The 60,948-nt window shown below is 41.8% G+C and overlaps 3 protein-coding genes and 3 long non-coding RNA genes across 9 annotated transcripts; 5 read left to right on the top strand and 1 right to left on the bottom strand.

The window, feature by feature from the left end:
• Positions 1–14,464: 14,464 nt before the first annotated feature.
• Positions 14,465–16,663, top strand: LOC123492140 (patr class II histocompatibility antigen, DO beta chain-like). The gene is made up of 3 exons (XM_045224138.1): positions 14,465–14,823; positions 15,756–15,851; positions 16,391–16,663. Exons 1-3 carry the CDS (start codon positions 14,577–14,579, stop codon positions 16,567–16,569), a joined length of 522 nt encoding a protein of 173 aa, XP_045080073.1. The 5' UTR covers positions 14,465–14,576; the 3' UTR covers positions 16,570–16,663.
• Positions 16,664–17,076: 413 nt separating this feature from the next.
• LOC123492139 (TIP41-like protein) lies at positions 17,077–21,364 on the top strand. 2 transcript variants are annotated; one of them, XR_006661644.1, is made up of 8 exons: positions 17,077–17,180; positions 17,794–17,921; positions 18,440–18,619; positions 18,813–18,912; positions 19,491–19,622; positions 19,892–20,031; positions 20,176–20,238; positions 20,496–20,524. XR_006661644.1 is itself a non-coding variant. In XM_045224137.1 (8 exons), exons 2-8 carry the CDS (start codon positions 17,797–17,799, stop codon positions 20,625–20,627), a joined length of 828 nt encoding a protein of 275 aa, XP_045080072.1. In that variant the 5' UTR covers positions 17,077–17,180; positions 17,794–17,796; the 3' UTR covers positions 20,628–21,364. The 2 variants fall into 2 exon arrangements, 1 of the variants encoding a protein (XP_045080072.1); XM_045224137.1 differs by having other exon boundaries at positions 19,892–19,987; positions 20,496–21,364.
• Positions 21,365–21,482: 118 nt separating this feature from the next.
• riox2 (ribosomal oxygenase 2) lies at positions 21,483–40,032 on the top strand. 2 transcript variants are annotated; one of them, XM_045224140.1, is made up of 10 exons: positions 21,483–21,612; positions 21,937–22,371; positions 22,906–23,025; positions 24,716–24,844; positions 27,321–27,424; positions 27,712–27,817; positions 28,185–28,356; positions 39,131–39,219; positions 39,293–39,445; positions 39,787–40,032. In XM_045224140.1, exons 2-10 carry the CDS (start codon positions 21,943–21,945, stop codon positions 39,943–39,945), a joined length of 1,461 nt encoding a protein of 486 aa, XP_045080075.1. In that variant the 5' UTR covers positions 21,483–21,612; positions 21,937–21,942; the 3' UTR covers positions 39,946–40,032. The 2 variants fall into 2 exon arrangements, with proteins under 2 accessions (XP_045080075.1, XP_045080074.1); XM_045224139.1 differs by having other exon boundaries at positions 21,483–21,591.
• A 73-nt stretch (positions 40,033–40,105) lies between these two features.
• Positions 40,106–45,056, bottom strand: LOC123492143. The gene is made up of 2 exons (XR_006661647.1): positions 44,984–45,056; positions 40,106–40,336 (listed from the first exon to the last, which is right to left on the bottom strand). It is a non-coding gene; the product is annotated as an uncharacterized LOC123492143 (long non-coding RNA).
• LOC123492142 lies at positions 41,534–43,811 on the top strand. Of its 2 annotated transcripts, XR_006661646.1 has the most exons (3): positions 41,599–41,970; positions 42,971–43,031; positions 43,220–43,811. It is a non-coding gene; the product is annotated as an uncharacterized LOC123492142 (long non-coding RNA). The 2 variants fall into 2 exon arrangements; XR_006661645.1 differs by having other exon boundaries at positions 41,534–41,970; positions 42,971–43,811.
• Positions 45,057–46,852: 1,796 nt separating the features above from the next.
• On the top strand, positions 46,853–54,723 carry LOC123492213. Its single transcript, XR_006661685.1, has 3 exons — positions 46,853–46,935; positions 53,462–53,657; positions 54,182–54,723. It is a non-coding gene; the product is annotated as an uncharacterized LOC123492213 (long non-coding RNA).
• The last annotated feature ends 6,225 nt before the right edge of the window (positions 54,724–60,948 follow it).

Consider the following 60,948-nt stretch of genomic DNA (forward strand, 5'->3'; position numbering starts at 1 on the left):
ATTTTCTGGAAAAAAATTCTCATTTTGTCTGTCATAGTTGATGTGTACCTATGATGAAAATTACAGGCCTCTCTCATCTTTTTAAGTGGGAGAACTTGCACAATTGGTGGCTGACTAAATACTTTTTTTCCCCCACTGTACTTATTATGGACACAGCATGTCTTACACTAGTTATCTTGTTGTTATTAGTTGTTGTTATTAGTCCCGTCCTTCAGATCCATTCAACACCTCCCATCTATCTCTTAACACCATTCATATTGGATTTCTATTTGTCATATATTTTTAAACTGTACTGTGATGTTTTACAAAAGTTCTGAACCTTTCTATTCTCATTGTTTCTACAGTTTGTGAATTGAAAATAAACATCTTTGCTAAAAGTATTATTATATTATTGATCGATTGACTATGACTTTTCAGATCACCCAGTAGTGCTATCTGCAGGGTCAGCTCCATGCAAATATTGCAATCCTTCAGCCATTCCTGGACCTGTGTCCAGAAACAACCTACAAATGGACAGTACCAAAACAAATGATCTAATGATTCTGTCTCTTCACAGCCAAATCTGCAGAGCTGGGAAGATTGTATCCCCCATACAAATAACATTCTATTGGTAGCAAGAATTTTATATAATAATTTAAATTGAAAAAGGTTAAGTTTTGAATCCGGCGTCGTTTTGCGTATCAGTTCATAAACACTATGCCATGGAATCGGTACGTCAAAAATCTCTTCCCAACTATTTTGCAATCTATATGGGACAGCTGTCAATCTTTTGGTCCTTAAATTAAACTGGTAAACTTTTTTATTTATCACAATTTTCTTTAACCAATTAAGTTATTTAATGCAAGGCCGACATACAAGTTCCTTACTTTTTCCTCCTTCCACGTTCCTCTTCCATTTTTGAAGTAATGCTGCAATTATTTGGGTGTAATTTGGGGTAGAGCAGACACTCCACCATTCCTACCGATAATATCATTTATGAAGATTATACCTTTTTTAAACATTTTCTCAAAAAATAACGTTTTTTTATCAATTAGTTTATTGGAGTTTAACCACAATATTTGTTGCAATATTTGTTCTGTCATTTCTGGAGAATTAAATTGAAATTGCAACCAACTTTCTATGGCTTGTTTTAGAAATAGTGATATTTGGGAGATTATTTCCTTTTCAAATACCTGAAAGTGAGGGGTAGTGATCTGAATAAAGGGAAAAAGTCCCTTCTTGAACATTGGGTGATACAATCTTACTAGTTTGCTAGAGAACCTGTTTGGATTTAAGTATAATTTTTGTATGACTGAAGCTTTTAGTGATAGGTCTAATGCTTTAATATTTAATAATTTCTGTCCTCCTAATTCATATTCATTATATAAATAGGCCCGTTTAATTTTGTCTGGCTTGCCGTTCCAAATAAAATGGAATATTTTTTTCTCATATAATTTTAAAAACTGTTCGCTAGGCGTAGGCAAGACCATAAGCAAATAGGTAAACTGGGATAGTACTAAAGAGTTAATCAGTGTGATTTTTCCACAAATTGACAGGTATTTACCTTTCCATGGTAGCAAGATCTTATCAATTTTTGCTAACTTTCTATTAAAATGTTTTGGAGTGAGATCATTTATTTCATTTGGGATATGTATTCCGAGTATATCCACATCACCATCATACCATTTTATTGGTAAACTACATGGTAATGTAAAAATTGTATTTTTTAGTGATCCAATACGTAATATAGTACATTTATCATAATTTGGTTGAAATCCAGAGAGGTTAGAAAATGTATCTAGATCCTGTATCTAGACTGTGGATTGCTGTCAAGTTGTGGATTTAAAAGAAAGGAGGAGGATGGAGGAGTGGGCCAAAATCCCTGCTGCAGTGTGTGCAAACCTGGTCAAGACCTACAGGAAACGTATGATCTCTGTAATTGCAAACAAAGGTTTCTGTACCAAATATAAAGTTCTGCTTTTCTGATGTATCAAATACTTATGTCATGCAATAAAATGCAAATTAATTACTTAAAAATCATACAATGTGATTTTCTGAATATTTGTTTTAGATTCCGTCTCTCACAGTTGAAGTGTACCTATGATAAAAATTACAGACCTCTACATGCTTTGTAAGTAGGAAAACCTGCAAAATCGGCAGTGTATCAAATACTTGTTCTCCCCACTGTATATGCCAGTTATATGATGGTCCGACCGCATTCTGTATTTTGTATGAGCTTTGCATGATATTAATTTTCTAATTTGGAGATGAATAAAGTCAAACCTAATATATAAATCCTGTGGACATTCATTGCTAAATAAAAATTTAAGAAACTGGTTTAATGTACTGGTTATCTGCGTTGCACATGCAGATTCATTACTTTTCTTGACTTGTTCAGTTATTACGAGTACACATTGGTTGTTCTAGAAAAGGTTGAACAACTATGAGTTTCTGTTTTAGTGCCAACACTGCTGTCAATGCTGTGGTCTGCTTTCACGTTACTGGAAACAAGTATGGTGCAGCCTCTCACATTCACCACTCAGCAATGTTGTGGCCACTTCTGCAGGCCCCTCAGCAGTTTTCGCCATCATTGACTGCAGTATGCTTTTTGATGCGGAGTGTTTTTTCACAGTTTTCTGATGTTAGCCACAGTCTTCAGAGTGAACAATGCATACTTTCTAAAGTTCCCTCTTTGCTCACCAAAGCCAGAGAGAATGTACATACAAAGGTAAGATAATGATGTGAGAGTGGGAGGAGGGTGGTGATGCATGTGATGCATGTGGATATTTTTCACATTTTGTTTTGCTTGACAACTTTAACATACCAAAAAAGTGTGAGGGGAGGGGGTCTTAACTAACCTTTAAACCTGCCCCTTTTAACCTGACACTAAAAAGTCTGCAGACTGTCTTTCCTGGCCTAGTCCTAATCTGAAAAGTATTTTCAGCACCTAGCTCACTATTGCTATTTTACCTGCCTTGATTCTAAATGTATGTTGTTTGTATTATATGTTTTTTGCCTAAGTAGAGCTTTAAGATAACTCTGTATTGAAAAGCGTTATACAGAAATCTGGTTCACAGAAACTGTGACCTTTGTTTCAATCCAACCCATGACCATGGGCTGAGTATCTGCATGCTGTTGCAAACTGTTTCAATGTTTTGTTATAGTATGTGAAAGGTATTTCTAAAGGTAATATGGATGTTTGTGTATTTTATAATACAACTACAACTTAGACTGGTGAATCCAGAATGAATGCTACATTCACTGTTGTTGATTGAAAAATGGTGACAATAACTAATTCTGGATTCACCATTCTAACTATAACTAGGGTTACAAGTCAAACCATTATCAGTAGTTAAACCCAATGGTGAAATCACATGAGATGAACTGGGCAGTTGGGTCTGTAAATGTACATGATGTCACTCAAGGTGTGTTGTGTGTTAGAGGGTAGCTAGCACCCACCTTCGAGCTAACCTGAGATTTTGAGCACAGAAGCACTAGACTCACACACATTGAACCTGCTCTGTGAGGAAATGGACAACACAGCAGAGGCTCGGACGGCTTATAAATAGGGGACACACATCCCACAGGAGCTCCGCGATTTTGTTACATTTGTATAATTTTTTATTTTATCCCTCCGAGTCACACTGTGCTGCGTTTTGGCTGTCAGAAAAAGGGAAAATAATAAAGTTGTTTTTTTATCGCTCTGTCCCACTGCATAGCATTGTGTGCTGTCTGTTGTGTTTGCAGTGCACTGCCACTAAACTGCTACCTCTTGTCTTCTCCTTCCCCTCCCCCATGTCTACCATTTGTCTTCTCGTTCACCTCCCCCATGTCTACCACTTGTTTCTCTGTTGCAAACTTCACTCACAACCCTGTCTCACTCACCCCTCCCGTGTGCATGTAACCATGTACCCTAAACTGACACTTGCACCAGAATAATCCCCTCCCCCCGTCAGCTCAGTCAAAAATCCTTGCTCCTTTCTGAGTGTTGTTGTATGTAGCTAGCTAGTTAAGTCACGTCTCTTGCCAACATCGAACAGAGGTGAATACCAAAAAAAATCTAACAATGTAAATTACAAGTTTAGTATTTTGTAAAGATAAGAGACTATATTTACTATTTACCCTCCCTCGCACATGGCGGTAAATTCCCAATGTGATTTGATATGTCGGCCATGTGGGAGCTAGCTCTCGAAAACTCTAGGCAACATTCTGCCTTCTCCCTATAGTTTTCATTGGTTAGCTTCGCCCACAACTGGCTCATGTGAACTACAATCCCCACACTGCGTTTTAACGTTTAGAAATGTCAATAATCATTCATTTGCGATATGGCTATCTAAACATATGGCCCTTATCGGTGTTCGGAGCACGCTAGATAGCTAATTACAAAGGTGGTCGTCTCTGTCTTCTGTCTGTTTTCCGTATCTGCCTTAAGTCTGTTTTCCGTAAACAAGTGTGGTAACATGGAGATAAGGCCGTGTGGGAACACTAACCCTTATAAGGTGTGTATCAATTCAACCTTTTGTGTCTTGATTTTTTTTTATTGCTGATTTGAAAGATATGGTCCCTATGCTTCCAAAACTGTACTGCAAGCGACGCGTGTTAATGTTCAGACCAAGCGTTAGGGCTATTAACAAAACTGCCCTGTACAGAAGACAACTTCGTCCAAAAACTCTTATGTGCAATGTAATGGAACTGAGAGATGATCAAGGGCTATGTGGGCGCTAGCTAGCTAGCGTTAGCTATTTAGTAAGCGTAGAGCATTAAGAAGAAAACGTCACCTAGACATCGTAGAATGTTGATGTAGCTAATCAGAAGAATACAACTGGACAATTTAGAATGTATGCGTTCTAAATGCATCTGCGAGACTTTTTGAGTCTCACGTTAGCTAACTAGCTAGTTAGCTTAGCTAAAGTTAGCTAGTGTCTGTTAACGTGTTTGAAGTTGCATTCTTCCTTGCTGATACATATTACTGGACATGAATAGCAACATGCATTGTACACTTGTCATGGTTTTATATGCATCTATGTGTTTGCTGGAGTTTTAGTTGATAATAATCTTCGCATGGCTAGTTTGATTGATAGCCTATTTCCTATTGCACATGTCATACAACTACACTCTTAGAAAAAAGGGTTCCAAAAGGGTTCTTGGGCTGTCCCCATAGGAGACCAGTTTTTGGTTCCAGGTAGAACCCTTCTTGGTTCCAGGTAGAACCCTTTTGGGTTCCATGTTGAACCCTCTGTGGAAGATGTTCTACATGGAACCCGAAAGTGTTCAACCTGGAACCAAACGGGTTCTACCTAGTACCAAAAAGGATTGTACAAAGGGTTTTCCTATAGGGACAGCCGAAGAACCCTTTAAAGCCAGTCAGTGGATTATTGACACGTTTTTCCAACACTTTTGATAAACAGGGCAAAATAGTCAAGTTTAAGGAGCTCCTTTATCACCTCAGACTCAGTGACTGCCTGCAGGGAGAAACTTTGTAGTGGGCAGGGGAAAAAGAGGGAGGAGCATCGGGGCTAGTCGCATTAGAAGGGGTGGGAGATGAGGAAATGTTGAATGGGCAATGAGGCATGGCTGATTCAAATAGGGTACCTGACTTAATGAAGTGGTGATTAAAGAGCTCAGCCATGTGCTCCTTGTCAGTAACAACCACATCATCAACATTAAGGGACATGGGCAGCTGTGTGGAGGAGGGTTTATTCTCCAGGCCTTTAACCATTTTCCAGAACTTCTTGGGGTTAGACCCACAGAGAAAGAACTGCTTCTTAAAGTAACTAACTTTGGCCTTCCGGATAGCCTCAGTGCACTTATTTCTCATTTGCCTGAACGAGAGCCAGTCAGCCTGAATATGCGTGTGCCAAGCCTTTCGCCAAATGGAATTCTTGAGGTGGAGTAGCTCTGCCAGATCACGGTCGAACCAGGGGCAGAACCTGTTTTTAATTCTCATTTTCTTTACGGGAGCGTGTTTGTTAACAATACCACTGAAAATATTACAAAAGAAGGTACAAGCGTCTTTGACAGCGTCTATACCAGTTTACAGAGGCCAGGTCATGAAGGAAGGCTTGCTCATTAAAGTTTTTTAGCAAGCGTCTATGACAAATTAGGACAGGTCGTTTCACTGAGCAGCCATTACGAAAACAGGCTGTAAAACAGTGATCACTAAGGTCATTACAGAAAACACCAGACTGATACCTATCAGGATTATTTGTGAGGATAACATCAAGGAGAGTAGCCTTTTCTGGGTGTTTGGAGTCATACGTTGTGGGATTGGTAATAATCTGAGAAAGATTTAGGGAGTCCCATTACTTTAGGACTTCGTCAGGTGGTTTAAGCATGTCCTAGTTTAGGTCACCTAGCAGGACTAATTCAGACTTCAGTTTAGGGCAGGTAGGGTACAGGCTGGTGCTGATGGTGGACGATAACACCCAGCAACAGTCAACAAATAACTATTTGAAAGTGTAATGCTTAAAACCAGCAAATCAGATTGAGACTTGGTGGAGACAACCAAGCACTGAAGGTGTTCATTGGTAAAGATTGCCACTCCACCACCTTTAGAAGATCTGTCTTGCTGAAAAAGCATATTTACGTCATTTAGCAGACGCTCTTATCCAGAGCAACTTACAGTTAGTGAATGCATACATGTTCAATTGGCCCCCCGTGGGAAACGAACCCACATCCCTGCCGGCAAAACCCTCCCCTACCTTGGACCAATTGTGCACCACCCATGGATCTCCCGGTCGCGGCCAGCTGCAACAGAGCCTGGACTTGAACCAGGATTTCTAGTGGCACAGCTAGCACTGTGTTGCAGTGCCTTAGACCACTGCGCCACTTGGGAGTCGAGGATAACTCCCAGATATCATCAGCAGTAATACAATCAGGGCACGGCAGAGGACAGGGAGAGCTCTGAAGTGTTGATTTTTTATGACATTTGAATGTGCATCAGATGGCAACAAGATCATATTGTACAGCAATTTCACACGGTAACATGAAGACAAAGCCAGCGAGAGGTGGTTAGAATAGGATGGGAGGCCAAGAGTCAGTGTAACCAATAGAGAGTCAGAGTCTCGAGTGTGGGAACAAACATAGTCTGTCCCACAGTTGGGTAAACAAGCAAGTTCATAGTCAACAAAGCACGCAGGAGTCATGAGGCAAATAGCATAAAGCACAAGAAAAAAATGGAATGACTTGGGGCTAGTCATTGTAAGTTCAAAGAGTTACTCGCCCCAACAAGATAACTTGAGAGAGTAGCTCTCTATGAGTCCAGTAGGCTATAAAAGTATGAGATAAAATAAATAAATAGTAGGCCTATACTAGTTAATTAAAGCGTTTCTGAGTAAGCTCACATAATAAGCTTCACTGCAGGAATGATTGCAGGAATGTCCATCAGAGCTGTTGCCAGAGAATTTAATGATAATTTCTCTACCATAAGCCCCCTCCAACATCGTTTTAGAGAATTTGGCAGTAGGTCTAACCAGCCTCACAACCACAGATCACGTGTATGGCGTCGTGTGGGCAAGCGGTTTGCTAATGTCAGCGATGTGAACAGAGTGCTCTATGGCGGCAGTGTGGTTATGGTATGGTCAGGCATAAGCTACAGACAACGAACACAATTGTATTTTTTCAATGGCAATTTGAATGCACAAAGATACCGTGACGAGATCCTGAGGTCCATTGTCGTGCCATTCATCAGCTGCCATCACCCCATGTTTCAGCATGATAATGCATGGCCTCATGTCGCAAGGATCTGTACACAATTCCTGGAAGCTGAAATTGTCCTAGTTCTTCCATGGCATGAATACTCACCAGACATGTCACCCATTGAGTATGTTTAGGATGCTCTGGATCGATGTGCACGACAGCGTGTTCCAGTTCCCGCCAATAGCCAGCAACTTCGAACAGCCATTGAAGAGGAGTGGGACAACATTCCACAAGCCACAATCAACAGCCTGATTAACTCTATGCGAAGGAGATGTATTGCTCTGCATGAGGCAAATGGTGGTCACACCAGAGACTGACTGGTTTTCTGATCCACGCCCCTACCTTTAAAAAAAAAGGTATCTGTGACCAACAGATGCATATCTGTATTCCCAGTCATGTGAAATCCATAGATTAGGACGTAATGAATTTATTTCAATTTACTCATTTCCTTATATGAAATGTAACTTAGTAAAATCTTTAAAATTGTTGCATGTTGCGTTTATATTTCTGTTCAGTAATACTTTGGATTCACTGGAATCTGGAACAGAGAAAGCAGAAGTAAAACCTTAACCCAGAGACTGATATTTTGGCTACAGAATATCCTTACATTTCCAAGTTATATTTACTGTCATCGGAGCAAAATCTAGCCCCCTCATGAAGACAAAGAGGAAATGACTACCTTCCCACCACCCCTGCTTTTGATGACTCTGCCTGCTATCTTGTGTTGACATTCTGTCTTATAGGCTACACATTTATGGCACTAAACCACAAGTCACATCAGCTTCCATTTTAGGACTTAGTGTGTTATGTTACATTATGTTATTTGAATCACAACTGTTTTATCTCATCCAACAGGAGTCTTGAAGTTTTAGAACTGATTGGATATTCTAAACTGCCTTTTGAGTGTGATACTGTAAAATGGGGGCTCAATGCATCATGCATCATTTTTATTTCCACTAGATGTCAGCAGATGGACTCTGTGAGGTCTGCGCATAGACCTGTGCGTGTTTCTTCATTTCAAGACTTAATTGTATTTTCCATCACCAATTGACATTTTGAATCAGGACTTTTATACTTTATTTTAGCGCAGCAAATATGCTGTATGTCACACCGGCACCATTTTTGGCACCGTATTAGATCTGTGTGTGTTTTAATGATCCTATATAAAAATGTAAAGGTGCAATATGCAGAAATCGCTCTGTCATTTCCTGGTTGCCAAAATTCTAATAGTTCGCCTAATTTCAGTTTATGTGACAAAACAAGCACTCAGAGTGTAGAGAACAATTGTACCATCTAAACCGCTGTGAAATATATTTTCAATAATCATATTAAATATTGTATTTTTAGCTGTTTGAACTTAAAACAGGGAGCATAGAAATAGCGCACATAGAACAGATCTACCGCTTCTTAGACTTGCTTTCAATGAGAATGACAGATCTATAACTCACATTTCAGTCCAGATACAAGGCAAGGTTGGGTTGTTTCCGGCACCTGGGCTGCCAGTTGTCCAACCCTGCTCTAGAAAACAATGGGTGGCCCTTGAGCTCAGCTCAGCTCAGACCTTAATATGACATAATAGTTTCCACAACCCTGTCATGCAACACAACAGAGGTGTGAAATCTAAAGCAGAGAGCCACCAATGTTTTTCGAGGTAGTAAAGTGTCAATCAGCCCGCAAGCAAAATGTACTTTTAGTATGTGCTTTATTTAATATGTTGTATGATCGTCTACAAAACTCTTGGATACAAAATAACTTATTCACTCATGGTTGTACAAAATTGTCAGCTCTGTTCAAAAACTGTAATTTAATTTGATACTTTTCTGCACAGATCTGTGCTATTTTGCACCACAACAATGTTGCCTGTAGTGCCAAACACCTTAACAAGTCTTTTGACACTTAGCAGTAGGCAACTGTTCAGCATGAGCATCAACCCTAAATGTGACTAGTTGATTGGCCTTCTCCCCAAGCAGGTCGGCAGAGGATCAATGATAAAGGCGATTCCGTCTCATACAACAACAAGGTGTACGAGAACTTCAGTTTCAGCATACAAACCCAACAGAGACAGACGACCACTGCATCCATCCAGGAACAATGCATTTATGAGAACTAGACCATCTTAATCTCACTCTGACAGCCTCATTCCTCTTTTCATTTGAGTTCATAGATGTTTGTAGCCATTAGACCATTTTCAAATGTGGTAGTACTGTTGTATGATGCTTTACTATCCCAGATTAGGGTATTGGTGAATCCATCAACCATTGAACCAGTGTGTCTTGAATACTAGCTGAGTTGATCACATCCAAGCTACAGAAATTGTTATTTAGTGTATCTGACAATCACCCATAAACTGCTTCCATACATTCACTCTGGACATAAATTGGGTGGTTGCCACTGGTATCATTAAATTGTATATAACGTTTTCCTCTTGCTGTCCTTTTTAATGTGACATAAAACCTCAATGTGCATGTGTGAATCACTCTAGATAAGAATGTTTGGGCCAATGATTACCTTTAAATTAATGTAACGTCCTCAACACCTGCTTAGGATTTTTGTATGAGCTTTTCATTATATTAATTTTCTAATTTGGAGATGAATAAAGTCAAACGTAATATGTAAATCCTGTAAACATTTATTGCTAAATAAAAATTCACGAAACGGGTTTAATGTACTGTTAATCTGCGTTACGCATGTAGATTCATTACTTTTCAGTTATTTATAAGTACACAATGGTTGTGCCAGAAAAGGTTGAACAACTCTGACTTCCTGTTTCAGTGTCAACATTGCTGTCAATGCTGTGGTCTACTTTTACGTAACTGAAAACAACTATGGTGCAGCCTCTCACATCCACCACTCAGTAATGTTCACAGTTTTGTTCACATTTTTATGACGTTAGCCACGGTCTTCAGAGTGAACAATGCAAAAGTTCTAAAGTTCTCTTTTTGCTCACCAAAGTCTTTTTCACAGTTTCATGACATTAGCCACAGTCTTCATCATTTCTAAAGCCCCTCTGTTCACCAAAGCCAGAGAGAAAGTATCTAAAAGGTAGGATGAGAGGGTGTGAAAGTTGGAGGAGAGGTGGTGATGTATTTTTCACATTTTGTTTTGCTGGATAACTTTAACATGCTATAAAAGTGAATAATTTGTAAAACCTAGCTGCCCATTATAACCTGACACATCTTTCTTGGTCTAGTCCTAATCTGAAAAGTATTTTTAGCACCTTGCTCACTATTGCTATTTTCCCTGCCTTGATTCTAAATTAATGTTTTTATTGTATGTTTCTTGCCAAAGTAGAGCTTTGAGGTAACTCTGTAATGTAAAGCGTTAAGCCATATTATTATTATTATTATTAAGTGTGTAGAAAAAAAATCTGATTCACATCCAGTGAGGGAAAAAAGTATTTGATCCCCTGCTGATTTTGTACGTTTGCCCACTGACAAAGACATGATCAGTCTATAATTTTAATGGTAGGTTTGAACAGTGAGAGACAGAATAACAACAAAGAAATCCAGTCAAAAATGTTATAAATTGATTTGCATTTAAATGAGGGAAATAAGTATTTGACCCCTCTGCAAAACATGATTTAGTACTTGGTGGCAAAACCCTTGTTGGCAATCACAGAGGTCAGACGTTTCTTGTAGTTGGCCACCAGGTTTGCACACATCTAAGGAGGGATTTTGTCCCACACCTCTTTGCAGATCTTCTCCAAGTCATTAAGGTTTCGAGGCTGACATTTGGCAACTCGAACCTTCAGCTCCCTCCACAGATTTTCTATGGGATTAAGGTCTGGAGACTGGCTAGGCCACTCCAGGACCTTAATGTGCTTCTTCTTGAGCCACTCCTTTGTTGCCTTGGCTGTGTGTTTAGGGTCATTGTCATGCTGGAATACCCATCCACAACCCATTTTCAATGCCCTGGCTGAGGGAAGGAGGTTCTCACCCAAGATTTGATGGTACATGGCCCCGTCCATCGTCCCTTTGATGCGGTGAAGTTGTCCTGTCCCCTTAGCAGAAAAACACCCCCAAAGCATAATGTCTCCACCTCCATGTTTGACGGTGGGGATGGTGTTCTTGGGGTCATAGGCAGCATTCCTCCTCCTCCAAACACGGCTAGTTGAGTTGATGCCAAAGAGCTCGATTTTGGTCTCATCTGACCACAACACTTTCATCTAGTTCTCCTCTGAATCATTCAGATGTTCATTGGCAAACTTCAGACGGGCCTGTATATGTGCTTTCTTGAGCAGGGGGACCTTGCGGGCGCTGCAGGATTTCAGTCCTTCACGGCGTAATGTGTTACCAATTGTTTTCTTGGTGACTATGATCCCAGCTGCCTTGAGATCATTGACAAGATCCTCCCGTGTAGTTCTGGGCTGATTCCTCACCGTTCTCATGATCATTGCGACTCCATGATGTGAGATCTTGCATGGAGCCCCAGGTTGAGGGAGATTGACAGTTATTTTGTGTTTCTTCCATTTGCGAATAATCGCACCAACTGTTGTCACCTTCTCACCAAGCTGCTTGGCGATGGTCTTGTAGCCCATTCCAGCCTTGTGTAGGTCTACAATCTTGTCCCTGACATCCTTGGAGAGCTCTTTGGTCTTGGCCATGGTGGAGAGTTTGGAATCTGATTGATTGATTGCTTCTGTGGACAGGTGTCTTTTACACAGGTAACAAACTGAGATTAGGAGCACTCCCTTTAAGAGTGTGCTCCTAATCTCAGCTCGTTACCTGTATAAAAGACACCTGGGAGCCAGAAATCTTTCTGATTGAGAGGGGGTCAAATACTTATTTCCCTCATTAAAATGCAAATCAATTTATTTTTTCGTTTTTCGGGATTTTTTTGTTGTTATTCTGTCTCTCACTGTTCAAATAAACCTACCATAAAAATTATGGACTGATCATTTCTTTGTCAGTGGGCAAACGTACAAAATCAGCAGGGGATCAAATACTTTTTTCCCTCACTGTAAATTGTGAACTCTCCGTTTCAATTCAACCTATGACCATGGGCTGAGTATCTGCATGCTGTTGCAAACTGTTTCAATGTTTTGTTATAGTATGTGAAAGATATTTCTAAAGATAATATGTATGTTTGTGTATTTTAGAATAAATCTGAAAATAGCTAATTCTGGATTCACCATGCTAACTAGGGTTACAAGTCAAACCATTATCAGTAGTTAAACCCAATGGTGAAAAAATCACATGAGATGAACTGGGTAGTTGGGTCTGTAAATGTACAGGATGTCACTCAAGGCGTGTTGTGTGTTAGAGGGCAGCTAGCACCCACCTTCGAGCTAACCTGAGATTTTGAGCACAGAAGCACTAGACTCACACACATTGAACCTGCTCTGTGAGGAAATTGACACCACAGAGATGCAATGAGGATATAAGTCATAGTGGTGATGACACAGTTCACACAGCATCACAGAGGAATTAAGTACAGTGCATATCTTGAGGATTTGGATGCAAGTGTCTTTAACTAATATATATGGTGAGTATTCAAACAGATTTGTTTATTCCATCTTGTTGGAAAATGTTATATTTTAATGTTAAAAATATTATTTTAACTGCATTACGGCAAAATGAGTCGAATATGAGAGTAAACTGAATGTTTCTTGAATGGGGGAGATTTTGTATTCAACTTCTGTTAAATCTACGCCCTGAGAGACGTGCATATGCTTTAGGTCCACAAGACTCCACACTTCTGTGTCAGAAAGCTTGCAACAAAAACTGCTATAGAACTGGAATATTCAACATACTTTAATGTCTAGCATTCAAAATAAAATGTGTTTGTTATTTATGTCTTTCCATGTATGTTTTCAGTGTATGATACAAGCCACACTTTACATGCTGTACCTCTTGTCATCACAGGATGTGTAGGGTGAAAAACCACTGAAATTTAGTGTTGAAAATAACTATCTTATCTTTGTGTCGTTGCTCTTTTTGGACCAGATGTCGGTACACTATTCTTCTGTTCTGCATTTGGCAATACTTCTGAGTCTCCACTCAGGTAATGTGTGTGTGTGTGTTGGGGTGGGGGGGGGGTTGCAGCATCAAGGGTCAAATTGTAATTTATGATTGCATAAGAAAGCATCAGTGCATTCACTTCTGAAATATAAAAATGATTGAACTGAAATGAAAAGTGATTGCTGAGAGACTTGCTGAGACAGACCCTACATTTATTGACTTATTAATACATGTGTCCCAGCCAGTATGGAGCTGGGAAGTGAAGTGACTTAAAATGATTTTACAATTGTCAGCAGGTGTGTTATGACCTAAATCACTTCATCACCTGCTTTCTCAGATTGATCAACACTGATCTCTTTTTCTACAGGTTTACAGACCCTAACTACACTGTCAAAACATCCAACAGCAGTCATAGTACACAAAGGAAATTCAGTGACGATCCACTGCACCCACAATTTACCCTATGACATTGAAATATTTACAGTAACTATAAAAGGAACAGAGGTGCTGTGCTTTCATCAGTTTAACAGACAAGAGTGGCTGGTGCCGAAGAATTGTAAAGAAAGTGTACGAATGATTTGGAATAATGAGACTAAAGAGATCTCATTTTTACTGATGAAACTACAGATAAATGATGCTGGACTTTACTCCTGTGAAGTGAAAAGAGCTGCACCTCCACCTGAACAAGTTTTCTCAAAAAACATAACTATTTGTGTAACAGGTTAACGATCTCTGAAAATACTTGATAGAACTACAATCTACATGTAAAACCATTAAGACCCTGTGATCACAACATGATATGTGAATGCTACTTGACTCCAAATTGAAAATAATGTTTGTTTACCCTTTTATTTCTGCATCTGCATCTTTCTGTTTGTGTATCCAGCCCCTCCTGTAGTATCTGTGTCTGATGTAAAGGAGTCCAGTGGTGGACTTCCCATGTTGCTGTGCTCCTCTCAGGGTTTTTACCCAGAGACCATAGAGCAGGTGTGGTTTAAAGATGGTCAGCTCCTCAACACCACACTTTCAGACACGCAGAAGGAGGTCAACCCAGATGGTTCCTTCACACTCCACTCCTACCTGCCTCTGTCCTCAGGACCCAGCCAGACTGGCCTCTACCTCTGCTTGGTCAACCACTCTGCTCTCAGCCAGCCTATCACTGTCAATCACACAGTCATGTCCAATGGTGAGAGCTATGTGTTAATAAGTCAGTATTACTAGTTGACAATGTAACATGTAGATTTCTATATCTATGTAATATGATTTTGGTGCTCTACACAACTTTACCATAATATCTTGTGATACAGTGAGCTCCAAAAGTATTGGGACATTTTTAGTCATTTAGCAGATGCCCTTATCCAGAGTGACTTACAGTTAGTGAGTGCATACATTTTTCATACTGGACAGTGACATATTTTTTGTGGTTTGGATTTGAAATTAACTGTTTAGAAATTACAGCACTTTTTGTACATAGTACATAGTCCCAACAAAATATTGGGACAAATTCGCTTATATGTGTATTCAAGTAGTAAAAAGTTAAGTATTTGGTCCCATATTCGTAGCACGCAACGACTACATCAAATTTTTGACTCTACAAATTTGTTGGATACATTTGCAGTTTGTTTTGGTTATATTTCAAACGGTTCACCCGATATGGATGAAAATACCCTCAAATTAAAGCTGACAGTCTGCACTTTAACCTCATATTCACTGTATCATTTCAAATTCAAAGTGGTGGAGTACAGAGCCAAAACAACAACAAATGTGTCACTGTCCCAAAACTTTTGGAGCTCACCTCCATTCGATCACCATTCTAAGAGGATGGTGGATATATTTATATACTGATCTAACTTCTATTCTAATAATAATAATATAATATGCCATTTAGCAGACGCTTTTATCCAAAGCGACTTACAGTCATGTATGCATACATTTTTACATATGGGTGGTCCCGGGGATCGAACCCACCACCCTGGCGTTACAAGCACCATGCTCTACCAATTGAGCTACAGAGGACCACATTCTTTCTGGCAATAATTATGTTCTGGGATACTGTATGTCAATTACTTTTTTCTCATTATTTAATGGATATCACACACTTTTCCTAATGTTTTTTAGGTTTCCCAGTGAGTTGGCTATTGATTGTGGTCAGCATTGGAGCGGTCTTGATTGTAGTAATCCTTATCATCATATTCATCAAGTGTACATATTTCAGTGAGTAATTAGATTTTCTGTCTCGCATGCTTGATATCGTGATAGCATGATATGATATTTTAAAGATGCACTCTGGGATCTTAAGGTCAACAAATTCATAACATATTGCACGAATGAGGTTTGCAATATATCACACAAATTGCAAAATTCATATGACATCATACGAATGACAAAATCCGTAACATATGACACAAAATGTATGACGTAGCACAAAATTGGATGAAGTGGTACACAAAAAACGGGGACCCGTTTTGGCTGGTGAGCACCACTTTCAAAACTACTGGCTGAAATGATACATGAGTTTGAGAGTGCATCTTTAAGTATCAAGCACTAGATGTGTAATGCAATAGAAAACAGTCAAAAATGTATTAAAACTATTAGCGCACATTTCCAATTACAGTACAAATCATAAACATACAGTAATGTTTAGGAGTCAGGTTTTTTCTAGGGGAATTATTTGTGACATATTTCTCAATCAAACATACTGTATTACAGTGCATTTGGTCCATTTGATCAATGTCACATTGATTGTTCTCCAGAGAGAGTCACACACCTTTCTCCTCTTGGAACGTCCCAAGAACCTGGCCACACTGTCTCCTCTGTGACTGAGAACATGGTCTACTCAACACTGGGAGACCATCATCCAATTCCTCTCTCCACTGCTATACCAACACAGACAAGGGCATTAGACAGTACCACCCGACGTACCAAATCCTAGGATGGGATCCTAGCTACAGATGAATTGTGTAGGACTTTCTCAGAACCACCATGTTTGGGACACTTGACTGGGGAATAAAAAAAAATCGAATTTGCTTGTAGGCTGTCTGTTCTAATGATACGTATAAAAACAATTTGACACACTGCAGGCCGTTAGGCCATGGATTAATGTTGAATGGTTGTTCATACTGTAATGCCTCTGATTATGTTAATTTCAGCTAATCCAGTCATTGATACCAGTAATCTTCTCTCTATGTCAGGGTGGCAGCCCAGAACAAAACCACAACATTTAAAAAGTGAAGCTGTAATACATTTTAAGTTAAAAAAAGATATAGATATGTTTTTAAAAATGTATTGAAACATTTTTTTAAACATTTTATTTCTGTGAAATGTATTTTTGATGGAGACCTGTCTTAGAGAGCAACTAGTATAAACACAGCATGCTATCTTACATTTAGGACATGTAGCAACAAATAAATATATTTTTTTTTGTACAGATTTACTGTATTTTCTGGAGGCGGAACCATATAATAGTAGAATGAAAAGTACGTCGGAAGCGTTTTTGTGAAGCTCTCTCTTTCATGGACGTTAGCTGACAATCAAAATACTGGAGTAAGTGTATTAACTTTTACCTTTCTTTTGAATTGAATCTTTGATTTGTATTTCCATAAAGTCTCTTGTCAGTAGGTTATTGATTTTGGAGGTATATCTTATTAGTAATGAAGTTAAGATAACAAGCTAGTATGATGATTGAAGTGATGCTGAACCAGCCAGCTTGTCACAAAACAGCCGGAGGCGCAGTTAGCTAGCTAGATAAATAAGATTGTGGAACGCTTAATCTGCATTGTTGTTTTCGACTCCATTAACACGTTTGGCTGTTTTGTCAGCTACCTGCTTCTTATTTTATATAACGTTGAATTTTGCAATAGCTAGTTAGGAAGGCTAGAAAAGTTAATAACTAGCTAGCTAGCTATCAAGCCTGTACAGCGGAGAATCTTTACAGTAGGAATTGTGTTCTTTACTTGTAATAGCTAACTATATATCTCCTACCTAGGTACTTTTACAACTCGCTAATAAAGACATTGGATTGCTAGCTAATATCTGAGGGCCGAATGTACACAACTATCTACAGTTCTGCAACGGTCGATATGCAATGTACCCTGTACTTGCATGTATTATCATATGTTTATTTACCTCTCTGGGTTTGGTTTGACTGTATTTACAGTTGATGTTGGCCAATTTGTCAGCCATGATGACCCATGGGTTTAAGAGCAGTAAGCAAGACTTCATATTCGGACCATGGAAAGTGACTGCAGCAAAAACCCACATTATGAAATCTAAGGACATTGAACGGTAAACTATTCCAAGTATTTTGCTGATTTTGTGTCAGAAGAAACTTTTTCTTAAATGTTGTCTGTTTAGTATTCTTAAGGTTTAGTCTACATTGGGGAGCTTGTTTATCAACTTGGTCTTACTTTAAATAGTTGCACACCAACATTAATCATTCAAATATTATCAACTCCTGAGTGGCGCAGTGGTCTAAGGCACTGCATCGCAGTGCTAACTGTGCCACTAGAGATCCTGGTTCGAATCCAGGCTCTGTCGCAGCCGGCCGCGACCGGGAGACTCATGGGCGGAGGGAATGGCCGGCAGGGATGTAGCGTTGATAGAGCATGGTGTTTGCAATGCCAGGGTTGTGGGTTCGATTCCCACGGGGGGCCAGTATAAAAAAATATGTATTCACTAACTGTAAGTCGCTCTGGATAAGAGCGTCTGCTAAATGACTAAAATGTAAATGTAAAATGTAACTTACTTAGCTAGCTGCATTGAGGTTAGTTGTTCAGGTTTCAATCTTGACAGTTTTGTCTCAGGTTAGGGGAGGAGATGCACATGCCCTCGCTCCCAGAGATGCTGTTTGGGGACAACGTTCTACGCATTCAGCACACAGACGGCTATGGCATCGAGTTTAACGCCATCGATGCCCTCAAGAGGGTCAACAACATGCAGGACTCTGTGAAAGTGGCCTGTGCACAGGAATGGCAAGAGAGCAGGTACAACCACTATCATAATACCACTGTGATAAAACTATCCACCTTCATTGTCTATATGCTGGTGAAGTAGATTTAAAAAAAAAAAAACTATGGCATTTTAAATTGTTTGGATAAAAAGTGTTGAATAATCAGTCAATTACCAGACCCATTATGGAGACTGAATCTGACTGTTGTCATGTGGTTGTATTCCCAGGGCCGATTCTGAACACTCCAAAGAGGCGGTGAAACACTACGACTGGACATATACCACAGACTACAGAGGCACTTTGTTAGGAGAGGACCTGCAGATGAGGGTGAAAGGCCTTTCAGTTCATACTGTGGATACAAAACAATATCCCAAACAAACACATGACAAAATAAGGGGCAAATCTTAACTTCAATTTAAGTCAAAATTTAGCTTAGTCTCACATTGATATTGATGCATGACTAAGTGTAAATTCGACGTAAGTGGAAGATAGGGTTCGCCCCCAAGTCATTGGCTGCGTTTCAGGCCGACTACATTGCAGACGCCTGCCAGATCTCACAATGCCTGGCTAGGTGATTAACATATCAACTAACCACACCATATGATGTCAGTCTGACGTCTGACTGCACCGTCAATGATGTGGAACACAACCATCAGGTGATGCAATACAACAACTGCAATGTAGTCAGCCTGGAACATAATTGTTCTTTCGCATAGGCTTAATATTCAGAAACATGTTATCTCAAGCTGTCAATTGCCTTATTCATTAGGAACCAAATGGAGGCAAACAGGCCGAGGGACCTACCTACCTGAATGTGTCCAATAAGAAACGTGTTTTTCAGTTGCAAAACGTTTTCTTTTTTGCTACGGTGTGCACTAATGAATACACCCCTGCTATTCCATTAGGCGACAGAAACGTCGGAGCGCATCGACATGGAGAAGCTTAAGGCGCGAGAGCAGATCATGTTCTTCGATGACGTGCTGCTGTTTGAAGACGAGCTTCACGACCACGGCGTGTCCATGATCAGCGTCAAAATAGTGAGTGCCACTTTCAGACAGGAACTGACACTTTATGATGATGCACATTCGCCCCATATGATTTCTGTGGCCGTGTGACAAGCACCAAAGGACATGCCCTTGCGGGGGCTGTAAGACCAGGAATAAAAAAGGCAATTTTTTTATTCCCCTATTGTACTTATGTTTAATGAATTTTCTTAAATGCTTGCATCTTTGAGAGGCAGATTCATTTGTTCTGAGGAGGTTTTGAAGAATGACACCCTCTTGTTAACCACTTGTGTATGATACAGAGAGTGATGCCTACCAGTTTCTTCCTGCTTCTGCGGTTCTTCCTGCGAGTGGATGGAGTTCTGATCCGGATAAATGACACACGGCTCTATCACGAGGCAAGTGTGACTGGGCTTTCCTGGGAAATGGCAATCGATTAACGGTAACCACCAGAATGGATGTGCATTGGAATCAAATTCTGTGGATAACTTTAGAAGGAAATGGACATCACTCACTTAACTTCAACTACAAAATGGCTATGCCTACTTATGAAATGAGTCATCGTTTACCCTGGTTTTCTTTACAGACTGGAAAGAATTACATGATCAGAGAGTTTAGCACTCGGGAAAGCAAAATTTCAGAATTGAAGGTGAGAATTTTCTTCTGTTTGCAAAGTACATGTATAGCAGAAGTCTGCTGGCAAGTCAGAGCAAGCTCACCATCGTGCAGTGACATCACTAAAATATTGTCCAAAACATTAATGCTACATGCATAGATGCCACTGTCCAGCTGATGCAATCATACCACTATTGTAAATGGAGAACAATTAATCAATGGCAATATCTAGAAAATCTGACTTTTGATAGACAACGACATTTAGTTTGTTTCCCTCTCTTTGTCTTCCAGAACGTCCCTGCTGCTCTGTATACTGACCCCAATGAGATCGCCCAGCACTTAACCCTGAAGCTGACTGAGTGCGAGAAGTTGGAGCTCCCTGAGACAGCCCCCCAGCCAGGGGACAAGGAGGCCCCCCAGTGATGGAGAGCAGGCTGGGCCCTGTGACTGGACATCAAATTCTCTCCTGTCTGGACTTAAGACGAGGGTCAGCCAACCAAGGCAGAGTTCACCCTCCTTCCTCTCCACAAAAAAATTTAGTTTTTGTTTTTTTAAACCGAAACACTGCACCTGCCTCCCTCCATACACAGAAAACAACAGTTCATGGAACTTCATTTTGGCATTGTCAAGTGGCCTCTTATTTTTAGTGTTATTTCACATTTCCTCTATGTAAATGTTTTGGTTGGAAAATTGTGATAATTGCGTATTTTCTATTAGAACACCACATAATGGGTGTGTTGAATTCCACGTAATGTAGTCTGATATTTGAATGTTGTACTATGTTAAATACACCCAGATTTGGTTTGGCTATCACAGAGATAGCTAGTATAGAGCTCCATTCCTCATGTTATCAAAAGGTTGAAAGAGCCAATGTGTAAATAAATTAACTTTTTGTATTTGTTTAATCTTTTACTGGACATTGGATCTTGATTAGAGGAGAGCTCACTGCTGAAGTCAAGGAGCCCCTCTGTAGTGCACTTTTAGTGCATCTCACTTTGTGAGGACATCTCGCTACCTTTCCCCTTTTTCAAACTAAGATTTTGATCTAGCTGTTGAAATAGAAAGGTCTCTTTACAGAACCTGCTCAGCTCTGCTTGTTTTATTGTATTTAAGATAAATGTCAACTAATAAAAGTATTCAGCCTTAACATGCCAACATTATTGTAGTGGTTGCGTATCATTTCTGTATTGAATACAATTTGGAAATTAGTTGAATTTGGAAATAATCCACGCTAGAGACATGAATCACCAGAGCGGAAATTGGAAAGTACTTGTTTCCCTTCAGACATTTTATGCTGCAGAACAGAACTCCATTCTCACATGTGTAGCTATCAAACCAAACTGATTTGGGAAAATAGTTTGTTGCTAATATATTTGTGTTGAATCAGGTAGGAACATAAGCAAAACAGGTAGCTATGTTTTAGCTACGTTTAACGATACGAGCAGCAAAACTAACATTATATAACGTTAGCTACAGTTTGCAAGTTAGCTAGTTAACGTTAGCTAACTAGCTTGTTAGCCCATAAGCTATGTTATTAGCTAGCTAACATGTGTACCAATAATTTTTATCTAAAGCTAGCTACATAACACCAATTATTTGCTATCGAACGGGCTATTGCAACTGCATAACTTCAGCTTGCGAGTTAATTTGATAGCAATGCAAAATGAAAACAGAAACTGATCACATAGCTAGCTATCTTCTAATGCCACTGATGTAACGTTATCTCTATCAGCTAAAGATGCCCAGGAAGGGAAGAAGAGCAGCAGCCGGAGATGATGAAGCAGTCGCTCCCAAACAGAGGAAAACAGACTCCAATGGTGTCCCCTCTCCTTTCTGCTTCGACACCCCAGACACTGTCTTCCAGAGCCTAATTTCCCCTGTGGGGCAGAAGGAATTCTTCACAGATTACTGGGAGAAGAAGCCCCTCCACCTCCAGAGGTCTGACCCAGCCTTGGCCTCCTACTACCAGTCTCTGTTCCAGCTCTCCGACCTGAAGGGGCTGTGCTCCCAGGGCCTGACATATGCCAGAGACCTCAATGTGTGCCGCTGCGTCCAGGGCAACAAGACTGTGTTGAACAAGGAGGGCCGTGTCAACTACAGCCAGCTCAGGAAGGACTTCAACCAGAAGAAGGCCACCATCCAGTTCCACCAGCCTCAGAGATTTAAGGTGAGAGTGGTGGACAGGTGTTTATCCACAGTGTTTTGTACTCCTGAGTCGTGCATTCTGGTCCGTGGTAGTATGAAACAGGAGTCTAATAAAAAGCATGAGCTGGCGCACACCCAGAGAACATTATTTAGTGTAGAGGTGCTGACTAATGGTGAATAAACTGTAAGCTATAAAAACAAATAAAGAGAGTCGCACACTCTGTATAAACTCCCAGTAATTTATTGGGTAAGAAACCACCAACGTTTCAGCATCACTGTGCCTTCTAACCCTGAATAACCAGGAGTGAAGAGGTCCTAGTTAGCGCAACACTGTGGCAGTGTAGTGACAGATATCCTTTAGCTCAGATTCAGATGTGCCTATTTAAATTCGAAAGCCTTGAACTAGGATATGTTGGTGAACACAACAGTAATTAAAAGCTCTTGCACAGATATATCTGAACATCTTGGTCCATATTTGTGCAGAGCTGAACCCAATAGTATTCTATTAGGAGATTCTAAGCTGCCTGCTCTCCTCTAACTAACTGTGTGTCTCCAGGACGAGCTGTGGCGGATTCAGGAGAAGCTGGAGTGTTTCTTTGGGGCTCTGGTGGGCTCCAACGTCTACATCACCCCACAGGAGTCCCAAGGGCTACCCCCACACTACGACGACGTGGAGGTACAACACTGAACTGGCCCCAACATGGTCCACATCAGTGTAGTGTTCAGTGGGAACCAAACAGGAGAAAACATGTCATAGCTACCCATGGCGGCAGGTAGCTTAGTGGTTTAGACCGTTGTGCCAGTAACCGAAAGGTCGCTGGTTCTAATCCCCGAGCCGACTAGGTGAAAAATCTGTCGATGTGCCCTTGAGCAAGGCACTTAACCCTAATTGCTCCTGTAAGTCGCTCTGGATAAGAGCGTCTGCTAAATGACAAAAAAAAAAAACTAATTGTAACTTTCCATTTGGAATTATTTTGCTACGATGTTCCCTACTGAACATAGCCCAGCCTGCAATGTTTGTAGTATAGTTTGAGGGTTAGACAATATTTAATCATGTTTACATACTGTTTTACCCACTTCATATGTATATACTGTATTCTAGTCATCCTATATAACTACTGCTGTACACACCGTTCCTATTCATATACTGTCCATACTATCTACACACCATCATATACATATATACTGAACAAAAATATAAACGCAACATGTAAAGTTTTGGTTTCATGAGATGAAATAAAAGATCCCCGAAATGTTCCATACGCACAAAAAGCTTATTTCTCTCAAATGTTTTGCACAAATCTGTTTACATCCCAGTTAGTGAGCATTTCTCCTTTGCCAAGATAATCCATCCACTTGGCAGATGTAGCATATCAAGGAGCTGATTAAACAATATGGTCATTACACAGGTGCACCTTGTGCTGGGGACAATAAAAGGCCCATTTAAAATGTGCAGTTTTGTCACACAACACAATGCCACAGATGACTCAGGTATTGAGGGAGCGTGCAATTGGCATGCTGACTGCAGGAATGTCCACCAGAGCTGTTGCCAGAGAATTGAATGTTCATTTCTCTACCATAAGCCGCCTCCAACGTCGTTTTAGAGGATTTGGCAGTACGTCCAACGAACCTCACAACCACAGTCACGTGTATCCACACCAGCCCAGGACCTCCACATCCGGCTTCTTCACCTGCGGGATCGTCTGAGATGAGCCACCCGGACAACTGATGAAACTTTGCGTTTGCACAACCGAATAATTTTGGCATAAACTCTCACAAACCATCTCAGGGAAGCTCATCTGCGTGCTTGTCGTGCTCTGGATCAACGTGTACGACGGCGTGTTCGAGTTCCCACCAATAGCCAGCAACTTCGCACAGCCATCGAAGAGGAGTGGGACAACATTCCACAGGCCACAATCAACAGCCTGATTTAACTCTATGCAAAGGAGATGTGTCGCTCTGCATGAGGCAAATGGTGGTCACACTAGGTATCTGTGACCAACAGATGCATATCTGTATTCCCAATCATGTGAAATCCATAGATTAGGGCCTAAATAATTTATTTCAATTGACTGATTTCCTTATATGAACTGTAAATCCTTGAAATTGTTTCATGTTGCATTTATTTTTGTTCAGTGTATATATTTATATTCCGGACTCTGACATTGCTCATTATGCTATTTCTTAATTTGTTTCTTAGAATTTTGGGGATTTGTGTGTATTGTTCTGTAATGTTCGGTTTTACTGCACTGTTGGAGCTAGAAACATAAGCATTTTGCTGCACCTGCGATAACATCTGCTAAATATGAGTACGCGACCAATAACATTTTATTTTATTTGACATTGGTGGCTTGGCCTCTCCCCAGGTGTTTATCCTCCAGTTGGAGGGCGAGAAACATTGGCGTCTGTACAGCCCCACAGTGCCCCTGGCGAGAGAGTACTGCGTGGAGCTTGAGGAGCGCATCGGCAGCCCCACCCACGACATCATATTGAAGGTATGTTAGGTGCAGGGTGAAGTTGCCCCTAATCTGGGTTAGTTTTGCATTTAATGGGGGCAATTGCTACATACATTTTGGGACTTTTAAATTAAAGATATACAGTGGCTTCAGAAAGTATTCAGACCCCTTGACTTTTTCCACATGTTGTTATGTTACAGCCCTGTTCTAAAATGGATTAAATTAAATGTTTCCCTCATCAATCTACACACAATACCCCAGAATGACAAAGTGAAAACGGATTTAAAAAACAGAAATACCTTATTTACATAAGTATTCAGACCCTTTGCTTTGAGACTCGAAATTGAGCTCAGGTGCATCCTGTTTCCATTGATCATCCTTGAGATGTTTTTACAACTTGATTGGAGTCCACCTGTAGAAAATTCAATTGATTGGACATGATTTGGAAAGACACACACCTGTCTATATAAGTTCCCACAGTTGACAGTGCATGTCAGAGCAAAAACCAAGCCATGAGGTCGAAGGAATGGTCCGTAGAGCTCCGAGACAGGATTGTGTCGAGGCACAGATCTGGGGAAGGGTACAAAAAAAATTCTGCAGCATTGAAGGTCCCCAAGAACACACTGGCCTCATTTTTAAATGGAAGACGTTTAGAACCACCTAGACTCTTTCTAGAGCTGGCCGCCCGGCCAAACTGAGCAATCGGGGGAGAAGGGCCTTGGTCAGGGAGGTGACCAAGAACCCGATGGTCACTCTGACAGAGCTCTAGAGTTCCTCTGTGGAGATGGGAGAACCTTCCAGAAGGACAACCATCTCTGCAGCACTCCACCTATCAGGCCTTTATGGTAGAGTGGCCAGGCAGAAGCCACTCCTCAGTAAAAGGCACATGACAGCCCGCTTGGAGTTTGCCGAAAGGCACCGAATGTACTCTCAGACCATGAGAAACAAGATTCTCTGGTCTGAAGAAACCAAGATTGAACTCTTTGGCCTGAATGCCAAGCATCACGTCTGGAGGAAACCTGGCACCATCCCTACGGTGAAGCATGGTGGTGGCGGCATCATGCTGTGGGGATGTTTTTCAGCGGCAGGGACTGGGAGACTAGTCAGGATTGAGGGAAAGATGAACGGAGCAAAGTACAGAAAGATCCTTAATGAAAACCTGCTCCAGAGTGCACAGGACCTCAGACTGGGGTGAAGGATCACCTTCCAACAGGACAAAAACCTTAAGCACACAGCCAAGACAACGCAGGAGTGGCTTCGGGACAAGTCTGAATGTCCTTGAGTGGTCCAACCAGAGCCTGGACTTGAACCCAATCGAACATCTCTGGAGAGACCTGAAAATAGCTGTGCAGAGACGCTCCCCATCCAACCTGACAGAGCTTGAGAGGATCTGCAGAGAAGAATGGGAGGAACTCCCCAAATACAGGTGTGCCAAGCTTGTAGTGTCATACCCAAGAAGACTTTAGGCTATAATCGCTGCCAAAGGTGCTTCAACAAAGTACTGAGTAAAGGGTCTGAATACTTATGTAAATGTGATATTTCCGTTTATTCATTTATTTTTTACCAGTATCGCAATATGTTTTCCATTGCAAAAATAAAGAAATGTGACTCTGGATGACAACATAATGATGTTTGTTTCCAATATTATTTTCCTAAAGAAGTTTAATCCGCTTTGTGTTTTGTTTCCTTGCCACGATACTAATGAGCATTGTGCTACTGATGTCCTCCCGGCCCAACTATAAATGCCTCATGAGCTTAGTTTAACTGTAATACACTATCAGAACCCAACATTTAAGCCTGTTTTACTTCATTGTTTGCAAGCAATGTAATTGTAAACAAACACCTCTGTAGCCTCAAAACATGGTTAAAACTATAATTTTAATACCATGGACGGTCAATCCTTGCATCCATAGCTTTGTCTATGAATTTGAGTGGTTACATTTCTCCTGCCCCATCCCTCAGCTTTTTACCAAAACAGTGGGGGGGTGACCCACATTGCTATTGTTTGAACTGCAGATTGCCACTTTAAGGTTAAGATTGAGGGAAAGGAAGCTGATCCTAGATCTGCACCTAGGAGAAACTTCACTCCAGAGCAGGTACTTTACTCACAGCACAGGGTTAGCGACATGGGTCCCAGGAACAAGGGTCAGGCACTACTGAGCTTTAGCAAGAGAACATGCATGAGAAGACACACTTGTCTGATAACAAGTACAAACCAACCGACACCATTAATTCAGCAAGTATTGGTTCCGAATCCCAAACATTTTTGTGCTGTGACCAGTCTAGAGCTTTAGGGGTTTCCTTGTTACCTGTCGAGTAAACAAAACCAATGTCTCTCTAGGCAAGACCAGTCAAAAGCCACAACCCGAAAGTAATCCGCAGTAGTGCACTTATGAGTCTTGATCCACATTTGGGAAACACTTCATTGGAGTATTTTGCAACGTAGTGTGACTTGTGGCCTGAGCTATTTGAGGGTAAGTGAGGGGGGGGGGGTGTTTGTCCTTTCTTTCCATAGGCAGGTGATCTGCTCTACTTCCCCAGAGGAACCATCCATCAGGCAGACACCCCCGTGGGAGTGGATCATTCTACCCACCTGACCCTCAGTACCTATCAGAACACGTACGTGAGACTCACTGTGTCAGCGACCCTCTGGTTGGGAAAAGGAATAGGCACACTATTAAAAACCTGATCTTTTATTTATACAACTATTAATATCATGACGTTTCAGCCGTCAATGGCCTTCGTCAGAATTTGCCAAATCGTAGCCTGACATATCTTCCCCTGGGATTCGAACTGGCAATGCCTCTCTCACCTCAACGCTATCTCAGCCCCACCACTTCTTAAGTTACTTTAACTTTTTTCTTCTCCTTTTCTTTTCGGTCTCTCTTTCCCATTGTTCACCTCAGGTCGTGGGGAGACTACCTGGCCAACGTCTTTCCCAATTTCTTGTATGACTCCCTTAAGACCAGTGACATCACCAGGAGGGTAGGCATGCCCAGGAGAATATTGATGGTGAGATCCACTTCCGTACTCTGTTCCAACACTTAAACATTTCATCCTTCCTTCTGTCCTTCCTCAAGGGAAACACTCATCTGCCATGGTCGGATTGGTGAATGGGAGTGATAACTTACAGTTCAGTAATTACCTAAAGGAGGAATAAGGAATTTGAACTGAGTTGAATGTTTAAAATAAAGTTGGAAATTTTGTTGTCACTATTGTTGCATGTTCTGCTGAATTCTAGATAGAAGATATTGCAATTTCGTTTCATAATAGAAATTACAATGTAGGCCTATTGAAAATAATAGTGGCCTACCTGCATAGTTCAGTCTTATCTACCGCTATCTATTAAGTACTATAACTGCGTGTGTGTGTGAACCAGGGAGCAAACGCACCCCCAGACACAAGCAGGCAGTTGGCCTCATTACTGAGGAGCGTGGCAGATCAGATGGAGAGGGGCGAACACCAACTCCGTGCCGGGGACATGAAGAGGGACTTTGCCCTCCACAGACTACCACCATACACACCAGAGCAAGACGACATCTCATCACCAGGTGTGTGTCTTGCTGAATAATAGTTAAAAGTCGAACGTTTATTACAGACAGTGTGTGTTGCCCATAGAATGTACAACAATAAATGGAAATTTATTTTCATGCAATTCCACATGTGTACTTAGAGGAATATATGCAAATTGGCCCATAACTCAACCTATACAACAACATAGGCCTAAGACTATACATCCTTTAAACAGGGTTCATACAGACATTGGCAAGTCAAATTCAAGGACTTTTTCAAGCACTTAATTGTAATTTACAAGGACCTCAATGTTATACAATTGTGCGGCCTGTAGCCTAGCGGTTAAGAGCATTGGGCCAGTAACCGAAAGGTTGCTGGTTTGAATCCCTGAGCCGACTGTGAAAAATCTGTCTGTGCCTTTTAGCAAGGGTACTTAACCCTAATTCCTCCTATAAGACACTCTGGATAAGAGCGTCTGCTAAATTACTAAGATGTAATAATTTAGATAAATGTACATATAGAGCTTAATATAGAGACCCCATTCTAAAAAGTGTCAATGTTTTAGGCCTTGCCAATGCATTGATTTTCTAATTATTCTAAAATATGTGAATAATGTGGATTTGTCTGACTAAATAAATTGGCTATAATAATTACAAGGACTTTTCAAGCACCAAATTGAAAACATTTCTAGGTAGGCCTATTCCAGTACTTGAATTTCTGAGCTCCAAATTCAAGTTCAAGTGGGCTACATCAAACCCGTTATATTGTTTGAAATTGCAGGTGTAACATGGAAACCGAAATATATTTGTCTTGCTATTTCATTACCAGATTATCTTGTGAAGAAGCTCACTAGCTCACTAGTCCCCTGTAGCTCATGGCGCTTGCAACGCCAGGGTTGTGGGTTTGTTTCCCACGGGGGGCCAGTATGAAAATGTATGCACTCACTAACTGTAAGTCACTCTGGATAAGAGCGTCTGCTAAAATGTAAAATGTAGGCTATGTAATTTGTTGTCATTATATCCAGAATAATGTATAGGAATAGCATTGGGTGTTGCACAATAGTCTACACAGTCCAATCCGAGGCACAAAAACATGAAAACATGAACTCATTACCTTGATGCTTTCTCTGTTAAATCTAACAACACCCTGCTGTAAATCAAGCAGACTACAATAGATGATCAACATCAATTCACTAGGGATATTAGATCCAATGTGGATCGAGTCACAATTGTCTTCACCGGCGTAACGAATGAGACACCCAAATATTCTGGACATTCCTTGCGGACACCTTTTTATCAGCACTTGGGCTGTTGTAGCATCGCATGCGCTATCACAACAGCTGTTCCTCACTTGACTGTCATTCTGAAAATTCCTTCCTGTGTCAGATGATGATGTGTGAAATTATCATGGAGTAATTAAACAGCTCGACACCAAATGCGCATCCAACAGGTATTATATGTAATTATTGGAGAACCACATTAATGACAGTATCGATTTAGGTTTTAAGTATCAAGGTAAGATTACTCTTTCTGTTAGAAGCATTCTATTTTGCAATTGCATAATGTTTGGAGGATTTGTGTGCCCATGAAAACTGTTTTCACCACGTTACATAAGACACAAAATGATATGTAGTTACACTGCATTTCTGAGATCCCTATACCAAAAACTGTCTGACAGCTAGAGCCAGGATTCTTACAGGGTTCAAGTTCAATGTCTAATTTAACTGATTAATGGTTAATGAGCTGTATAAGGCCATAAATCAACAGGAAAACGCTAATCCAGAGGCAGCGCTCCTAGTGGCCGGGGACTTTAATGCAGGGAAACTTAAATCCGTTCTACCTAATTTCTACCAGCATGTTAAATGTGCAATCAGAGGGAAAAAAACTCCAAAAGACCACCTTTACTCCACACACAGAGGCGCATACAAAGCTTATAAGAAATCCCGCTATGCCCTCTGACGAACCATCAAACAGGCAAAGAGTCAATACAGGACTAAGATTGAATCGTACTACACCGGCTCTGACGCTCGTCGGATGTGGCAGGGCTTGAAAACTATTACAGACTACAAAGGGAAGCACAGCCGCGAGCTGCCCAGTGACACAAGACTTCCAGACGAGCTAAACCACTTCTATGCTCGCTTCGAGGCAAGCAACACTGAAGCATGCATGAGAGCACCAGCTGTTCCGGATGACTATGTGATCACGCTCTCCGTATCCGATGTGAGTAAGACTTTTAAGCAGGTCAACATTCACAAGGCCGCAGGGCCAGACGGATTACCAGGACGTGTACTCCGAGCATGTGCTGACCAACTGGCAAGTGTCTTCACTGACATTTTCAACATGTCCCTGACTGAGTCTGTAATACCAACATGTTTCAAGCAGACCACCATAGTCCCCGTGCCCAAGGACTCTAAGATAACCTGCCTAAATGACTACCGACCCGTAGCACTGACGTCTGTAGCCATGAAGTGCTTTGAAAGGCTGGTCATGGCTCACATCAACACCATTATCCCAGAAACCCTAGACTCACTCCAATTTGCATACCGCCCCAACAGATCCACAGATGATGCAATCTCTATTGCTCTCCACACTGCCCTTTCCCACCTGGACAAGAGGAACACCTACGTGAGAATGCTATTCATTGACTACAGCTCAGTATTCAACACATTGTGCCCTCAAAGCTCATCACTAAGCTCAGGATCCTGGGACTAAACACCTCCCTCTGCAACTGGATCCTGGACTTCCTGATGGGCCGCCCCCAGGTGGTAAGGGTAGGTAACAACACATCTGCCACACTGATCCTCAACACGGGGGCCCCTCAGGGGTGCGTGCTCAGTCCCCTCCTGTACTCCCTGTTCACCCATGACTGCATGGCCAGGCACTACTCCAACACCATCATTAAGTTTGCCGACGACACAACAGTGGTAGGCCTGATCACCGACAACGATGAGACAGCTTACAGGGAGGAGGTCAGAGACCTGGCCGTGTGGTGCCAGGATAACAACCTCTCCCTCAACGTGACCAATACAAAGGAGATGATTGTGCACTACAGGGAAAAAAAGAGGACTGAGCACGCCCCCATTCTCATCGACGGGGCTGTAGTGGAACAGGTTGAAAGCTTCAAGTTCCTTGGTGTCCACTTCACCAACGAACTATCATGGTCCAAACACACCAAGACAGTCGTGAAGAGGGCACGACAAAGCCTATCCCCCCTCAGGAGACTGAAAATATTTGGCATGGGTCCTCAGATCCTCAAAAAATTATACAGCTGTACCATCGAGAGCATCCTGACTGGTTGCATCACCGCCTGGTATGGCAACTGTTGGCCTCCGACCGCAAGGCACTACAGAGGGTAGTGCGTACGGCCCAGTACATCACTGGGGCCAAGCTTCCTGCCATCCAGGACCTCTATACCAGGCGGTGTCAGAGGAAGGCCCTCAAAATTGTCAGACTCCAGCCACCCTAGTCATAGACTGTTCTCTCTGCTACCGCACGGCAAGCGGTACCGGAGTGCCAAGTCTAGGTCCAAAAGACTTCTCAACAGCTTCTACCCCCAAGCCATAAGACTCCTGAACAGCTAATCATGGCTACCCGGACTATTTGCACAGCCCCCCCCCCCCACCCCCCCCATATTTTTACGCTGCTGCTACTCTGTTAATTATTTATGCATAGTCACTTTAACTCTACCCACATGTACATATTACTTCAACTACCTCAACTAGCCGGTGCCCCCGCACATTGACTCTGCACCGGTACCCCCCTGTATATATAGCCTCCCTACTGTTATTTTATTTAACTTCTGCTCTTTTTTTTTCTCAACACTTTTTTGTTGTTTTATTCTACTTTTTTATAAAAAAAGAAATGCACTGTTGGTTAAGGGCTGTAAGTAAGCATTTCACTGTAATGTCTGCACCTGTTGTATTCGGCGCATGTGGCCAATAAAATTTGATTTGATTTAATATATGATATAACAACAACTTACTCTACCATAAATGCAAGGACAGAAAAGTAATGTTTTATCAAATCAAACTTTATTTGTCACATGCGCCGAATACAACCGGTGTGGACCTTACCGTGAAATGCTTACTTACAAGCCCTTGACCAACAATGCCGTTCAAGAAAGAATTAAGAAAATATTTACCAAATAATCTAAAGTAAAGAATAATAAAAAGTAACACAATAAAATAACAATAACGAGGCTATATACAGTGGGGAGAACAAGTATTTGATACACTGCCGATTTTGCAGGTTTTCCTACTTACACAAAGCATGTAGAGGTCTGTAATTTTTATCATAGGTAAAATCACATTGTATGATTTTTAAGTAATTAATGTGCATTTTATTGCATGACATAAGTATTTGATACATCAGAAAAGCAGAACTTAATATTTGGTACAGAAACCTTTGTTTGCAATTACAGAGATCATATGTTTCCTGTAGGTCTTGACCAGGTTTGCACACACTGCAGCAGGGATTTTGGCCCACTCCTCCATACAGACCTTCTCCAGATCCTTCAGGTTTCGGGGCTGTCGCTGGGCAATACAGACTTTCAGCTCCCTCCAAAGATTTTCTATTGGGTTCAGGTCTGGAGACTGGCTAGGCCACTCCAGGACCTTGAGTTGCTTCTTACGTAGCCACTCCTTAGTTGCCCTGGCTGTGTGTTTCGGGTCGTTGTCATGCTGGAAGACCCAGCCATGACCCATCTTCAATGCTCTTACTGAGGGAAGGAGGTTGTTGGCCAAGATCTTGCGATATATGGCCCCATCCATCCTCCCCTCAATACGGTGCAGTTGTCCTGTCCCCTTTGCAGAAAAGCATCCCCAAAGAATGATGTTTCCACCTCCATGCTTCATGGTTGGGATGGTGTTCTTGGGGTTGTACTCATCCTTCTTCTTCCTCCAAACACAGCGAGTGGAGTTTAGACCAAAAAGCTCTATTTTTGTCTCATCAGACCACATTACCTTCTCCCATTCCTCCTCTGGATCATCCAGATGGTCATTGGCAAACTTCAGACGGGCCTGGACATGCGCTGGCTTGAGCAGGGGGACCTTGCGTGCGCTGCAGGATTTTAATCCATGACGGCGTAGTGTGTTACTAATGGTTTTCTTTGAGACTGTGGTCCCAGCTGTCTTCAGGTCATTGACCAGGTCTTGCCGTGTAGTTCTGGGCTGATCCCTCACCTTCCTCATGATCATTGATGCCCCACGAGGTGAGATCTTGCATGGAGCCCCAGACCGAGTGTGATTGACCGTCATCTTGAACTTCTTCCATTTTCTAATAATTGCGCCAACAGTTGTTGCCTTCTCACCAAGCTGCTTGCCTATTGTCCTGTAGCCCATCCCAGCCTTGTGCAGGTCTACAATTTTATCCCTGATGTCCTTACACTGCTCTCTGGTCTTGGCCATTGTGGAGAGGTTGGAGTCTGTTTGATTGAGTGTGTGGACAGGTGTCTTTTATACAGGTAATGAGTTCAAACAGGTCTAGTTAATACAGGTAATGAGTGGAGAACAGGAGGGCTTCTTAAAGAAAAACTAACAGGTCTGTGAGAGCCGGAATTCTTACTGGTTGGTAGGTGGTCAAATACTTATGTCATGCAATAAAATGCAAATGAATTACTTAAAAATCATACAATGTGTTTTCATACAGACCTCTACATGCTTTGTAAGTAGGAAAACCTGCAAAATCGGCAGTGTATCAAATACTTGTTCTCCCCACTGTACTAGGTACCGGTACCGAGTCAATGTGCGGGGTTACAGGTTAGTCGAGGTAATTTGTATGTACAGTGAGGGAAAAAAGTATTTGATCCCCTGCTGATTTTGTACGTTTGCCCACTGACAAAGAAATGATTAGTCTATAATTTTAATGGTAGGTTTATTTGAACACTGAGAGACAGAATAACAACAAAAAAATCCAGAAAAATGCATGTCAAAATGTTATAAATTGATTTGCATTTTAATGAGGGAAATAAGTATTTGACCCCCTCTCAATCAGAAAGATTTCTGGCTCCCAGGTGACTTTTATACAGGTAACGAGCTGAGATCAGGAGCACACTCTTAAAGGGAGTGCTCCTAATCTCAGCTTGTTACCTGTATAAAAGACACCTGTCCACAGAAGCAATCAATCAATCAGATTCCAAACTCTCCACCATTGCCAAGACCATAGAGCTATCCAAGGATGTCAGGGACAAGATTGTAGACCTACACAAGGCTGGAATGGGCTACAAGACCATCGCCAAGCAGCTTGGTGAGAAGGTGACAACAATTGGTGCGATAATTTGCAAATGGAAGAAACACAAAACAACTGTCAATCTCCCTCAGCCTGGGGCTCCATGCAAGATCTCACATCGTGGAGTCGCAATGATCATGAGAACGGTGAGGAATCAGCCCAGAACCACACGGGAGGATCTTGTCAATGATCTCAAGGCAGCTGGGACCATAGTCACCAACAAAACAATTGGTAACACACTACGCCATGAAGGACTGAAATCCTGCAGCGCCCGCAAGGTCCCCGTGCTCAAGAAAGCACATATACATGCCTGTCTGAAGTTTGCCAATGAACATCTGAATGATTCAGAGGAGAACTAGATGAAAGTGTTGTGGTCAGATGAGACCAAAATTGAGCTCTTTGGCATCAACTCAACTCGCCGTGTTTGGAGGAGGAGGAATGCTGCCTATGACCCCAAGAACACCATCCCCACCGTCAAACATGGAGGTGGAAACATTATGCTTTGGGGGTGTTTTTCTGCTAAGGGGACAGGACAACTTCACTGCATCAAAGGGACGATGGAGGGGGCCATGTACCGTCAAATCTTGGGTGAGAACCTCCTTCCCTCAGCCAGGGCATTGAAAATGGGTCGTGGATGGTTATTCCAGCATGACAATGACCCAAAACACACGGCCAAGGCAACAAAGGAGTGGCTCCAGAAGGAGCACATTAAGGTCCTGGAGTGGCCTAGCCAGTCTCCAGACCTTAATCCCATAGAAAATCTGTGGAGGGAGCTGAAGGTTCGAGTTGCCAAACGTCAGCCTCGAAACCTTAATGACTTGGAGAAGATCTGCAAAGAGGAGTGGAACAAAATCCCTCCTGAGATGTGTGCAAACCTGGTGGCCAACTACAAGAAACGTCTGACCTCTGTGATTGCCAACAAGGGTTTTGCCACCAAGTACTAAGTCATGTTTTGCAGAGTGGTCAAATACCTATTTCCCTCATTAAAATGCAAATCAATTTATAACATTTTTGACATGCGTTTTTCTGGATTTTGTTGTTGTTATTCTGTCTCTCACTGTTCAAATAAACCTACCATTAAAAGTATAGACTGATCATGTCTTTGTCAGTGGGCAAACGTACAAAATCAGCAGGGGATCAAATATTTTTATCCCTCACTGTAGGTAGGGGTAAAGTGACTAATATACACCGGGTAGCAGCAGTGTAAAAACAAATGGATCTGAGGACCCATGCCAAATCTTTTCAGTCTCCTGAGAGGGAAAAGGTGTTGTCTTGCCCTCTTCACGGCTGTCTTGGTGTGTTTGGACCATGATAGTTTGTTGGCGATGTGGACACCAAGGAACTCTCAACCCGCTCCACTACAGCCCCGTCGATGTTAATGGGGGCCTGTTCGGCCCACCTTTTCCTGTAGTCCACGATCAGCTCCTTTGTCTTGCTCACATTGAAGGAGAGGTTGTTGTCCTGGCACCACACTGCCAGGTCTCTAACCTCCTCCCTATAGGCTGTCTCAACGTTGTCGGTAATCAGGCCTACCACTGTTGTGTCGTCAGAAAACTTAATGATGGTGTTGGAGTCGTGTTTGGCCACGCGGTCGTAGGTGAACAGGGAGGACAGGAGGGGACTAAGCACGCACCCCTGAGGGGCCCCAGTGTTGAGGATCAGCATGGCAGACGTGCTGTTGCCTACCCTTACCACCTGGGGGCGGCCCGTCAGGAAGTCCAGGATCCAGTTGCAGAGGGAGGTGTTTAGTCCCAGGGTCCTTAGCTTAGTGATGAGCTTTGTGGGCACTATGGTGTTGAACGCTGAGCTGTAGTCAATTAACAGCATTCTCACATGGGTGTTCCTTTTGTCCAGGTGGGAAAGGGCAGTGTGGAGTGCGATTGAGATTGCATCATCTGTGGATCTGTTGGGGCGGTATGCGAATTGGAGTGGGTCTAGTGTATCCGGGATGATGCTGTTGATGTGAGCCATGACCAGCCTTTCAAAGCACTTCATGGCTACCGACGTGAGTGCTACGGGGCGGTAATAATTTAGGCAGGTTACCTTCGCTTCCTTGGGCACAGGGACTATAGTGGTCTGCTTGAAACATGTAGGTATTACAGACTCAGTCAGGGAGAGGTTGAAAATGTCAGTGAAGACACTTGCCAGTTGGTCCGTGCATGCTTTGAGTACACATTCTGGTAATCCGTCTGGCCCCGCGGCTTTGTGAATGTTGACCTGTTTAAAGGTCTTGCTCACAGCGGCTACCGAGAGCATTATCACACGGTCGTCTGGAACAGCTGGTGCTCTCATGCATGCTTCAGTGTTGCTTGCCTCGAAGCGAGCATAGGCTCGCGTCACTTGGTAGGCTCGCGTCACTTGGCAGCTCGCGGCTGGGTTTCCACTTGTACGTAATCGTTTTCAAGCCCTGCCACATCCGACGAGCGTCAGCCGGTGTAGTAGGATTCAATCTTAATCCTGTATGTCACATGAGTTTGGACAAATCTGTCAAGACACCAACCATGATAAAGGGTTAAACAGGTTTTTAAATCAACTCGTGAATTTTAAGGAATATACAGTGAGCACCATAATTCATTGGACAGTGACCATTTTATTTTTATTTTGGTTCTGTACTCTAGCACTTTGAGTTTGAAAGGATACAATGACAATGAGGGTGAAGTGCAGACTGTCAGCTTTAATTTGAGGGTATTTTCATACATATCGGTCCCCTCCATTTTCGGGCATCAAAAAACATTGGACAGTTTAACATAATGTAGAATAAAGTAATCATTGTTAATATTTGGTCGCATATCCTTTGCATGCAATGACTGCTTGAAGTCTGCGATCCATCGACATCACCAGACGCTGGGTATTTTCCCTGGTGATGCTCTGCCAGGCCTGTACTGCAGCCATCTTCAGTTCCTGCTTGTTTCGGGGACTTATTGCCTTCAGTCTCCTCTTCAGCATGTAAAATGCATGTTCAATTGGATTCAGATCCGGTGATTGACTCGGCCAGTCAAGGATTTTCCACTTTTTGGCCATCAAAAACCCCTTCGTTGCTCTAGCAGTAATTCTGTAGACTTCAGAATTCATTGTTCTACTTCTGTCTGCAGTCACATCATCGATGAAGACAAGTGAGCCTTTTCCACAGGTAGCCATACAGGCCCAAGCCATAACATCCCCTCCACCATGTTTCACAGTTGAGGTGATATGCTTTGGATCATGGGCATTTCTTTTTTTTCCTCCACACTTTCCTTTTTCCATCACTCTGGTACATGTTATTCTTTGTCTCATCTGTCCACAATAATTTTTTCCAGAACTCTTGGGGCTCTTTTAGGTGCTTTTTAGCAAACTGTAATCTCGCCTTTCTGTTCTTCAGGCTTATCAGTGGTTTGCATCTTGTAGTGTACCCTCTGTAGTCCTTCTGGTGTAGTCTTCTACGTATGGTAGACTTTGACACATCTACACCTGCATTCAGGAGAGTGTTTTTGATCTGTTGGCTGTTGTCAGGGGGGTTTTCTTCACCATAGAGAGTATTCTCCGGTCATCCACTACAGTGGTCTTCCTCGGTCTACCGGGTCTTTTGACATAATTGAGTTCACCGGTTGTATTTTTCTTGTTAATGATGAACCAAACTGTTGACTTGGGCATGGCCAGGGTTTTTGCAATGTTCCTGATTGATTGATTTTCATTTCTGAGCCTTATGACGGCCAGCTTCATTTGCATCGACACTGCTGTCTTCCTCATGTTGTCACACCCCAACAACAACCTCCAAAGGCAATAGCAAAGTCTAGAATCAATACTATTCATCAACAGCTCTCCTGCATTCACTAACGACACAAATGAATACACCTACCTAACGACACACACATCTGTGAAGCCAATTTAACAAATACTTGTAGTACCTTAAAATGCGGGGACCATGTACAAAAGGTGCTGTCATTTCTAAACGGTTCATCCGATATGTATGAAAATACCCTCAAATTAAAGCTGACAATTTGCACTTCAACCTCATTGTCATTGTATCCTTTCAAACTCAAAGTGCTAGAGTACAGAACCAAGATAACAAAAAAATGGTCACTGTCCAATGAATTATGGCGCTCACTGTAGCTATGTTCCCCTCTTATGTCTTAAAGTAATGACATGAAACAAATTGGCAGATTATTATCAATGACTTATCAACAGCTGTAATAAGTTGTCCAGCGTAGGAAATAGTCACTGGTACCCTAGTTTATAGAAAGACCCATCACCATCTTGCTCAAAACAAGCCTTTTGGAGCCAACGGTTGCGCTGTAAATACTAAAGGAAGTAGACGCATTCCATGGTCAAAGCCTGCCTCTTGTAGATCTGAAAGATTTAATCAGTAATATGGTACCTGTCGTGGCCAGAGGCGAAGAAAGCAGCAGGCAATGTTGGAAAACTTTAGTACCTTCCTTCAGGAACCAAGAGTATTAAGTAACTAATATGGTACACCTTATAGCTATCCAATCCTTTCAGATCTACAAGAAGTTCCCAGGAGGAGTTCAATGTGAAATTGGGCATGAGTGTGTACATGTATTAGCGTAGGTCCTTTCTCTCTATATCTAATCTGTGTGTGTGTTCTTCTCAGCTGGAAAGATGCCTGCTTTAGAAGATACGGTGTGTCTGAGGTTTAAAGACCACATCCTGGTGTCTTTGGAGACTTGTCAAAGCCCATCAGTAAGTGCCTTCAGTTGTAACAATTTACATATTTTACCTAGCTGCTCTTGGACTAACGTGTGTGTGTGTTTAGGATGGGTCGGTATCGTTGGTGGTCGATGTGATGCACTCTCTGAGGAACAGAAGGGAGAAACACATGATGGGACAGAGTGGTGATGATGATGATGATGATGATGATAATGATAGTGGTGAAGAGGAGGAAGAGGAGGAAGATGCACCCTCTGAGGTAACCTGGCACATGTTGCATAGACAATGTATTCAGTTGACATCACAATATCATGTATGGATATTGGATTTGTGTCAAGGTACCTCTACCATTTGGATATTATAGTAGATTATACACTGTGCCAGTCAGCCAGGATTTTAAATGGTTTATGAATGAAGATGTTTATGTAACTGTAATTCATATTGACCCTCATCAAAGTATCGAATCAGAAGCTATATGTCTGTAGATGAGGCCCAATTCCTGATATTTTGTTTACACAGGCAAAATGCATTGTCATGTTTCAGACTGTCTGTAAGGTTAGGCTCTGTCTCAGTCGTCATATCTCTCCGCCTATCTCCTAGACCCCCGGCATGACCTTCCCCTTCGAAGACCTCCCGGCCATCAGGCAGCTGCAGGCGGGACAGCCCATCCCTGTGGTTCAGCTAAAAAGGGGCTTGGACAATGACAAAGTCCAGATGGCGCTGGTGCTCTGGTCGGAGGGCCTGCTGGAGGTGTGCTAATACCCCAACAGCGTACTCTGACACCAACAACCACTGCTTTCCATTAGGTCATACAAATCAATAAAGAGTCCTTTATTCTACAGTTTACTTCATCTCGTTTAAACGTGTGTGTGTGAGATTTTTGTTTTGTCTGTTTACAGATCTGAAACAACTGTAAATGTAATATTGTAACATACTTTATCGACTGGAAACACTTCAAATACATCAACATTGCTTGGGGAAAGCGGGGGAGTTGACACAGGGATGTGGTTGGCTCGATCCGAGTCTGCTCTGGGGGCTTAACACCCCTTAGCGCTGCCAATGCAAAGTGTCTGTAGGCAAACAGACTTTCTTGGTTCCACAGGTACACTGTAGTTGAAGAGATCGGTGAACTCGGGCTGGATGATGTGTGCTGTGAAGAGAGCAGCAGTTATCAGACCTGGTCCTGGCCTTTCTGCCACCCTAGGCATGACAAAAAACATTGCCCCCACCCCATTCCCCTAAAAATAGCAAAGTCCCAGTAAGCAAAATTAGGTTTAAAATATGTATTTTCCAGATGTTGAAGTTAGGTTCAATTTAGGTTCTGAATGAAATGTGAAAATACGTTTCTGGACGTTGAAAAATACCTATATTACGGACATTGAAATCAGGTTCATTTTCAGTTCTGAATGAAAGTTGAAAAGACATAATTTATAGACATTTATGTTTGGACCAAATCAAGGCCAGTCCAAAAACAAACGTGGAAATCTAGGCAGGTCCAGACAGTACCAAAAAAAGATCTATGCGTACTGGGGTGTAGACTACAGTGTCTGCCTGCAATGGAATTTTATGAATGCCCATCTATGTGTTAGGCATACTGTTTGTAAAACACCAAAAGCCGGCTGGTCTGGAGAGGACCTAAAAAAGACGCCAAAAAGACGTCGGCGTCGGTCCTTCCTTACTGGGGTTTAGCCTACATGTCTGCCTGCAATAGAATTTTATGAATGCCCATCCATGTGGTAGGCCTACTGTTTGTAAAACAGGCCGTTGCATTGGCTTTAGTCCTGATTCCTGTGACTAATCAATTTGGCTATTTATAAGCTCTGAAAATCAGCAGCTACCCAACGTTATAAGGAGTTATCCTGAGCCTATTTGCAATGAGAAGCAATGTGTTTACACAGCGAGAAATGCAGAAGTATTTTCTTTTTCGCTATGATCATAAAACAATTTATTGATACAAACTTGAAACCATCATGACTACTTAGCCCACGGGGTGAACCCTTACAAAAAAAAGATTGCTGTTTTGAAACTGCAGTAAAAGTGCAGTAACTGCAGTCAACAGTGGTATTTTGGACGCAGTAATTGCAGAATAACTGCAGTTGAACTGCATTAACTGCAGTTACACCGCAAAATTACTGCAGTAAAAAATATTATTTTGGACGCAGTATTTGCAGCATACTGCAATCTTTTTTCGTAAGGGAAACTCTTGGACCGCAGTTGTGAGTAGCCCGATTGTCCATTCCATATTGTCCATTTTACTTTGAGGATGTTTTGTTTGTTAATATGGCTTTATTTTTTGATTGGGTGCCATTTGGGTTAGGCTATTTGATCACCTGCATGATGTAAAAAAGTGTCCATCTTATTATTACATTGTCATACATTTTATCTCCAGCCTGTAGGCTACAGAAAAGGCAACATTCTCTTTCTACCATAGGCTATATCTGCTACATGATTTATGATATATTTTTTTGGGACGGAACGTTGGTGGAGCGCGGCAGCGATGCGTCTCTCCAACAGCAGCCTGGAGAGGCGTGCTCGGAATTGACAAGCGAAATATGTTGCGCAATTGATCAAGTGGACACTGCTTATCACAGGGCGGCATCAGCGCTCAACTAAAAAGCTCATATGCCACTGGTTGAGAGAAATCGTCATTGTTTTTTGGCAGAATAATGTGAGGTTTTATGTGTTGTTGGAGGCTATGTTTCGACCAGAATCGATGCCTCTGTTTGACAACTCTTCGCTCCAAAAGATTGGCCGCTTCGTGGGCATATGCATGAACCTATTCAAGTAAGTAAATACATTTTGAAAATGTTTTTAAAAACTATGTATTATTAGATAACTACAGCAGGCCACTGTGTGTAGGCTAATGAGCTTTACAGAACTAAGTGAAATATCACCAGCTAACGTTAGTTAACTTTATATTAGCTTGTTATCTTGATGTTGGCCTATTTATCATTGTAAATTAAAAACTCATGCTCCAAATGCATTTGTACTGAACAAAAATCTAAATGCAAAGTGTTGGTCCCATGTTTCATTAGCTGAATTAAAAGGTCCCAGAAATGTTCCATATGCACAAAAAGCTTATTTCTCTAAAATGTTGTGCACAAATTTGTTTACATCCCTGTTGGTGAGCATTTTTCCTTTGTCAAGATAATCCATCCACCTGACAGGTGTGGCATATCAAGAAGCTGATTAAACAGCATGATCATTGCACAGGTGCACCTTGTGCTGGGGACAATAAAAGGCCACTCTAAAATGTGCAGTTTTGTCACACAACACAATGCCACAGATGTCTGAAGTTTGAGGGAGCTTGCAATTGGCATGCTGACTGCAGGAATGTCCACCAGAGCTGTTGCCAGAGAATTGAATGTTCATTTCTCTACCATAAATCGCCTCCAACATTGTTTTAGAGAATTTGGCAGTACGTCCAACAAGCCTCACAACCGCAGACCACGTGTAACCACGCCAGCTCAGGACCTCCACATCCGGCTTCTTCACCTGCGGGATCGTCTGAGACCAGCCACCCAGACAGCTGATGAAACTGAGGAGTATTTCTGTCTGTAATAAAGCCCTTTTGTGGGGAAAAACTCATTCTGATTGGCTGGGCCTGGCTCCCAAGTGGGTGGGCCTATGCCCTCCCAGGCCCACCCATGACTGCGCCCCTGCCCAGTCATGTGAAATCCATAGATTACAGCCTAATTTATTTATTTCAATTGACTGATTTCCTTACATGAACTGTAACTCAGTAAAATCGCTGAAATTGTTGCATTTTATATTTATTGTTCAGTATAGATAACAGCAATGGAAGAGGGTGAAAGGATTTTCTGCTCCAGCTGTCAGAAAAGGGAGTAGGTGGACTACATTACATTACATTTACATTAGTTAATATAGTGGAGGTTGTGGGATGACATTAAGAAAATATTCTCCTGTTTTAGTCCCTAGAGAGGAAAACTATGAAGACAGACAGATAAATGATAGTCAGGGCTGTCTAATTGTAATAAAGTGAAGCCTGTTTCTTTGTGATGTCTGTCCTCAGATATGGAGAGCTGCGAAAGCATGTCTGCAGATGAAGAGGTCCCAGTGAATGTCCCAAGAGACTGCTGGCACATCCTTGTATGCCATGGGGTTGTATGTGCACTTATGGTAGCACATGTTGTATTTAACAATACAGTTAAAAGTCACACACAATGTAGGCTACAAACTTATTACAACTGTAGCAGGCCAATCCTTCTGGAGGTATGCTGGGTGTGCAGGTTTCTGTTCCAGCCAAGCACTAACACACCTGATTCAACTTATCAAACCTAATGAGTTGATAATAATGTGTATTATTGCTGGGCTAGAAGTCTGCTCACCCAGTAGATCAGGGAGTGGAGCAAGGTTGGCCACCTCTGGTATGGACTTTTTTGTTCACCTGAAATAATGCTCAGTAAGATGTCTAACATTTACAAACAAGTTAGATTATTTGTACATTTTGAAATTATATTTTGATTAATTCAATGTTGATTCATTGAAGTGTTTAAACTTGTTTTAATTGTTAATTAAAAAGCATTATTCAAGATGAACTAGTGTCAATGTTCATTCATCACAGATCACAATTCTGCAATAAAAAGGTATGAATGGGATCAGTCTCTAATTTGTCTGTGTTTCTGTGTTGCTTTCTCAAATGATATGACCTTGTTGTCCAGTTGTGAGCTCTCCAATCAGTTTTATTTGGTTGTCACTCTGTCTCAGGATATCAGACATGTGAACCCATTTTGCAGCTTATGATAATGGCATGCATCACCAATGCAGCCAAGAGGCCTACAGTATGATGGCATAACTGGCCTAATGGGCATGTGCAATCAATGTGCCCCTTGTCATTGTACATCTGAAGCAGGGAATAGCTACTCACACATAATTTGCATATTGATGAGCTAGCTATATGTTCTGAATTTAAAATGATACCAGTAGATAATGTATATGAGGCTAACCATAAGCCAGATTTTCTACATTATTTTTCTGACATTAAATTGTTTAGTGCAAATGCAACCCTTGTATTCTAGGTATAGTACTGTACATGAAAATAAGGAGCTGGCAATTTGAAGACTAATTAAAAATGTCAAAAGGAAAATAATGGGGTGTGGGGAGCGAGAGAGTGTAATTCTACCTCGTTTATTTGCTGAGAATGATTTTAGAATACAGAGACTAAATCAGAAGGTCAATGGCATGGAGGAGGATTGCAGAGATGTTGATTGTGGGTAAAGAGAGATTTGCACAACAATGTTTGCATGTCAAGGCCACAATTTCCTTTACCCAAAGTACCCATTTATGTGCATGTAGGCCTATGACGTATTTCACAGGAAGTTAGCTATAATCATCAATGTCATGACACAAGTATAATGAAAGAGCGATAAGCTATAATATATGAGAATCATAATGTTAAGATACCATAATCCAATTGGTAGCATATTACATGGAAAATTCATGATTAGTGTGTCATTTACAATGTTATAATGCGTGTTACTGATGATTTCTAGCCTTTGGTGGGCAAATTTCAGTTTAGGTTTAGGTTGCTCGATGTTCATAACCAGCTAGCAGCACAAGAAACACGTTGTGCAAATCTCTCTTCACCCACCATCAACACCAATTGACCTTATGATTTTGTCTCTGTATTCTAGCAAAGCAAAATCATATAGAATTGGAAAACCAGACACAGCGATGATTGGCTTTCCTCCATCTCTTTTGGTTATGTTTGCCCGGAACTAATAACAGGCAGAACTACGTTTATGAATGAAATATTTTCAAGCAAAGATCTGCTCACCTTCCCACAATCCCCTGCGCATTTCTCCGCGTGCTCCCGTTGAAATTGAATGGGGGCGGAACTTCGTCTGGCGAATTCGGAAGTGGTGTAAACCTACGTAATGAGCGGGCCAGCCCCGGCAGTTATTATTATTTTTTTATTTTTTTATTTCACCTTTATTTAACCAGGTAAGCCAGTTGAGAACAACTTCTCATTTACAACTGCGTCCTGGCCAAGATAAAGCAAAGCAGTGCGATAAAAACAACACAGAGTTACATATGGGGTAAAAAAACATAAAGTCAAAAATACAACAGAAAATATATATACAGTGGTGCAAATGTAGCAAGTTATGGAGGTAAAGCAATAAATAGGCTATAGTGCAAAATAATTACAATAGTATTAACACTGGAATGCTAGATGTGCAAGAGATTATGTGCAAATAGAGATACTGGGGTGCAAAAGAGCAAAATAAATAACAATATAGGGATGAGGTAGTTGGGTGGGCTAATTTCAGATGGGCTGTGTACAGGTGCAGTGATCGGTAAGGTGCTCTGACAACTGATGCTTAAAGTTAGTGAGGGAGATAAGAGTCTCCAGCTTCAGAGATTTTTGCAATTCGTTCCAGTCATTGGCAGCAGAGAACTGGAAGGAATGGCGGCCAAAGGAGGTGTTGGCTTTGGGAATGACCAGTGAGATATACCTGCTGGAGCGCAGACTATGGGTGGGTGCTGCTATGGTGACCAATGAGCTAAGATAAGGCGGGGATTTGCCTAGCAGTGATTTATAGATGGCCTGGAGCCAGTGGGTTTGACGACCGAACATGTAGTGAGGACCAGCCAACAAGAGCGTACAGGTCACAGTGGTGGGTAGTGTATGGGGCTTTGGAGACAAAACGGATGGCACTGTGATAGACTACATCCAGTTTGCTGAGTAGAGTGTTGGAGGCTATTTTGTAAATGACATCGCCGAAGTCAAGGATCGGTAGGATAGTCCGTTTTACGAGGGCATGTTTGGCAGCATGAGTGAAGGAGGCTTTGTTGCGAAATAGGAAGCAGATTCTAGATTTAACTTTGGATTGGAGATTCTTAATGTGAGTCTGGAAGGAGAGTTTACAGTCTAACCAGACACCTAGGTATTTGTAGTTGTCCACATACTCTAGGTCAGACCCGTCGAGAGTGGTGATTCTAGTTGGGTGGGCGGGTGCCAGCAGCGTTCGATTGAAAAGCATGCATTTAGTTTTACTAGTGTTTAAGAGCAGTTGGAGGCTACTGAAGGAGTGTTGTATGGCATTGAAGCTCGTTTGGAGGTTTGTTAACACAGTGTCCAATGAAGGGCCAGATGTATACAAAATGGTGTCGTCTGCGTAGAGGTGGATCTGAGAGTCACCAGCAGCAAGAGCGACGTCATTGATATACACAGAGAAAAGAGTCGGCCCAAGAATTGAACCCTGTGGCACCCCCATAGAGACTGCCATAGGTCCAGACAACAGGCCCTCCGATTTGACACACTGAACTCTATCTGAGAAGTAGTTGGTGAACCAGGCGAGGCAGTCATTTGAGTTATGCATGGGCTGTCCCATAACTATACAGAGGAAGGCTCTTTAGGGAACACGGGATGTTTAGCAGTATACACTTGAGTTAGAGTCTTATCACTGAGTCCATTTAAAAGGGCTGCTTCTGATTCTCTACCCTTCTTCAGAAGTGTGCACTCGTTCACTCCCCATTATGCATTGTCAACCTTGTAGTGTAATGGCTCGCTGCTATACAGCTGCAACGGCGCCATCTAATGGAGAAGTAGCAACCACACAGCTTGGCAGTGCGCCACACGGCGTGGGCTGTCTCATTGACCTTATTGGCCAGAATTTGCATTCATTTCGTAACAAGTGTTGTACAGAGGTTTTGTAACTCTCTTTACTATTGATTACAAAACAAATTGTCAATTTTTTCTACCGGTGCAGGCAAGACAGTGTGAAGGTAAGTCTAGTTTGGAAAATTAGTTTCAAAGGCACAAAATAGTTATTTGTTTACGGACTGTTGAGCCAATTGTTTACATGAGAAAAATGCAATTTGAAATGTTAAAACGGATACAATTGTAACTCAATTCCTTTACAATGTAAACTCTTATGAAACTACGTAATTGAACTCATACAGAGACATTAATTATGAAAAAGAAAGTAGGCTACTTTTAAAACACTTGAAAGCCCAGATAGGTAACCTATGCTGGACGCAGTGTTTCTCTTTAGTCCATTTAGTCCAGGGGTGTCAAACTCATTTTAGCTCAGGGGCCACATGGAGGAAAATCTATTCCCAAGTGGGCCGGACCGGAAAAATCATGGTATATATAACTTAAAAACAACAACTTCAGATTGTTTTCTTTGTTTTAATACGATCAACATACAACATAAAGCTGGAGCCTGAGGACAGTGTGTCCAAAATAGTACAAGCACAACATCACTATTAATCATAAAACACGTCAAGTTTATTAGAAAATTCTAAAGAAAAAGAACACACAAACACACAATGCCTCAGTGATTAACAGAACTGTTTCACAGATCACAGAACTATATCAGGGTGTCATTTCTCAGGCAGAAATGTAGATAAAAATAATGAAATCGTGTTCCCCAAACAAGTGTAAGAACCACAGAGTCAAGAATAGGTTAAATATACAAATAAAATCAATTAAAAACAATAGCACATCAACATAAAAACATATAAACATAAAGCTGGAGCCTGAGGACAGTGTCCAAAAGCACAACATCACTATTAATCATAAAACACCTCAAGTTATTTGAAAGTTCTGAGGACAAAGAACACACAAACACACAATGCCTCAGTGATTAACAGAACTGTTTCACAGATCACAGAACTATATCAGGGTGTCATTTCTCAGGCAGAAATGTAGATAAAAATAATGAAATCCTGTTCCCCAAACAAGTGCAAGAACCACAGAGTCAAGAATAGGTTAAATATACAAATAAAATAAAATCAATTAAAAACAATAGCACATCAACATAAAAACATATAAACATAAATCTGAAAGCGTTGCTCAAACTCCCGTAACAGTCCCGTTATTTTATATTTGAACCGCTTCATGTCTGCCACATGTTGGGTCGCGCACACATTTTTCAGACAGGGGAAGTGAGCTGCATCACCACCGGCAAGTTGCGTCTCCCACAATGACAGCTTCAACTTGAAAGAACGTATGCTGTCATAATACTGCGTGACAACTTTGTTGCGCCCTTGCAGCTGTTTGTTCAAGTTATTCAGGTGCTCTGTAACATCCACCATAAATGCAAGGTCCGGCATCCATTCTGCGGAATGAAATTCTAACACTGGTTTGCCCTTTTCTTCCATGAACTGTTCAATTTCTTCTCGTAAATCAAAGAAACGCCTCAGCACAGCACCTCGGCTTAACCATCTTACCTCAGTGTGGTATGGCAGGCCATAGATGTGGTCTTTCTCTCTGAGAAGGCTGTCAAACTGACGGTGATTCAGGCTTCTGGATCGGATGAAATTAACAGTTTGGATGACCACCTTCATGACGTTATCCATCTTTAATGACTTGCAACACAAAGCCTCCTGGTGCAAAATACAGTGAAAAGTCAAAAAATCACGTCCTCCATTTGCAGATTGCACTTTCTCTCTGAACTTTGTCACAACGCCTGCTTTTTTCCCGATCATTGAGGGTGCACCATCTGTAGCCAGGCTGACAGCGCGGGACCAGTCCACTCCGACCCTGTCCAGCGTGCCGACGAGTGCGGTAAAAATATCAGCTGCTGTCGTTGTATCTGTCATCGGCACCAACTCCACTAACTCCTCGGTGACGGTCAATGTGTCATCAACTCCGCGGATGAAAAAATGGCCAGTTGTGCAACATCTGTAATGTCCGTGCTTTCATCAATTGCAACCGAAAACGAAATAAATGACTTTACTTTTTGCTTCAACTGGCTGTCCAAATCCACTGAAAGATCGGAAATCCTGTCTGCAACTGTGTTTCTTGTCAGGCTGATATTTGCAAAAGCCTGCCGCTTTTCAGGGCACACAATCTCCGCTGCCTTCATCATGCATGTTTTTACAAATTCACCCTCACTAAATGGTTTTGAAGCCACTGCGATTTCATTAGCAATGAGGTAGCTAGCTTTCACTGCAGCGTCACTGATGTCTCGGCTGTGAGTAAACACAGACTGCTGTTTCTTCAGACCCGCCAACAGTTCATTCACCTTCTCTCATCTCCGCTGTCCTTGAAAGTTGTCATATTTGTCGGCATGAAGACTCACATAGTGGCGACGAAGGTTATATTCTTTCAGCACTGCAACATGCTCTGAACACACCAAACATACAGCTTTCCCATTCAATTCCGTGATTAAATAGGATGACCATTTTTCTTGGAACGCTCTGCACTCTGTGTCCACTTTTCTCTTTTTTGACAGAGACATATTGGGGCAATGAGGGTGCCAAAGCACATAATGTTAAAAGTAGAAGCCGTAATAAATATCGCGGGCAAAACAAAGTAGCTCATTGGCTGCACGTGCTTGACCTACTTGCTCTGCCCCGGTATAAACAGTTTGCTTGCTTAACACAATTGCTATTGCGCCATCCAGTGGACGCAATTGGAACAGCAGTTTATTTTATTGAAAAATTGCAGCGCATTTTTATACTTTACAAATATTTGTTTTATTATTATTATTATTTATTTTTTTAATCATCTCGCGGGCCGGATTAAACCCGTTTGCGGGCCTGATCCGGCCCGCGGGCCGTACGTTTGACACCCCTGGTCTATAATTTTAATGGTAGGTTTATTTGAACAGTGAGAGACAGAATAACAACAAAAATTCCAGAAAAACGCATGTCAAAAATTTTATAAATTGATTTGCATTTTAATGAGGGAAATATGTATTTGACCCCCTCTCAATCAGAAAGATTTCTGGCTCCCAGGTGTCTTTTATACAGGTAACGAGCTGAGGTTAGGAGCACACTCTTAAAGGGAGTGCTCCTAATCTCAGCTTGTTACCTGTATAAAAGACACCTGTCCACAGAAGCAATCAATCAATCAGATTCCAAACTCTCCACCATGGCCAAGACCAAAGAGCTCTCCAAGGATTACAGGGACAAGATTGTATACCTACACAAGGCTGGAATGGGCTACAAGACCATCGCCAAGCAGCTTGGTGAGAAGGTGACAACAGTTGGTGAGATTATTCACAAATGGAAGAAACACAAAAGAACTGTCAATCTCCCTCGGCCTGGGGCTCCATGCAAGATCTCACCTCGTGGAGTTGCAATGATCATGAGAACGGTGAGGAATCAGCCCAGAACTACACGGGAGGATCTTGTCAATGATCTCAAGGCAACTGGGACCATAGTCACCAAGAAAACAATTGGTAACACACTACGCCGTGAAGGACTGAAATCCTGCAGTGCCCGCAAGGTCCCACTGCCCAAGAAAGCACATGCCCGTCTGAAGTTTGCCAATGAACATCTGAATGATTCAGAGAAGAACTGGGTGAAAGTGTTGTGGTCAGATGAGACCAAAATGGAACTCTTTGGTATCAACTCAACTCGCCGTGTTTGGAGGAGGAGGAATGCTGCCTATGACCCCAAGAACACCATCCCCACCGTCAAACATGGAGGTGGAAACATTATGCTTTGGGGGTGTTTTTCTGCTAAGGGGACAGGACAACTTCACTGCATCAAAGGGACGATGGACGGGGCCATGTACCGTCAAATCTTGGGTGAGAACCTCCTTCCCTCAGCCAGGGCATTGAAAATGGGTCGTGGATGGGTATTCCAGCATGACAATGACCCAAAACACACGGCCAAAGCAACAAAGGAGTGGCTCAAGAAGAAGCACATTAAGGTCCTGGAGTGGCCTAGCCAGTATCCAGACCTTAATCCCATAGAAAATCTGTGGAGGGAGCTGAAGGTTTGAGTGCCAAACCTGGTGGCCAACTACAAGAAACGTCTGACCTCTGTGATTGCCAACAAGGGTTTTGCCACCAAGTACTAAGTCATGTTTTGCAGAGGGGTCAAATATAACATTTTTAACAAGCGTTTTTCTGGATTTTTTTGTTGTTATTCTGTCTCTCACTGTTAATTAAAATTATAGACTGATAATTTCTTTGTCAGTGGGCAAACGTACAAAATCAGCAGGGGATCAGATACTTTTTTCCCTCACTGTATATATATATATATATATATATACACAGTACCATATATATATACAGTACCAAAATATATATATATATATATATATATATATATATATATATATATATATATATATATATTTAATTTTTTTATCATCTCGGGCCGGATTAAACCCGTTTGCGGGCCTGATCCGGCCCGCGGGCCGTACGTTTGACACCCCTGATTTAGTCCATTACATCCCATCAAGATGTTGAAAGTAACAGAATTATAGGGCAACCAACTGCAGTAAATGTCCAGTTAGGCTACTATTCCCCCTCACTTGAAAAGTGACCCATGCTCAAACCTCAATGCAACCAGAGGCACATTTTAGGACTACTTCTGACAGCAATTAAAGGACTGAGAGGGAACCGCTGGAGCGGAGCTTGAACTAACAATCCTGCAGGGCAAGCGTACATCGCTCAGTGCTGTAAAGGTCCACTCCAGACGTCTTGGAAAAGGACTAATAATGCACAGACTGGTTATCATAACATCATGTATATTGCATTCAGAAATTATTCATACCTTTAACCTTTTTCCACATTTTGTTACTAAAATGGATGAAATTATTATTTTCCTCATCAATCTACACACAATACACTATAATGACAAGTCGAAAACAGGTTTTTAGACATTTCTGTAAATGTCAACAACAACAAAAAATATACCTTATTTACATAAGTATTCAGACCCTTTGCTATGAGTTCAGGTGCATCCTGTTTCCATTGATCATCCTTGAGCTGTTTCTACAACTTGATTTGAGTCCACCTGTGGTAAATTCAATTGATTGGACATGATTTGGAAAGGCACACACCTGTCTATATAAGGTCCCACAGTTGACAGTGCGTGTCAGAGCAAAAATCAAGCCATGAGGTCAAAGGAATTGTCTGTAGAGCGCAGAGACAGGATTGTGTTGAGGCACAGATCTGGGGAACAGTACCAAAAAATGGCTGCAGCATTGAAGGTCCGCAAGAACACAGAGGCCTTCATCATTCTTAAATGGAAGAAGTTTGGAACCACCAAGACTCTACCTACAGCTGGCCTCCCGGCCAAACTAAGCAATCAGGGGAGAAGGGCCTTGGTCAGGGAGGTGACCAAGAACCCAATGGTCACTCTGACAGAGCTCCAGAGTTTTTCTGTGGAGATGGGAGAACCTTCCAGAAGGACAACCATCTCTGCAGCACTCCACCTATCAGGCCTTTATGGTAGAGTGGCCAGACGGAAGCCACTCCTAAGGAAAAGGCCCGCTTGGAGTTTGCTAAAAGGCACCTAAAGGACTCTCAGACCATGAGAAACAAGATTCTCTGGTCTGATGAAACCAGATTGAACTCTTTGGCCTGAATGCCAAGCGTCACGTCTGGAGGAAACCTGGCACCATCCCTACGGTGAAGCATGGTGGTCGCAGCATTATTCTTTGGGGATGTTTTTCAGTGGCAGGGACTGAGAGACTAGTCCAGATCGAGGGAAAGATGAACGGAGCAAAGTACAGAGAGATCCTTGATGAAAACCTGCTCCAGAGCGCTCAGGACCTCAGACTGGGGCGAAGGTTCACCTTCCAACAGGACAACGACCCTAAGCATACAGCCAAGACAACGCAAGAGTGGCTTTGGGACAAGTCTCTGAATGTCCTTGAGTGGCCCAGCCAGAGCCCGGACTTGAACCCGATCTAACATCTCTGGAGAGACTTGAAAATAGCTGTGCAGCAACGCTCCCCATCAAACCTGACAGAGCTTGAGAGGATCTGCAGAGAAGAATGGCAGACCTCCCCAAATACAGGTGTGCCAAGCTTGTAGTGTCATACCCAAGAAGACTTGAGGCTGTAATAGCTGCCAAAGGTGCTTCAACAAAGTATAAATAAATATATATATATATATCACCTTTATTTAAACAGGTAGGCCAGGAAGTACTGAGTAAAGTAGGTCCCGTGTAGCTCAGTTGGTAGAGCATGGCGTTTGCAACGCCAGGGTTGTGGGTTTGATTCCCTTGGGGGGCCAGTATGAAAAAAAAAAAAATTATGCACTCACTAACTATAAGTCGCTCTGGATAAGAGTGTCTGCTAAATGACTAAAATGTAAATGTAAAGGGTCTGAATACTTTTTAATTTTTTACTTTTTAATAACTTTGCAAACATTTCTAAACCTGTTTTTGTTTTGTGATTATGGGGTATTGTTTGTAGATTGAGGGGGAAAAAAACTATTTAATATATTTTAGAATAAGGCTGTATCGTAACAAAATTTGGAAAAAGTCAAGGGGTCTGAATACTTTCCGAATGCACTGTCAAAATACCTTTGCCTCCTTGATTCGTTCATTCTTACAGGTAGGTAACCAAACAGGCATGGCTCATACCTGCATTCACTGATTCCGCAAGAGGCTCCGACTGCACTGCGGGACTTCAAGGAGATCTACCCTGTGTTTGTATTGGACCCCTATGACAACGTTGGTATCAACCGATGGAGGTTCCTCATCAGAGCCCTTAAAAACTTGTATTGCAGCCTGAGGAAACTCAATTCTAGGTAGGAATAAAAGGACAATTCTAAAGTCCAATGCGATTTCAGTTGCTTACTGGATATGTTCTGTTGGTGGGACTATGAAAGCAAAACAAACAATGTTTTTTTTGTTGGTAATGATCAATAAAGATGCATATATTATTGTGTTGGTTAGTTAATGTATGTGGTGGATAGAGAAATGAAATGTTTTGTCTCTTCTTGGCCATTTGTTGTGTGGAGAGCCCAGATGGATGCCTGGTATTCTATTGTTGTGTGTGCTTCTCAAAAATGGACAGTGAGTGAACTAAACAGTGTTTGTGGGGTCTCCACTCTCCAGAAATTGCTTAAACACAATAGGAATCAAATGAAATATGTTAATGTGGAACTTTTTCTATGGAGACAGACATTTTAGAAAGAAATGTATGATAACGCTGTCCTAAATAAAAAAATATGTATATCTGATTACATAAAATGAACACCATCGCTCAAGTTCTAAGACTATCTTGGATGCAGCACTAATGATCTGTATCCCTGGCCTGTCATTCTTGTAGGATCATTGAAGAGAACAACGGGAAGGCTCCTCTGACCTACAATCGGCTGCAGACCCTTGTCAATAGTATCGGTCCTCCCAAAAGGCCTATCCCTGCTCCATGTGAATATATTTACTGTGTCCTGATTCTCTGCCTTTTATGACCTAAGTGTGCACTTGTTCACTTCCCTTCATGGATTTAAAAGGTGTAAGAAATATGGTGGAAACTTCCTCTAGCCCATGCTTAGGCCAACACCAATCCCAGCGCTTTTAACTTTGTGAGGAAGAGTGCACGAGGAAGAGTGCATGGGTTGAAAATGGCAGATTTGGGCACTGATAAGTGCCTAAATTGGAACGCAGTACCCTGGGTAACATGCTATAAATGACAGGTGCAGTACCTCGCTTTATTAGCTGGGTGATCTGCCATATGACAATGACTTCAAATGAAATCCCAAGTTAAAAACCTTAGGAAATGATGGCACTCCCCCATAACATTGTTAAGACAAAGACGTCACCTCATATCATAAAACTCATGTCATGTACAGTGTCAACGTTTATGATCACTGTTTGATTTACAGTTACAAGATGACATGGTGTCATTCCTTGAGTTGTTCTGAACAGAATGAGCCTATGTTTGTCTATTGTGAAGAAAATTAGCTGCGGAACACACTTGAATGTACTCATGACTCCTTTCAATGCGCACCAAAATTACAATCTGTTTCTCTGAATTGCCTTGTGAAAGCCTAACACTGTAAGATCGTATTTTAGAACTTAGCTAGTCATGTTGGCATTAGAACAAGCTTTCAAATTATGCTCACCTGACCCAGATTGCGATTTATAATGGGCCGTTCTTGGATTGCGTAAACAACCATAATTGTGTGATGGCGGGGATGCAGGGTTGTGTTAACTACAAGTGTGCTTGCTCTAGTTCAACAGCACAGCTATGAGAGCTAAAAAAAAAAAAAAACGTATAGTTGAAGACTCAACTTTGTCAATTAAATTACTTAGGAACTGTGCACATTTTGAAGAGGTGTGTGTGTGTGTGTGTGTGTGTGTGTGTGTGTGTGTGTGTGTGTGTGGCCACTTGGAGACACCAGTTAGTCCTCTCACTATGGACTAAGAAAGAGTTAGTCCATTCCTACTTTGTGTGTTGTGAAATCTGTGAATGTAATGTTTTTAAAATTGTATGAACTGCCTTAATTTTGCTGGACCCCAGGAAGAGTAGCTGCTGCCTTGGCAGCAGCTAATGGGGATCCATAATAAAAACAAATACAAATACTTTATTTCTATAAATTCAAACCATTGCAAATAGGGGTGTGACGTTTTAAACGAATTTGGGATCGTTAACGTTTAGAAAAAATCCCTAACTATTTACACAACAATGCTGTAAATAGGAGATGTATGCATCTTTCAAATTATTTGCCAGATTGAGGCCAGTCCCCTGGACTGAAAAGCATGGTCATTGGAAAATCTCCATTGAAATTGCTTTTTAGTCCAGGAGTAGATTTAGTCTCTGACCGGAGCTCTATAGAAATAAAGTAGGAATGGACTCTCTTTCTCTTTAAGGTAGAAAATGCAAAGCGCCATCTGTTGTGGACATGCTGACAAAAGAAGAAGAAATGATACGAGTTAATGAGATTGTTTTAGAGAAAATAGTGTTCATCTACTCCTATTAGAGCTTTAGTGGAAGCTGCCATGTAACATTTTGTCTATCGGTTTACATGTCACTTTTCTACATTTTATGACTCTTTCAATGTATAGGAATTGGTGGGCTTTTTCAGGTATGTGCTGTAAATAAAAACTCTTTGGCTAAACAATTCAAACAAGGCAGTAATTTCAAATATTAACCCTCCTGTTATGTTGTGGGTCAATTTGACCCGTTTCCACTTTTGCGTTGTCTAAAATACTAGTTAACCACTCTTTTTCGCCATGAAATTACATGACTTTTCCTCATTTAGGGTCATGAACCTAACTGCAAAATGTGGACACACTGATGTGTTGTGGAATGTCTGTGTACATTTTGTATACAAACATGATGTTGTGGGTCATTTTGACCCGGAGGCTTTCATGTGTATATATATTTGCACAGGTGCAAAACAAAAAAGTGTCTTTGATGTATTTTGTTTTGACTGGTCCTGGTTGCACTTTTAGAATTGTGTTTGGGTTAAAAGGGCTTTCCCAAGCTTCTCCTCAGTGTGAGAGCAGCAGGTCCCTGACACAGACACTCAAAAATGAGCTCCAAAAGATTTTCAATCAATGAAGTCTTATCACAAATTCTGGACTGTGACAGTGAAAAAGAAGAAGAGGTTTCAGAGACAGAGGATATTTCAGAGATAGAGGACAATGCTGTTGATGATCCAGATTTTGTCTTCATTGAAGAGGATTCAGGGGAGGAGTCTGCCGTACCATCCCCTACATCAGATGAGAGACAGAGCATGCAACAAGCATCATCAAGAGAAGAGAAGACATGGAAGTCTAAAGATGGTCATATTGAATGGTCACCGTCACCACAACGAGGTCAAGGTAGACTCTCAGCTTCCAATGTAATAAAAATGGTTCCAGGACCTACACGATTTGCTGTCACTCGAGTCCATGACATACAATCAGCTTTTGAGCTCTTTTTACCCCAAGCAATAGAGAAGATTGTTCTGGACATGACCAACTTGGAGGGGGAGCCGTGTGTTTCAAGAGAACTGGAAGCCACTGGATCGGATTGACTTGCATGCATACATTGGATTGCTCATATTAGCTGGAGTCTACCGGTCAAACGGAGAAGCAACGGCCAGCCTGTGGAATGAAGAGAATGGAAGGCCAATATTTCGGGCAACAATGTCTCTACAAGAATTCCACATAATTTCTCGGGTGATTCGCTTTGATAACCGTGATACCAGACCGGGTCGACGTGAAAGAGACAAACTAGCTGCAATCAGAGATGTATGGGATAAATGGGTGGAAATTCTACCGTTACTGTACAATCCCAGTCCTCATGTTACAGTTGATGAACGCCTTGTTCCATTCAGAGGACGTTGTCCCTTCAGACAGTATATGCCAAACAAGCCTGCAAAATATGGCATCAAAATATGGGCAGCATGTGATGCCACATCAAGCTATGCATGGAATATGCAAGTTTACACTGGGGAAGCCACCCGGCGGAGTGCCTGAGAAAAACCAGGGGATGCGGGTGGTGCTGGACATGAGTGAAGGGCTGCAAGGTCATAACATCACGTGTGACAACTTCTTCACATCCTACCGCCTTGGTGTTGAACTACAGAAGAGAAAGCTGACCATGGTTGGAACAATCAGAAAAAACAAACCTGAACTTCCCAGTGAGCTTCTGAAAATGCAGGGCAGAACTGTGCATTCCTCTAAATTTGCTTTCTCTGAAAATGCAACTGTTGTTTCATACTGCCCAAAGAAGAACAAGAATGTTCTTGTAATGAGCACAATGCACAAAGATGCATCGCTGAGTGCAAGAGAGGACATCAAGCCACAAATAATACTGGACTACAATTCCACCAAAGGAGGAGTTGACAATTTGGATAAAGTCACAGCAACATATAGTTGTCAGCGCATGACTGCCCGCTGGCCTTTGGTGATTTTCTACAACATTGTGGATGTGTCTGCTTACAATGCCTATGTCCTGTGGACTGAAATCAACCAGCAATGGAATGGTGGCAAATTGTACCGACGCCGGCTTTTCCTAGAGGAGCTCGGCAAAGCTCTCATCACTCCCAAGATCCAGAGGAGAGTCCGGCCTCCTCGGTCGACAGCAGCTGCATCTGCCGTCCAGAAAATTCAAGCTGGACCATCAACACATGCCTCCAATCAACCAGAAATGGATCCAGTGGATACAGGCAGTGGCAAGAAACGGAAAAGATGCCAGCTCTGCCCCCCTCGACAAGACAGTAAAACAAGCACCACTTGTGTAGAATGCAATAAATACATCTGCAGAAAGCACACACACACATTGTGTTCAACATGTAGAGAGAAAGACTGAAGGGATAATATGGACCAATAAAAAAAACCTACTTGGGGAAACTGAACAATCTTGTTTGTGAGAAAGGAAATATGTTTAACAAATAGTTCTTAAATATTGTTTAAAAAAAATAAAAAGTATTGTATTTCTTCTTTCTGAAATGTCTGATAAGACAAAATAAAGTTGTTTCTGTTTTTACTTAATTCTTTGACTGTCTTGAGTGTGTTTAAACTGTGCGGGTCAATTTGACCCGTAACATAATGGATGTCATTTTTTTCCAGCAAAGCACAAGGGTTAAGGAAATATATTGCAATGAAGTGGGTAAAATAAGCAATGCACATGCAGTAGATCAACACACTGAAGAAAACAACCATACATGCAGTAAAGAGATGGAACACAGACCGTGGGGGATAGAAGGACGCCGTCACTGGCGCCCATATATATATATATATATATATATATATATATATTAAGTTGATCTAACAAAGTGGATATTTGTCAAATCTGTCATGATTGTGTTCCAACAGGCCACAAGGTGGTTACTAAAATCCAATTTGAATATATTTGGCTGTTCTCGCTGCACAATATTTAAAAGTTGTCCTTTTCAGGTTTACAAAAATGTCTGCTAAATGCCAACTCCCGTTCGTATAAGCTGGTAGCATAGCTAGCATATAGAATTCGGTGGTGGTAGTCAGTCATTTTTAACTGTAATGCAGTTGATTGGTGACGATGACATTAACATGTATTGGGGTTAATATCTATGCAAGCATTATATTCTGATTTTTACCCCAACAGTGTGAAATACACAAACAATAGCCCAAATGTAGGCTAATTTTGATGGGCGGCAATGAGGAGATTCGGGATCTATCCCCCACAGACGGCGTGTGGGTGGCTTTTCCAATGTTTTGGTCAAAATCCATTGACCTCTTTACGACATTGCATGTATTTGTATAAAAAGTGTATTACTCTTGATCACATAAGAAGCATTAACTAGTTTAGACACCCATGGCTTCAATTACAAAATCACATCCAATAAAGACGGTCACTAGCCAGGAATACTGAACATCAATTGGTAGAGTAGTGCTCTTCTCAGGAAGTACATCAAACTAGTATTTCCACATTGTTACTGGGATCCAGTGAAATACACAATTTTCGTTGACCATAAGTCCAGGGGTAGGCCTAGCTCCTGTTCGCCACAGCTATATTATTCATACACAACATAACCTGGATGTTTTATCTATAGATGGATAATCAATCCATACAATACAGATTTATTATTGGAGGAATGGCATTTCCTCCAATATCCAACTAAAAGCCTTTCTAATTGCGCCAACACATTGTATATCAGTACCATATATTCTTCTGTACAGTATGTTAGATATTGTGCATCTTAAATTTCATGCCAACTTCAGAAGTCCATGTTTGCTGTCAGGGCTCTCTCCTCTACCCCCTTCTCTTCCTCATCCCACAAAGTCCCTCACTTCTTCCTGAGATACATTTCTGCCGCATCCCATTTTTTCCATTCTTGCGGTCGTAGTTCTGAGCACTCCCAAGCTATGGATGACTGTTTCTAAGCACTTTGTCTGAGGCCGCTGCCATGTGGTCTCACCGGTAGACCACTGAATTGAGCTTGTGAAATGTGCGGTTGCACCCTCAAGCACTTTAGTGAAGAAATTAATGGGACACCATTCACTTTACCAGAAACTTGTGCAAACTCACATTTCAAGACCATATACCGCAAGACTAGAATGGGTCAAGGCATTCCTCTTTCCACTCTTTTCTCCCTTCTCCAAAATGTCCATCTCATCCTCTCAAACAATGTTCCTCTCTAACATGGGTTCCTTGGTCATGATGCGTTTGAAGCTGAGGGCGCTCAGATCCAGGCTCTTGAAGCCCCCGTCCAGGATGAGTTCGGCCATGGCGCGACCCACTACCGGCGAGTGCTGCAGCCTGCGCCCGCTGAAGCTTGTGGCGAAAAACATGTTGACCATCGGGTGCATGCCCACGATGCCGTTCTAGTCGTAGAAGCCGGCCCATGCGCTCGTCACCTGAAAGGAGTGAAGAGAGACGGGTGTTAAAATTTGAGGGATAGAAGTTATCGGCAAGGATATGGAGCTAATTCGAAAGCAGTACAAAGGACCAATGGGGAAGCAGAAACAGTAGCGATCGATTTATCAACTGTACTGACTTTCCATTAGAAAAGGGAATGTTTATTAGAGCATACGGAAGGTACCACCCTGTTTCTTCCATTTGGTGCCTACTGAACATAACCCAGTTTTCACAGAGGCAAGGAAGGTTGCAACCATTTAAGACCCATATTACTATGTAATTCTGTGGTTGCAATGGCACATCAATTTACCTTGAGGCACTCAAAGGCAGGGACACGGTGGGCCAAATGGGGCCAGATCTTCTCCTGGAAGAACTGGTGGTCCACCTCTAGGTTATTGGTCTCTGGCTCCTCTTCCTGAAGGGGTTGCAAATAATGAACACCACTTCCCAGACTCCTTTGGGGCGAGTTCAGTAGCGCAAAGACGGGAGAAAGGAGAAATCCCTCAACTGAGTTCTGTCTCAAAGCGTTTTCTCCCATTTTTGTGCTTACTGAATGCTGTTTATTTAACCATTATTCATTGAGGTTAGCCTAATTTAGAATCTAGGTAACATTTTTGAAAGCGCAACCTCGTCAGGTGAGTCAGGGCTCCAAAATTAACAGTTGGAGAGAGAAATAGGGCAATCCTCTTCCTCACCTCCTCTGGTGACATCCCAGCAATGTAGTTTCCTCCCAGCCCCACTCATCTTAAGAACACTCCAGAGGA

Source organism: Coregonus clupeaformis, chromosome 13 (genome assembly GCF_020615455.1).
Source record: "Coregonus clupeaformis isolate EN_2021a chromosome 13, ASM2061545v1, whole genome shotgun sequence".
Lineage (NCBI taxonomy): Eukaryota > Metazoa > Chordata > Actinopteri > Salmoniformes > Salmonidae > Coregonus > Coregonus clupeaformis.

What these genes read in the sequence shown, in the direction of transcription:
- LOC123492139 (XM_045224137.1), top strand. Translation starts at nt 17,797, where the DNA reads ATGTTGGCCAATTTGTCAGCCATGATGACCCATGGGTTTAAGAGCAGT. An exon ending in GAGAGGACCTGCAGATGAGG is followed by an intron (nt 18,913 to 19,490) that starts GTGAAAGGCCTT and finishes CTATTCCATTAG; the next exon opens with GCGACAGAAACGTCGGAGCG. An exon ending in ACACACGGCTCTATCACGAG is followed by an intron (nt 19,988 to 20,175) that starts GCAAGTGTGACT and finishes TTTTCTTTACAG; the next exon opens with ACTGGAAAGAATTACATGAT.
- LOC123492140 (XM_045224138.1), top strand. Translation starts at nt 14,577, where the DNA reads ATGTTGCTGTGCTCCTCTCAGGGTTTTTACCCAGAGACCATAGAGCAG. An exon ending in TCACACAGTCATGTCCAATG is followed by an intron (nt 14,824 to 15,755) that starts GTGAGAGCTATG and finishes AATGTTTTTTAG; the next exon opens with GTTTCCCAGTGAGTTGGCTA. An exon ending in CATCAAGTGTACATATTTCA is followed by an intron (nt 15,852 to 16,390) that starts GTGAGTAATTAG and finishes ATTGTTCTCCAG; the next exon opens with AGAGAGTCACACACCTTTCT.
- riox2 (XM_045224140.1), top strand. Translation starts at nt 21,943, where the DNA reads ATGCCCAGGAAGGGAAGAAGAGCAGCAGCCGGAGATGATGAAGCAGTC. An exon ending in ACCAGCCTCAGAGATTTAAG is followed by an intron (nt 22,372 to 22,905) that starts GTGAGAGTGGTG and finishes GTGTGTCTCCAG; the next exon opens with GACGAGCTGTGGCGGATTCA. An exon ending in CACACTACGACGACGTGGAG is followed by an intron (nt 23,026 to 24,715) that starts GTACAACACTGA and finishes GCCTCTCCCCAG; the next exon opens with GTGTTTATCCTCCAGTTGGA.